This window comes from Rhincodon typus, chromosome 9, assembly GCF_021869965.1.
Source record: "Rhincodon typus isolate 14 chromosome 9, sRhiTyp1.1, whole genome shotgun sequence".
NCBI classification, from domain to species: Eukaryota; Metazoa; Chordata; class Chondrichthyes; order Orectolobiformes; family Rhincodontidae; genus Rhincodon; species Rhincodon typus.
The window spans coordinates 50,051,769-50,117,657 of NC_063340.1; the positions used below are offsets into that span (position 1 = coordinate 50,051,769).

The window sequence follows — 65,889 nt, forward strand, 5'->3', positions numbered from 1 at the left end:
TGGGGATGTGTTGGAATGGAGGACGAGTGGGCCAACGTCTCCTGGAGGGAACGGCTCCTGTGGAAGCCTGGCAAGGGAGGGGAGGGGAATATGTGTTTGCTGGTGTTAACCCACTGGAGGTGGTGGAAATTGCAGCTAATGATCTTCTGGATGTGGATGCTGGTGGGACGGTAGGTGAGGACAAGGGGAACCCTATTGCTTTTGCAGGACGGAGGAGGGGGTGAGGGATGAAGTGAGGGAGATGGGTCGGACCCAGCTGAGAGTCCTGTCAGATACGGTGATGGAGAATCCTCGGTTGAGGAAGAGGGTGGACATTTCGGAGGCCCCCTTGTTGAAGCTGGTATCACCAGAACAGATGCAACGGAGATGGAGGAACTGGGAGAATAAAGACTTTGCATGAAAAACTATGTGAGGATGTATAGTCAAGGTAGCTGTGGGAATCTGTGGGTGTATAGTGGATATTGATCACCAGCCTATTCCCAGAAATGGAAACAGAGATGACAAGGAAGGGAAGGGAGAAGTCAGAGATGGACCGGGCAAAGGTGAGAGCGGGGTGGAAATCGACAGAGAATTTGATAAACTTTTCTAATTCCGGATGAGAGAGCGAAGCAGCACCGATGATGTCATTGACGTATCAGAGAAAGACTTGTGGATGGGGGCCAGAGTCTGAATGGAACAAGAAATGTTCCACGTACCCTACAAAGAGACAGACATGACTGGGGCTCATGCAGGTACCCATGGCCACCATTTGACCCAAAGTAAATGAGAGATATTAAAGGAGAAGTTGTTCAAAGTGAGGATAGATAAATAGATCTATGACTACTGACATTGCGATGGCTCTATTTTTGACCTAAATGCCTCCTAACCTGGCCCTCAACTCATTGTGCTTTTTAATATTGGTTCAGTTATTTAAAAGGCCACTGATACAGGAGGGTGATCTGATAGAAAGCATCTGTGTTAGAGGTATAATGGATGAAGTGAAATCTTACTGGCAGAAGAACATTGGCACTCTGATGGTAAAGTTACTCAAGCATGCTGGAAGCATAGCATTCACTTTCCAGAGGTAGAGTTTTTAAGTAATATATTATTGTTGTTATAATGAAAAAAATCAATTGGGGCAGTGAGTTTTCTTGAGAAGGAGTTATGTCTGAAAAGAGAGAATATCTAGGCAACATCTGCTACCTTCTGTTGGCTGCAGGGATATTGCTGGTGACCTAGGAGACCATGAGAACACTTTCACCACAGGGATCAGGCCAAGGATGGAGAAAATGTGACAAAACAACAAAACAAAGGAGAAAAATGTACCCAAATGCCTCAACTACACCAAGTTAAAAACTGATATTTTCTAAATTTATGCTTTAATTATGTTTCTAAATAAATGTTTAAATGACAAAACATTTGAAGAAAGGAATAAGGAGAGACAGTTATCATTTCTTCACAGGTCCAGACTTTCTTGAAAACAATTAACTAAAAGAAACCTTGTAGGAAAGCTGCACTCCATTAATGGGCCAGTGTGTACATTTTTTAAAATACTTTTGACATAAGGTCTGGTCTACATAGACTGTGCATGGCATCCCCTTTCTTTAAAACACATTAATAAGAACGGATTTGTGGGTTATAAAGCATAAAACATCCCTTCACTACCTTTCAAACATTGCACCAAGTCAAAAGACAACAAAAAGAAGTTAACATTTCCAGGTCACACATGTGTCATCTTGTATATATCTTTATATTTTATCTCATTCTCTGGCTCCTTTCGGATCAGTGTCTATTCAGGCACTGTGTTTGTTTTAATAAACACAAAAGTCAGGGACAAAAGAATAGTGATATTCCAAACCATATCTTGCAATAAATAAGAAATCGCAGTGCTCACATTAAGCAACTAAGTGAATTAGCAAGGAATCTTCCATCACCAGGGTCAAGTAACAGTGTATTTTTAGTTTAATTTATGGGGAGATTGTCACTGCAGTGTAAACACTCTGCTGAGTCAGCCTGTGGAGGAGTGCTCAATAACATCAGGGACCCACCCTGAGCCCTTACTGAAATACTGTCCCTATTAAGACTGAAATTTAACAGGCTTTACCGACTAATGAAAATATCCTTAAGTCATCTTCTTTTGTCACATGCCCAATAATTAGAAGTAATTTTAAGTTAGAAAAACAAGCAAGTTAACACACTAAATAGCAAAACTACATTGACTCAGATTCCATTTGCAGATTTGTGCTGAGATAACTGTCAAAGAACAGGGGCGATGATCCAATTACTTTCAAAGCCCTTTGATCAGGGCAGCGAAATCTTTGACTAGCTTTACTCCTATCTGCTATTCAGCTAGAATAGGTGGTCCAGATTTTCTGGTATCACACCGGCAAACCCGTCAGCGTTTGCCATCAGTAGTCTGTGAAAGTGACAGGAACTCCTGCACAAGCTCAGGTAAATGTAGATATTCTGAAGTTCCTGTCAGTGATTTCCTGTTCCTTCACAGGGAACTCTAATAAAGCTGACATGTACAGAAATCATAGAATAGATGCAAACTTCCACTGTTTATGATATTATTCACACATTAATACCCTTTACAAAGTTATTCCTTGTTCAATGAGATATAATAGGTATCAACAATCTTAGAAACATAGAAAATAGGAGCAGGTTCAAGCCATTCAGGCTTTTGGCCCTTCAAGCTTGTTCCACCATTCAACATGATCATGATTGATCATGCCACTCAGAATCCTGCTCTCCCTTTCTCCTATACCTTTTGATCCCTTTGACCCTAAGAACTACATCTATCTCCTTCTTAAAAACATTCAATGTTTGGGCTTCAACTGCTTTCTGTAGCAGAGAATTCCTCAGAAAAACTATTCTTTTAATGAAGAAATCTTTCCTCATCTCAGTCCGAAATGGTCTACCCAGGACTGTTAAATTATGATCCCTAGCTCTGGACTCTCCAGTGATCAGAAACATCCTTCCTGCATTCACCCTGTCCAGTTACATTAGGTTTCCATGCGATTCCCCCTCAATCTTCTAAACTCCAGTGAATATGGTCCTAACTGATCCAGTCATCCTTTATATGACAGTCTTGCCACTCCAGGAATCAGTTGAATAAACCTTTGTTGCATTCCCTCCATCACAGGAACATCCTTCCTCAGGTAAGGGAACCAAAACTGAACACAATACTCCAGGTGTGATGTCACCAAGACTCTATACAATTGCAGCAAGACATCCCTGCTCCTGTACTCAAATCCTTTGGCTTTGAAAACCAATATATCATTTGCTGTCTTTACTGCCTTCTGCACCAGCATGCTTACTTTCAGCAACTGGTATACAATGACGCCTAGGTCTCATTATACCTCCCTCTTTCCCAACCTATCACCATTCAAATAATAACCTACCTCCTGTTTTGCTATCAAAGTGGATAAACTCACTTTTATCCATATTATGCCGCATCTGCTATGAACTTGCCCACTCACTCAGCTTGTCCAAGTCACACTGAAGCGTTTCTGAAGCATCCTCCTCACAGCTCACCCTTCCACCCAGCTTTGTGTTATTTGCAAACTTGAAAATATTACATTTAGTTCCCTAAGTCTACTCATCCATAGGGAAATATCTTTCCACTGCCAGTAAGTTTACGGGTAGGGAGGGGAGCACAGAAAATTGTTTATATGGCCTCACATCTGCATTAACCTCTCAGCAATTTTACATTGTGACAAACAAGACTTAGGCCAGCCCACCTCATCCATCCTTACCTCATTGGAGGCTTTTAAATAGCTAATTAATGACAATTTAAGGATCATTTTCTTTCCGGCCTCACAGTTCAGGGATTGGGCAGATGAGGGGTTAATGAGGCCTGGAAAATCGCACTGTTCATGCTGCTTGTGGGAAGGGAGTGAATCTTCTTTCAACTATCTCCTTCAATGTTCCCATTAAGCTGCACGGCTGTGCATACTTGTATTCACACCGATGTTCCACACACGGTGATTGGCACACTCATCACAGCATTGATTTTTACATCTGCAAGTTGCTGCTCAGACAGGCCTCAGAGACCTGTGCAATCGTGATGAAAATTGGAAGGAATGATGGTCTCATAGAACAAAGAACATAGAACTGTACAACACAGGAACGGGCCAAACATGACGCCAAATTGAACTTCTGCCGGACCTTGGTCCATATCCCTCCATTCCTTGCAAGTCTCCTTCCAACAAATGGCACACCCACCACCCACCCCACAATAAGATCTAGCCCCTGTGGGTGTTCCGTCATCCCTGCTTCTCTATCAATGCTTTCAAGCTCTTCTGCCTATCGCTTAAGGCCCCAGCTCCCATTTTTACCCAAAGATGCCATCACGTACCAGATCCTGGACCTCCGGGTCAAAGATGTTGTTACGTCCCAGCCACTGCAGCTTCTGGCCCAAGATACCTGCCAGCCAATCAGATGGACGTGACTTCCACCCTAGTGGAAGGTGGAAATCCCACCTCCACCCAATTAATACTTTTTGGAGCCTTAAATGGAGCATTCAATATTACTTGGAGTGCATTCATCACTGCCTCTTCAACTGGCACAAAGAGATAAACTGCCATCCTGAAAATCCTAAACATAATTAGGCTTGAACAGCCTCTCCAACACTGAAAAACAATTTTATATTTATGGATTATCAAATTACTCCATTCAGAGCAACATAGGAACAGAAATGAGCCTTTAGCCCCTCGTGTCAGTTCTCCCATTCAATTCAATCAGGGCTGATCACAGTCTAATTCAATATCCCATTGGTCTTTACCTCATATCTCCTGATGGTTTTGGCTAACAGAATGAAGAGGGAAGTGTCGCAATTTGTTTGTGCAAAGGAGCAGTGACTGAAAGAAAATAAAAACTTGTACTTATATAACACTTTTCATAAACAACATTCAAACCAAAGCACTTTACAGCCAATGAAGTCCTTTTGATAAAGTATTCACTCTTTTGAGGCATGGTAGCCAACTTGTGTACAACAAATTCCCACAAACAGCAATGTAACATTGATTTTATGTCCAGCTGAGAGGGTGGAGAGGGTCTCAGTTTTATATTTCATCTGAAAGACAGTAATTCCAAAAGTGCATTGACGTTAATATTATCATGTGTTCTAATAGGCATTCCTTTCAGTTAAGATGTAAATTATGGGTGTATCCATCTGTCTGCATACAGAGCTTTATTCCTGATCGCTCCCAACCAGAAAAGTTTCTGATTATTAACTATCCAATTATTTAAAATATTAAAAACAATTATAATTTATAAAGCGGCTGGGAGATTCAATGGATTTACTGAGCAATTTTATACTAACTTGGCAGCACTCTAGAACTCCACACAGTTTGAAGTTAAATACGTGCAAGGACTGCTGTAGAGTTATTCAGTCATTTTTGTTTTACTGCATGGCAGCAACCCATTTAGGGATTTGCATTTACCAGCCAGTTCCAAGCAAAGTATCTGGAATCAAGCCAACTCACTTTGGGGAGTTTGTAGGAGAAGTTGTGAAACACAGCTTCCGTTTATTTAACAGAAATCTTTACAGAGTCACTAAAGGCTGGGGATAAAAATAAACAAAATAAACCAAAGAACGCTGTTTTACACCTCACAAAGTTGTACTTTCATGCAATATTTCACATCAAATATAAATAAAATGGATCAGTTAGAACTGAACCCAGTGGTAAGGTTAACTCTTGGTAGTTTTTGGCAAGTGAAGATCAATCTCCAGTATATGAGCTATTTGTAACAAGGTAACTCCAATCTGTTATTTATCATAGAAAAGGCAAAAAAAAAGAGCTAGAAAGAACCAAGAATGTTGGTGGTTCACGCACCAAGGGTGGATTCTTACTAGGCTCTGAGAGATGTGGACAATGGCAAGAATGAGTGGGCAAGATGGTCATCTCAATGTCGAGGTCATCTCAACACAACTCCTCTCTTTGCTCAAGGAGTGTGGCAAGATTCTCACCAGGGAGCAGCGAATTGCAAATTGATGTTCTTTAGTGGTTGTTAAATGGCTTGTTAAACAGCTTGTTAATGGTCCAACTTACCACAGGTTGCAAACTCACCATACAAACTAGCCATTGGGAAAACCCAGCAAGGAAACAAGAGAGGGTTCTTGGTAGGTGCAACTCACTGCTTGCTGTAGAAGATCTCCATATTGGACACCAGGTACTAACATCTCAGGCACATTCCATGTTCTCCAATCACATGTGCCTCACATCCATGGACACTGGCATCCAACATATGCCACCCTCATGGCACATTTCTAATCCACCTACCAGATGTTGTTGCACTTTGGACTGCACTAGCAATTATCATTGTAATGCTGCAGTAAGGACACTGTGTGCTCAGCGACATATACCCAGCTCATGGACTGGACCAGGCTGCATCTCTAGGCTCTTCACTTGCTCTGAGCCTACCTGAATGCTTGCAGCATCTTTGTGTTGCAGTGCCTTGCCATTGTGGATTTTGCCCTTTCAGCCAGAGATACCAAGCTCATATTACTATTGCCTCACCATGCCACTTAGTGCAAACACAAAATCAAGAAGCTTTCCATGGGTTGTCAGCAGGCCCCCTACCAAGTCAAGATAGCCTTCACTCAGGGGATCCTGGCACAGTATCAAAGGCAGCCTCTGATAGCAGTTCAGTCAGACTCAGGATCTTCTTCTCTTAAGGGGTGAGCTGCAGAATGACAGGCAGAACATCGCCTGTCTTGACTCTCTTGGCTCTATTGTATTGTTTTACTCCTTGGAGGGGAATGAGAGAGACAAAGGTATTGCGGAAGATGAAAGTGGATGGCCCAGTTATTACTGTTGGTGTGTACAAGGATGTTTCTAGAGTTAATGAGTTGGAGGTGCTGAGACTGTGCAGGATTAGTGGTGTCACAGCCTGGGGTAGCTGAAGGTGATTGGGGAAAATGTTGATGCATTAGTGTGAGTGGTAGACTATGAACATTGGCAGGAAGAGGGTACAATCACAAGATACAGTGAGTGCAAGGTATTAGAAGGTATTACAAGGTATTAGTTGGCACTCATGCTGGCAGAGTGGAGACGGTCACTGTCCTTCTTCCTACAGTGTTAGACTCTCCTCCAGGTAGCTGAGACTACTTCAACCCTGGTGGCAACTTTGGACCATTGTGGACATGGTCTGGTGTTGTAGACTCCAAGGCCGGTTCTGCGGGTTGAGAAATTCCTGCTTGTGCACTACCCCATCCAGCCAGAGCTCCAGGACAATGCCCACAAAGGGGGGCATCTAACCCTCCACCATCTGACTGCCTGAACAAATTTCAGGAACCGTGCAGAGCAGGTCTGAAATGACAATGTTTGTTCCACTGCCCAGTGGTCTTTTACAAATGGCGCCAGCGCTAAGGATGACAGTCAAATCCAGGATCTCCAGGGAGTGGTGAGTTGCTCTGGGAATGGTACATAGTAAGATGGGTGAAAATTAGACATGATCCTCACCATGAGGGCTCAAACGTCAATTAATGCAGCAACTTTGGTAAGATACAGTGAGAAAACCTGACCGATTTTGTGGCGAGAATCACTCCACCAACCCGAACGTGACTCACACTTAGCCAAAACAGACATAAGATTCAGCCCCAAAGTGCTGAACTGGAAGATGGAATTCAGACCTCACTCTGGAGTCATTTTGTATTGTTGCGAGGCAAGCTGTTTAAGAATTTACATCTTACAGTCAGATCCACACATGCTGCCCAGAACCAATACAAATCATTTTGTCTCGCACAAGACTGAGACTGGATTCTATTCAACTCAACCAAACAGTATGAAAATCTCATAACTCAACATTAACTGGCAATTGCATGTTGAAACAATGATGATGACTGATTTAGGAAACGGAAAGTTTCACATTGATACAGTTACACATCATTCCAAGGCAGAGGTTAAGGCTTATTGTTGGGAAAGTACTGCACAGGGAATTTTACACTTTTGTGGCCATGACCTGAGAACTCTTATAAAGGTGTCTAAAATGAAGCTGCTTTATTTCTCACTGTTCATATTTCACACTGCTAAGCACGATAATTTTATCCTGTCTTTGATGATTCAACTCTCCATTCATTCAATTCATTCAGACAGCATTAAAAAGCCTCCCAACCAACTAAAAATCTCGAGACTGGCAGGTTATGAAATACTCGTCATTTGACTGAATGGTTGCATTTGCATCAAGTTCCAGAGAAGCTCAACATCATCTGGATCAGAGAACTGGATTAATTGGCACCACTGTCACAGGTTCAATACCCAGCCCTACTGCTACCAGTATGCTGTGGCTGTAGTATATACCTTCCAAAGTTCCCTTTCAGCTGAAGTGAAGTGCAGCCCTGTAACATCAGGAATGTGAGGCAGGCAAGCTGCGTTTAAGACAGCACAGGGAGCCACGCAACAATCTTAAAGGGATCACAAGTGCAACAAACAGGTCACACTAAACAATATTTGTACCATAATATGATATACTGCAACAACCTATTGAGGATGTATTGATAGCCCTCCTCTCCCCTGTGACTTCTACAACTAAGAAAGTCAAGCATAGCAATGTTTCAGAATCACCATCAGCTGCAAGGACACATCCATTCACATAAAATATCGAGATGAACATACATAGCTGTTGTGTTGCTATGTCATTCCATCGATAATGCCATTGTGGGAATGTAGGGATCAGAAATTTGTGTGAAACACAATTTACTTTTAGCTCCACAGTATGCAAATAACAACACTAATCTCTACCCTGTCCAGAATCGAGTCTGATTGACAGCTAAAGACCCCACTGAGGGTCACAATCCACTGTTTAGGAAGCCCTGGACCAACATTTGACATTGGAAAAGTGCTAGAATCTAACATTCAGAAAGTAGCAACAGGACACTTAGCAAATCATAATGCAATCAAGCAGAGGTATTTTAGGTTATAGAGAGCAGCGTGGATAACGGAGAAACAGTAAATCTAATAGATTTGGATTTCCAAAGGACATTCAATAAAGTGCTCCCTAAAATTTTAGTACAGGATAAGAGCTCATGGGAGTGATACATTAGCAGTGATAGAGGATTGACCAATTATGTGTATTATAGCCAAATTTGTTGACAGTACCAAGGTAGGTTGGAAAGCAAGTTATGAAGATACACAAAGTCTGCAAAGTGATAAAGATAGGTTAAGACAATGGGCAAAGAATGAGTATAAAGTGGAAAAATGTGAGTTTGGCCGCATTGGCAGAAAGAATAGAAAAACAATATTATTTAAATGGTGATAGCCTATAGACTACAGACTACAAAAAGGATTTGGGTGTCCTTGTATGTAAATCACAACAAGGTGGTGTACAGCACAGCAAGTAATTAGAAAGGCAAATTGACTGTTGGCCTTTATCACAAATAGGATTGAGTACAAAAATAGGGAAGTCTTGTTACAACTGCAAAGTGCATTGTTAAGACCAAGCTTGGAATATTATGTGTAATTTCAGTTTCCTTACTGAATGAGGGACACAGCTGCATTCAAAGTAGAGCAGAGATTTTTCAGTTGCATGATTCCTAGGGTAATGAGTTTTTTTTATGAGGAAAAATTGAGTAGATTGTGTCAGTGTACATTGGAGTTTAGAAGCGTGAGAGGTGATCTTGAGGAGACATATAAAACTCTGAGGGGGGCATGACAGGAGATAACTGATAAGACCATAAGACATGAGAGCAGAAATAGGCCAAGAATGCCATTGAGTCTCCACCATTCAGTGGGATCATGGCTGATCTGATAATCCTCAAGTCCACTTCCTCGCCTTTTCCTCTTGATAACCTATGATTCTCTGTATTATCCTCAGCACTTGACTTCCCACCTATTTTTGAGTCATCCACAAACTCGGCTATGGTAAATTCACTTTCCTTATCCAAGACATTAGTATTTATATTGTAAATAATTGTGGCCCCAGCACTGATCCCCGTAACACTCCATTAGTTACAAGTTGCCTTCATGAAAATGCCTCCCTAATTCCAACTTTTTGTCTTCTATTACTTAGCCAATTCTCTATCCATGCTAATATACCATCTCCAAAACTATGGCTATTTTCTTATTAAGTAGCGTAAAATGTGGTATCTTATCAAATACCTTCTGAAAATCCAAATATATATTGCTTCCACTATATCTAAGCAGCTTGTTACCTCCTCAAGGATTTCTAGCAAATTTGTCAGGCATGATTTCCTCTTCATGAAGGCATGCTGATTCGGCTTGATCATATGTAGGGAATTAAGGATGCGCTGAATGGTTGAAGGCTCAGTATCCAGGGGGTGAGTTGGAAGCCTCAGCAACACAGAGTGTGAGAATCAAAGACCTAGGTGGAGGATTCACAGCATGGAGAGTGGAAGCAGGAGCCTGACAAGGAGGCCAGAAGGTTGGATTGGAGTAAATCTGAGGCCTTGGTGGAGGTCAGGGGTGTGTGGGTGGGACTAGAGGTCTGAAGCGGATGTTTAGGCTCCTGCCTGTGGGTAATAGATCGGTCCTGGCTTGGAATTTGGCCACGGGGGGGTGGATCAGAGGCCTGGCGGTGATGAGAAACTGGGGGCTTGGCACCAGGGTACAGTGGGATATTAAAGACCTTTAAATATTATAAGGAGGGAAACAGAGGTCTTATGAAAACTGGAAAACTATTTGGGTTTGGGGGCAGGAACTTGGTTTCGCAGCAAGTTGTCAAGCTTCATTCAACATGGCTGTCAGCAGCTATGAGTAGTCATTTAGGCCCATTAAGATGCCATCTGGGAAAAATATGACAGCACTGCAGGAATCTTCCCTGGACATGATGGAAGAGCCAGCAAGTAAATCAATGTAGCCTCCCAGCAGCAGACCTAGGAGATATCAGTGCTGAATTACACCAGGCAGCATAGAGCCAGTGGGATGAGAAGCCCACATCTGCAGTGACAATAAAGCAAACCTGTGGTGGGACTTCCCCTTCCGCATTGATGCCTAATATCTGTGACCCTAATTAAATTTTATTTTATTGAAATGTTGCAGGCAGTGCCTCTGTCTGCCAATGGGAATGCTGGCCATCTGAGTTTCTGGCCCTCCAACTGCTCTTGTCATCTTGGGAACTCACCTCACTGCTTTAGTTGGACAGTGAATACAGAAGCATTCTTTAAATTGGTCACCTTCCCTATGACTGCAATAGGTGCAACCAAGGTCTGGAGACCCATTTCTTCCCAACTGCATAAAATCTTCAAAAGCAGCAGGATTGCACCCAATATATTCAAGAATCTGAGGAAGAAAATGAAACAGGCCAGTTGGAAAGGAATTTGGTGTCAAACCTGAGCTTCTTGAATAAAGGTGTAATAAGAAGAACTTTAAAGAGTAATTCTCATTGTAGAGTCATAGAGATGTATGACATGGAAACAGACCCTTCAGTCCAATTTGTCCATGCCAACCAGATATCTTAATTTAATGTAGTCCCATTTGCCAGCATTTGGCCCATATCCCTCTAAACCCTTCCCATTCATATTCCCATCCAGATGCCTTTTACATGCTGTAATTGTACCAGCCTCTACTACCCTCCGTGATCGATGCAAGGAAGAGAATCAAATCAGAGGGCACAGAGACGTAACTGAGAGGAATTCTGGGAAAATGCTTGTCCCTGCAAAACTAAAGGATGGAAATGGCAGGATTTAGGAACCATGATGACAAGGGAAACAGTAAGCATAGTCAAAAGGAAAAAGGAAGCATAAAATTGGTCTCGGCAGCTACAAACTGACAAAGCCCTTGAAGAGCGTAGAGAAAGTAGGAAGGAATTTAAACATGGAATTAGGAAGGCTAAAAAGGGCCATGAAATGTCTTTAGCAAACAAGATCAAGGAGAATCCCAAGGTTTTTTATGCATATATTAGAAGAAATAGGGTAGCAAGGGAAAGAGTAGGCCCACTCAAGGATAATGGAGGGAAGTTATACGTGGAGCCACAGGAAGTGGGAGAGACCTTTAATGAGAATTTTGTATCGATATTCACCAAGGACAAGAACATGGCTGATGTTGAGGTAAGGGATGAGTGTGTGAATACTGTAGAGAATGTCAGTATATTAAAGGAGGAAGTTTTGAGTATCCTAAATTGCATTAAGGTATCCAAGTCCCCAGGGCCAGATAGGATCTATCCCAGATTACTGCAAGAGCTAAGGGAAGAAGTCGTTGGGGCATTAGCAGATATCTTCACATCCTGTTTGACCACAGGTGAGGTCCCAGAGGACTGGAGATTAGCCAATGTTGCTCCCTTGTTTAAGAAGGGAAGCAGGGATAACCTGGGAAATTATAGGCTGGTAAAACTGATGTCTGTGATGGGTAAGTTTTTGGAGAAGATACTGAGGGACAAGATATATGCACATTTGGAAGAAAATGGACTAGTTAGCGACAGGCAACATGGTTTTTACAGGGAAGATCATGCCTCAACAATCTGATTGAATTTTTGAGGAAGTGACAAAGATAATTGACGCGGGAAGGTCTATGGATGTAGTTTATATAGTCTTTAGTAAGGCATTTGATAAAGTTCCACATAGCAGATTGGTACAAAAATTAAAATCACATGGGATTCAGGGTGGGCTGGCTAAATGGATACAAAACTAGCTTGGTCATAGAAAACAGAGGGTAGCGGTGGAAGGGTATTTTTCAGAATAGAGACCGGTAATTAGAGGTGTTCCACAGGGATCAGTCTTAGATCCTCGGATGTTTGTAGTGTATATAAATGATCTGGAGGAAAATGTGGGTGGTCTGATTAGTAAGTTTGCAGATGACATGGAGATTGGTGAAGTTGCCAATGATTGTGAAAGGATACAACATGATATAGATAGATTGGCGACTTGAGCACAGAAACGGCAGATGGAATTTAATCCAGACAAATACAAGGTGATGAATTTTGGAGGATCAAATTTAGGTGTGTATTGTACTGTAAATGGCAGAACCCTTAGGAACATTAACATACAGACGGATCTGGGCACGCAGGTCCACAGTTCCCTAAAAGTGGCAACCCAGGTGGCCAAGGTGATTAAGAAGGCAGATGGCATGCTTGTCACCTTGGCCGGGGCATGGAGTATAAGAGTTGGCAAACCATGTTGCAGCTACATAAAACCCTTGTTAGGTTGCATTTGGAGTATTATGTGCAGTTTTGGTTGCCACAGTACCAGAAGGACGTGGAATCTTTGGAGAGAATGCAGAGAAGGCTCATCAGGATGTTGCCCAGTCTCGAGGGCACTGGCAACGAGGAAAGGTTAAAAAGACTAGGACTGTTTTCACTGGAAAGACGGTGGCTGGGAGGAGACCTGTTAGAGGTCTACAAAATTATGAGAGGCATAGATAGGGTGGATAGTCAGAGTTTTATTCCCAGGGTTGAAGTTTCGATTACAAGGGGGCACAGGTTCAAGGTGAGAGGGGCAAAGTTTAAGGGAGATGTGCGAGGGAAGTTTTTCATGCAGAGAGTGGTAAGAGCCTGGAATGCACTGCCAGAAGAAGTGGTGGAAGCAGGCATGTTGACAACATTTAAGAGGCACCTGGATGGTTACATGAATAGGTAGGGAATAGAGAGATATGGATCGAATAAAGGCAGAAGGTTTGTTTATTTTTAAGTTAGTTAAGGTATGATGATTGGCACGGGCTTGGAAGGCCAAAGGGCCTATTTCTGTGCTGTACTTCTCTTTTGTTCTTTTGTTCACTTTCTCTGGCAGCTCATTCCATACATGCACCATCCTCTGCATGAAAAAGTTGCCCCTTAGATCCGTTTTCAACCTTTGCCCTCTCACCTTAAACCTATGCCCTCTAGTTTTGGATTCCCCTACCCCAGAGAAAAGACTTTGTCTATTCACCCTAACCATGCCTTTCATGATTTTATAAACCTCTGTAAGGTTACCCCTCAGCTTCTGACACTCCAGGGAAAATAGCTCCAGCCTATACAGCTTCTCCCTGTAGCTCAAATCCTCTAACCCTGGCAACATCCTTGTAAATCTTTTCTGAACCCTTTCAAGTTTAACAACATCTTTCCAATAGCAAGGAGACCAGAATTGGAGAACCACAACATGACCTCCCAACTCCTTTACTCAATGCACTGAGTAATCTGAAAAACAATTCACTCTGGTTTGAGGAAGGTGTAAGTGGTTAGTTGGACATACTGGGATAAATAAGATTTTGTTTTGCTGCAGGTAGCATGCTGCCTCTGTGATTGTGATAGAACTCATCTTGATATCAAACCCATATGCAACCTTTTCATAGGATCATGTCTGGTGGGCAGTATAGTACTTTCTTCTGCAACATTTCCTTTTAAAGAAATGCCGTACAATGTAATGAGGAACAGGCTGGCAAACAGCCAATTTAAATGCAATATAGAACTATGTTATACTGTACCTCGACATTGTTTATTAAGCACCAGTGCTCTCAACAGGAATTGAAAACTTGTGGGCAAATCTGGTTGGAATAAACAGACAGCTTCATATCCAAGTGGACTGTAAAGATGTTTGACAAATTATGTGTTTATGGACGTAGTACAGCTTTATTTTAGTTTCATTTTTGTCACTGAGGTAATGGAATAATGTATTTCAATACAATTTACATTTTCTCGGTGTGTATTTTCAGATGAACATTTTCATGAACAGCGTGGCCATTTAAAGAGTTCCAAAATAACCTGGGCAGGATTTATGAGACAAGTGGAGGTGCATCCAGACAGACATAAGGCTAAGGAATATTACAAAAAGGCAGTTACCGTAAGTGATGATGGGTTTTAATGACCTCTGGAAAAGAAATACTCAGCTCCTGTTTTTAATTTAAATAGTATTTAAACTAAATACATGCAATTCCCATCAGCTGGAGGATTCTATTACCATAGCTCAAAGAGTGTAAAACATTTTTTTCCAATTTTTGTTGACTGCTCTCCTCCTGCAGGCTAGTCAGAACATTCTTGCTTTCCTATTCTTAAAAAAAAATGCATTAATTTTAAGAAAACATAAAAATTATTCATTATCCCCAATGGCTAAATTTCTTCTCCTATCAACTGAGATGTCTGAGTACACAAGAATCTCATACAATTCTTTGAACAAATTTACAACACTGACTGAGGCCAGCACTTGTACTGTTTCTGTGGAAAACTCGGCTCAAGTTGAGCAGAACAAGAGAACCCAAGATTAACAAATCATAACTGCATTAGTCTTGGCAGTTAAAGCCCTGCTATCTCCACGGCAGAATCTGTTAGACCAATAATCATTTTTCCTGTGTTATGGCATCGAGCTGACAGGAGTTGTTCACAAATGAGTCCTTGTGGATGAGAAACGCAGTAGCCATGTGACTGCAGGGTGATCGATTGGTGGTTTGTTTACTGAAACATATCCTCATTGATGTTAGCCAGAACATTTGAAATGAGCAGAAAGGAGGACTGCAGCTGTCACACTGTCCCACGAGTCTCTAAGCTCAAGTTCTAATAGGCACATAGTAATCTGGTATTACCTTGACATAAACAATGTGGTCCAATTAACACACTGTGACTGAGGCCTAGCAGGTGTAGAACTGTAAGATGAGCACATCAGCATTGCCAAAGAACAACAGAGAAAAATACTGCTCCAAAACCCGATCATACCTTTATAAAGATGACATTTTCGCACTCTCCAATTTTCCATGAAGGTATTCCATTACAATATATGATTCCATGGTACCAGCCTTCTTGAACCAGCTCAGTGTGATGCACCAGTGAGCAGCTGTAGAGATTTTAACTCGGAGACATATTACAACCAACTCTGTTCTAGTTGTAGCTAATGTCCACACATACTTTTGCCAGCTGGAGCGACTGGAAAATTATCCCAGATTCCCACTACCTAGAGTTACGACAGACACATCAGGTAATTATGCTTAAGTTAATGGTATGTACCCGGTAGCAGGGTTAAGACATGGAGTGTTCCACAAATTTCTTAATTATCAATTCAATAGAATGTTTAAAGGATCACCAAGTTGTTTGGATTCAGTTTCTAAAATATGAACAACTGTATAATTCCTTGAGGACATTCTTAAAATACATTTGTAACACTGTGCGGTTGAATGTACTCATGTAGGTAAACATTTTTATTTTAAGCACAATCTGGGAAAATTCTTACACACATTATCGAATGAGCTTTCTTGGCATCAGAATGCTACACAAATCAAAACAGACAAGAGATCCTTTCTTAACCAGATGTTTATATAATTTGGTCAACACATACAGGTCATTTTACAATATCAGAATCCTGAAGTGGATCCTCAACCATTGGGAGCACATATCAGAAATTTGGACGCTCAACAACACTCCCACTCCACCCATGACTTTCTGTCCAGGAAAACAACTTTTTTAAAATTATTATTAGAAATTGTCAAAACAGCCTTCTTTCTCTCCAAGATTCAACTGTAGCACTTAAAAGGTCAAACGTAGTGTTATGAAAAAGGCTGAGTGAAAACAAAAGACTTTTGGGGTGACTTCAAGTTTTCAAGACTGTTCACTTTGCAAATGAGTTCAAATATCAGAATATTAAAAATGAAAATGTTAGGACTGAAAAGCAGAGTCAGGTGGAATGATTTTACATCAAGGGTAATAGGCTAAATTCACAAGACAGCATGGGGAACCATGAAAGAAAATATGGTCGGGTTTATGAAACAAGTAGAAATGCATCCAGACAGACAAAAGATTGAGGGATATGATAATACACAGTTACATAGATGATCCTAAGCTATTATGACTTCTTTCTATCCCTTCTATCTTAATTTTAAAAATATTTTTAGCTTTCATTTCTTATTCAATAACAAATATAACTTTTAATGATTTTGTGAGCTCCACAATACTTATTTAAGTGTACTGAAGTGTTTTCTTCTTCTACATAATATCAAATAAACACACATCCTTTCTAAGTTTACTGCATTTATAATATTTAAGTTCTGAAACATGGCATTATAAGTGAGGAATGGATCTACACAGTGGAACACCTGAACAGATCTAGAGGTAGCAAGCTACAGCTTTACAGAGATAGTTAACAGTAGGTTGGGTCATCACAAAATAATCTCTCATTCCTTGTTTATAAATGAGGAATAGATAATAAACAAGGTTGGGGTTTCCAGTTCTGCCCTTCTTTATGATGGTTTTCTGCCAAACAATTTTAATGGATGGAAAATTGTAGGTTGGATGTCGCCTTTTAAATAATAAACAATTATCACATGACTTAAAATGGGGGAACTTAACAGGCTCAAAAGCTCAGAGTAGCTCAGACTAAAATTAATTCTGTAATGGTGATTAATTAATCAAGATGTGTTTTGCTTTCTGATACCAGAACCTGCTAAAGTAATGTTGCCCGTCTATCGGGGAACATTGGTGGTGATCTTCCACAAAAACTCTGCCTTAAACCAATAGAATGAACAAGTCATTTTCTGAGTAACAGCCAGTGACTAATGGGGTACCATCTGGATGCCAGTTATTCACATTATCTATTAATGATTTAGATGAGGGAACTAAATGTGCTATCTTCAGATTTGCAGATGACACAAAGCTGGGTAGGAGAGTGGAGGTGCTTCTGTGTGACTTGGACAAGTTGAGTGAGCAGGCAAATGCATGGCAGATGCAGTATGATGTGAATAAATGTGAGGTCATCCATTTTGGTAGTAAACCAGGAGGGAGATTGCAATCTGAATAGCGATAGACTAGGAAAGGGGGAGATGTAATGTGACCTGGGTGTCATTGTACAACAGTTGCTGAAATTAAGCATGCAGGTGTGGCTGGCGACGAAGATGCCAAATGGTTTGTTTGCCTTCATAGTAAGGGGATTCGAATACAGGAGCAAAGACGACTTGCTGCAATTGTAAAGGGCCTTGGTGAGAACTGCAGTTTTGGTCTCCTTATCTAAGAAGCAATGTTCTGGCTATGGAGGGAGTGCAACGAAGGTTTATCAGGCTGATTCCTGGGATGGTAGGGCTGAGGTATGAAGTGAGACAGGACTGGTTAGGATTATATTGAATGAAGTTTAGGAGAATAAAGGGGTATCTCATCAAAAGTATAAAATTCTAACAAGGCTAGATAGGGTACACACTGGAAGGATGTTCAGAACCAGGTGTCAGAGTCTAAGGATAAAGGATAAGTCATTTAGAACTAAGTTGAAGAGAAGTTTGTTCACCCAGTGAGTGGTGAGCCTAAGCTTCCAATCAACAGAAAGTAGCTGAGACCAAAACATTGAATATTTTGAAAAGGATAAATATAATTCTTAGGGGGTTAAGAGATTAAAGGATATGGAGAGAATACAGTAACAGAGTGCTGATAGGCTTATTGTCAGCAGATCAGCAGTAAATGTTCAAGAGGAACAACGTACGATTGGATGAAAGGATAAGAACAAAAGGAAAGTCAGTAAGCAAGCCACATTTTGCCACAGCGAGAGGAGAGGGGCAAAGAAAACTTTCACCATTGGAGTGGTGGGGGGTAGGGATGCTGTCTGTCAGGAATTCCATCTTCTAGGAGATATGGTGGGGAGAAAGAGGCTGCAAGTTGTTGTGGAGAAGGAAGAAAATGCAAGGCAGGAGATGGGGAAGCTGTGAATAGGAGTTTGTTTTGTGAGGGGAGTGGGAGACTCCAAACTGTGATGAGGAAGGTAAGCTGAAAGATGTTGGGGGCGGTGAGGCGGAGGGAAGCTGAAAAACAGAGAGAGCAGTTGTAAATCTGTCAACAACAGTAGACTACGCTAAGAAGATCTGGGAAACTTGTATTCTTTGAGGTAAAGAATTCTTTACAAAGAGAAGTGAAATTTCTTGGTTGAGGCTGCATATATTCAAGAGCTACTATATGGGAAGTGAATTAGAGTTCTGAAGAAGAGTCATAATTGGACTCGAAACATTACTGCTGTTTCTCTCTCCACAGATGATGCCTGGCAGTTAAAATATGAATGGAACTTTTAGATTTAGATTTAGGCTTTATTGTCATGTGTACTCAAGTACAAAAGTACAGGAATACGGTGAAAAATTTTCAATGTTGCCACGCATGGCACCAACTTAGGTATAAGTGCCTAGGTACAAAAATGTAAGAACAAGGCAGAAAAATATAAGGAACAAAGTTAAAAGTTAAACCTTACAGCCACTCTGAGTATTAAGTCAAAAAATAAAGAAATAAAGCTAGAAGTTCAACCATTGCAGTCTTTCTTAAGTGCTTAGCCATGCTGGGACTGCATTTCCTGCAAGTGCTTGATCACTTCCACTTTCGCGCACTTTCCCTATACTAGCTCAATCTCCCCTGCTCTTGTTGTCGCTGCAGATTGCCACTTTGGATCTCAGACCATCAAAGCCTTGATCCAGGCACTGTCCACGGGGAGAGTGCCAGGTCAGGCCCCCAGCCACTGCCTCGCACTGGACGACCACCATCTAGCTAACCGCCAAATTCAGTGAGCCCGAAACTACCACTACCGCTGCCTCGAAGGTACGTTAGTAGGAAAACAACTATATAAAAACTAAACCTAAAAAAGAAAAGATAAATGAGAAAAGGAGGAAAAGAAAGTGGAAGAAGAAGAGCAGATGGAGTAGATGAGCCTACTCTGCCACCGTCTTGCAGAGATGCCAACTGCCATGAGTCCATGCTGGGTCTACTTGCTGGCGCCAATGCTGTCGCCACGATTGAGCTCTTCAACAAGAGGTAAATGAGATAAGATAGAAAAAAAGACAAGAAAAGAGAAGGAAAAAGAAAGAAACAAAAAGAACAGCAGACAGAGCGTACAAGCCCCAGGATCAGAAGCCCTCCTCCACTGCCATCTTACCAGAAACCCATACTTGGGAATGTTTTAATATAAACAAGTCTTGGAACTGCCCAGGAATCTTGTATATACATGAAGAAACACCTTATACTGGTTGCAGACTATCTGCACATTGAGCGAGTGGAATGATTTCTTGCTCAAAAGCTGTCTATATTCTACGCTGGAGCCCTTAACACAGCAGAAATAAAAAAACTCCACAGAGGTCAGTATCCCATCACCACATCACTCTTTATTTACTCATGAATGGTCCTCGACTTTAATACTGCCTCATTAATATTCAGGTACCGGAGTGTCGCTGACACTCCCTTTTCTGTCTGCCAACCAGAGCTCCCTGAGTGGACCAGATTAAAAGCCCCAATTAGGGAACTCATATTCTATGAGGTCCAGCTGGCTGACCTCATTACAATCACTACAATGGCTGGAATCTATGACACTCGCACACCGCACCCAAAGGGAAATGAATGTGGGTGAACAGAATATTTGTTACATCCTTGATGCAGCTATGCACTGCTGACTGGGAAATACCAGCCAGGTTACCTGATGCACCCTGGAAAGTACCTACCGTGCGTGAGTTTACTGCAACTATCATCACCACAACCTTTGGCAGGGCATATGGATCTGGAGACTGTGGCTCCCAGAGGCTGCAACAGGTGACAGATCTCTGTCACACAGCCTTGTGGCTCAACTGGAGTCCCCTCTGGCAACAATTTTTAGTCAAATTAGGGTAAGGCATCCTGGGTCCGTAGAACCTCTTCAAAAGGGAAGAACCTCTTCTCTTCTCTCTCTTTTCTCTCCTACTCCTTTCTCAGCCTTGTGGCACATCCTCTTGTTCCCACTGTCTGAGCTCTTGATGCTCACATTGACTGATTTCCATGGCTTTTATGTGAGAAGGTCAGCAGCATGACAAAAACTGGGGCCTATTTTCAATTGTTAAATTTAAATCTAAGATTGAGATTTGAAATGCAGTAAAAAGAGCAGGCACTGTTTGGTTAAACCTTCCACCTAATGCATATTCAAAGAAAATGCATTTACCAGTTTGTTGAAGGTATATTTAAGATGGAGGCTTCTTTGTGCAGTCGTATGTAGCAATTGATTTTTTGATGCTAACTTATGCCTGTTGATTTATGCTAATCTAAATACTATGGTGTCTAAGAAATTTATGCTTTCATTCTGTCTGTTTGCTTTAAGATTAGAGGACTGTTGATAACTCTTGAAGATATTGATGAAATTTCTAATTCTGCTTCCATATGACTCAAAACCCCATATGTTATAACAGAAATAGAGAAGCTATCCTCACCATGTGAATGCATAAGTAGCAAAGAAAAAGGAGCCCTTGAAACCAAAATGTAGCCTTTGAAATCAAAAAGTAGAGCTCAAGGAAATCTGGAGAAGAGCCCCCGATTAAAAAAAATTGCACACTGCCAGCAACCATCAAAATACCCCCATTTCCTATTAAAGTGTGATGTCCATGAAAATGTCAGTCATATTCAGATGAAAATTAACAGCAGAGAAAATAGAAATGTTCCAGGTCATATTAATGCGCCAAGTCAACATTGTGGAATGTGAGCGTTACAGCAAGATCAGCATTTGCTGACCATCGCTAATCACCCTTTAACTGAGTGGCTTGTCATCCATTGTAGAGCCACATTACTCTGTCTGGAGTGTAGGCCAGACCAAGTAAGAGTGGAGAAGGTTGAGGGGATCTCATCCCCTCTGCTTGAGGGAATATATCAGAAAACAAAGAAGAACTTAGAAAATTCATAAGAATGTTGTATACTATTCAGAGTTCATTCCTGATTTAGCTAATATATTCACTCCATTCTATCAATTCTCAAAGTTGGAATAGTTTGAGAGTGGTCTGCTGAGTGTCAGAAAGGACTTGAAGAAGTGAGAAATGTATTGGCAAGTAATGCTGTTTTGGACCTTTAGGATCCCAAGAAAACAACTGGTTTAGCTCATGATGCCTCTCCACAGGGGTTGGGTGTGAAGCTATCTCACATCATGGAAGAAGGTATGGAGAAGACAAGAGCATGGCTTCATTTACTTTAACAAAGTCAAAGCAAAATTTCTCAAGTTGAGAAAATGAAGTAAATGCTCCATTCTTCTTCACACCTTCTTCCATGGTGTAGGAAGGATTGTAATCCTTTGTAATGCTGGGATTTGATGACCCACCATGTCATTGCTATCAAAGGGAAATTACTGAGGTCTGTCCTAATTGAAATGCTTTTGAATGTCTGCTATAGGGTATTTGCTCATGGTATATCATCCACACCTATCACATATTAATTTTGGGTGTTAGAAATAAATTGTAAATATATTCTAGATTGTATTGCTGTTCTAGTTTGTATAGTAGAGTATTTTTGTTTGCTCCAAACTGTGGGATCTTTTACTCTTATTAAATCCCCTTTCTCTTATTTAAAGTTGAAGGCTATTGATCCCTAACCAGACCATACATAATTTTGTGATTGTGTCTGGGATCATTACATAAAGTGTGCAGTCTGGTCTGGGATAATGACAATGTAAATTACTCTGGTAGTATTGGTCATAGCTGTTTTGGTTGTGATTCATATAAAACAAATAAGTAACCCAACTGAAGTCATAGTTTTACAGAAAGAGATCTTTTGCCCCATCATGACTATGCTAGTCATCAAACATCCATTATTCTAATCGAGTTTTCCAGAACTTGGCCTATAGCCTTAGACACAATGGCATTTCAAGTGCTTATCCAAACAGTTCTTAAATATCTTGAGGGTTCCTGCCTCTATCACCCATTCAAGCAGTGAGTACAGAGACAGTTCCACTCCAACTTACTCTTTCTTACCTTAAAACTGTACCTGTTGGGTACTGACCCCTTTACTAAGGGGAAGCTTTTCACTCTATCTGCTCTGTCTATGCCCCTCACAACTTTGTACACCTCTATCAGTTAAATTTCATCTATTAAATTTCAGCTATTTTTAATTTTGGTTTAATTACATTTTATTCTGAGAAATTGGTTGCTTGCACAATTTTATTTTTTAATAAACAGGATGTTTATTTTGTGTGGAATGGAGTGTAATATATTGTAAAACTGCCCTCTCTCATTCCATCCCTGTTCATGTTGGGGAAGTGTGAATAAAGTTAGTTCAATGATGGCTGCTTGCAGTGACAGCACACGGTAAATCATTTTTTTCTCAGTGCGATTCATAATTTCTCAAAGATGATTGTGTTCTGGCACCAAACAGACTCTGGCATGTTCTTCTCTTTCCTGCTGTCATGTGTTTTCAGGTCATTTTAGCAGGTGTCTACTTATGTACGAGAACTCACTGAAAATTGTCCAATGTTACTCATCTGAGATCTACGACAAATGTGTGCCAAGTCTCAGAGAATTGCTCTACACTGCGATGCTGCATTAACATTCCAAACTGAAGAATAGTACAGTGCCAGATAGACAAAAACCTCTGACACCTGCAAGGAGTCTGGTTTGACTACCAGCACCAAGACAAATCTCATGGTCTAGGATGTTGTTATACTGCCACCTATCAGCATTGACAATGTGACAATAGAGGTTGTTGATAATTTCAAATATCTACACTCCATGAGTCATAGTAACTTGTCATTTGATGGTGAAATCAATATACACATCACAAAAGCCACAATTGGAATGTCCAAGCTATGTAGAACAGCAACCTGACTGAGAACACCAAGCTCCGAGTCTGCCAAGCCTACATCATCAATCTGGACAATCTGGACAATTTATACTTAGCAGAAGATTGAACCGTTTCCACTTTCACTGTCTCAGACATATCCTCAGCATCCCTTGGCAGGACAAAGTCTGAGGTCCTGGAGCATGCTAATTCCATCTGCATACACTCATTGATAAGCCCTTCATGTTGATCAGTTGGATGGTAGCCAGATACTTAAAAATATTCTGTGTGGTGAGGTTGCCACTGGACCAAAATATGAAGATGGAAAATACTGACACTTTGGAGACATTCACTGATACTTGGGACGTCTGAAAGCTGGCTGTTTGAAAGGGCATAGTAAGAGGCAGGCAGAAATGGGAAAGCTCAGCTGGCCAAGAAGACACCCAATGAAAAAAAGAACCATGCATCTTCACAGCCCATTATCTTCCTTTGCAGCAAATACAGCAGATGAGGGCTCCTGAGCCATACTAGGTGATGCTGAATTAAGCTGGCTGCCATAGGCCAAACCAATGTCTCAGGAGATGATCCACCAGCTCCTGACATTATGACAACCTTGCTCCAAATATGGACAAAAGAACTAAACTAAAAAGGTGAGTGACTAACCTCGACATCAAGTCAAAATTTGACTGAGTGTGGTAGCAAGGAGCTTCAGTTCATCAATAACCTCTGTAGGGAGAGCTGCCTGGTTTATTGTTCACCAGCTTTCTGGTTCTGACACTGGGCCTATGTAGTGGAATGTGGTGTGGTGGAAAACACAGGAGGCAGATGCTTTAGAGGCAAAGAAAACACTGATTTTATTGAAAAAAACAAGCAAATTTAATATATTTACAGAAAACATGAAAGTGAATATTAAAATTAAAACCCCCCTATCTCTGACTGAGACTTTGTCTCCCACTTAACTTAACCACCAGTTAAGCCTTGCAGCTAAGACTTGATACAGTGGGCAAATAGATACAGTGGATGGCTGTTACTTATACTAATAGGAAAGTGGGGGGGAGGAGAGAGAGAGAGAGATAGAGACAGAGGAGGCTGCACCTGGAGTACTGAGTACAGTTGTAGCCCCCAAATTTAAGAACAAGCGTATTGGGATTGGAGGCAATTCAAAAGAGATTTACTTGGCAAATTTGTGGAAAGAAGTCATAGGGTGGTACTGAGTAGAGACAGACCCAACAAACACCAAACTACATTAATCCCATTTACTTACACTTGGTCCATAGCCTACAATGTCCTGGTATTATAAGTGTTCATCCAGATGCTTCTTTAACATTGTGAGAGTACCTGCCTCCACCACCCTCTCAGGCAGCATGTTCCATATTTCTGTCACCCGTGCAGTGGAAAAGAATTACCTCATATCACCTCTAAACCACTTACATCTCACCTTAAACTTATGCCCTTAGGAAAGCCTGCCATGGGAAAAAGATTCTCACAGTGTTCCCTGTCTATGCCTCTCAATTTTGTGTACTCAATTAGATCCCTGCTCAATTTGTGCTCCAAGGAAAACAAACCCAACCTATTCAGTCTCTCCTCATAACTGAGATTTTTCATCCCAGGCAAAACCTTGTGAATCTCCACTGCACCCTCTCCAGTGCAATCATACCTTTCCAATAGTGTAGCAATCAGAACTGCACACAGTATTCTAGCTATGGCCTAACCAATGTTTTAGAAAGTTGTGATTTGCTCCTGTGGTCTATGCTCTAGCTAATGAAGGCAAGCATCCCATATGCCTTCTTTTCCATCCTGTCTATCTGTGCTGACACCTTCAGGGATCTATGCACTTATATACTAAGGTACCGTTGTTCCTCAATACTCTGTAGGAACCTACTGTTCATTGTGTATATCCTTCCCTTGTTAGACCTCTCAAAATGCATCACATCACACTTATTGGGATTAAATTCCATCTGCCATTGCTCTGTTCAATTTGCCAGCTGATCTACATCAAAGTGTAGCCTGAAACCATCCTCCTTAGATCAACAACACCACAAATTTTTGTGTCATCTGCAAATTTATTGACTAAACCTTCTACATTCACATCCAAATCATTAATGTACATGAAAGATAAGAGTCCATGCACCATTCCCTGTAGTACACTGCTGGTCACAGGCTTCCAATTTCAAAAACAACTCTCCATCATCACTCTTTGCGTTCTATTTGTAAGCTAATTTTGGATCCAGTTTACTAACCTGCCTTGAGTCCCATGGGCTCTTACTTTTTGGACCAGCCTTCCATGTGGGACCTTGTCAAAGGCCTGACTAAAGTCCATGTATACCACATTAACTGCACTACCTTAATCAATATATTTCATGACCCTTTCAAAAAGTTCAACTAAATTAGTCAGATAGGATCCCCTCTAATCTGTGCTGACTATCATTGATCAATCACTGCTTTTCCAAGTGTTGATTAGTTCTATCCTTCAGAGCGTTTTTCAATAATTTCCTGACCACTGACATCATCCTAACTTGTCTGTAATTATCTGGCCTACCCTTGCTGACCTCTTCTAATGGGTTCATATTTGTTTGAGATAATAATTTTCATCTCACTTACCTGAAGAAGCTTTTGTAATCCATTATTACGTTCCTCACTAGTTTGCATTCTAATTCTATTTTCCCTTTCTTAATCAGTTTCTTGGCCCTCCTTTGCTGGGTTCTAAATTGTTCACAATCCTCAGGCTTACCACTTTTTCTGACATCCTATTAAGCCACTTTCTTTGATCTGATGCAATCTTTAACTTATTTTGTTTACCACAATCAGTATACCTTTCCCTTTGGTTGTTTGGGCATTAGAGGACTGTACGTACATATCCAGAACTGTGCAGTATTTCTTTAAATACTTGCCAATGCCTGTCCACTGTCAAATCTTGCATGTATTTTCCAATCCACAATAGCCAACTTGTTCCTCATACCATCTTTCTTCAGATTGAATACCCTGCTTTCAGAATAAACTATATCACATTCAAAATTAATGTAGAATTCCATTACATTATGGTCACTATTTCCTAAAGGCTCCTTTATAGCAAAGTCATTGATTAGCTCTTCCTCATTGCACAGTACTAAAATCATAACATCCTGATCCCTAGTTGACTCCTCAACACACCGCTCCAAAACCACAACTTATACGCATTCCAGAAATTAATTATCCATGGCATTAGTGCTGATTTGGTTAGTTCAGTCTACATGTAATTTGAAGTCACCCATTGTTATTGTATTATCCACATTATTCAAAAATCTAATTTTCTCAATATTACCATAACCAACATTATTGAAAAATTCAAGATGGCAGGGAAGGAGGGTTCCTGAGCCAGAGATCATCAGTTGCAACTACTCTTTTATTTTCTCTTTTCTTGTTTTCTTTTACATCTTCTATTTTCCTCACTCAACTCTTGAGCTCAGATGGCATTGACGGCGGACCTCGCAGACCGTGAGCCAGCCCCAGTGCATACCTCGAGCATTCGCAAAACTGGAGCCATGGAGGCAGCAGCAGTGACGGAGGATGGCAGTGGCTGGGGCCTAGCGTGAGCCCGGATGGTGGCAACATTGAGGAAGCAATAGGCGGTGATGGCGAAATATGGTGGGAATGGGAGTCAGTGATAAGGCGGCAGCAGCAAAGGATGGTGGCAGACGCAGTCGGCCGCAAGAGATGGTGGCAGCGACAGTCAGCGACAATGCATCGGTCAAGGCCAAAACCTTGCAAGCAGCGGCGAAGACTGGTGTACCAGGGCGGGTCTTAGCCCAATGCAGGTGAAAGCAGCCCAGAGCATGGAAGGGCACGCCCTCTTGAGGAAGCTCAGCTTAGAGTATCTGCAGGCCAATGGCTCAAGAGAGGACTGTAATATTTGACATTTTAACTTTATTTCTTTATTTTCCTACTTTTATGCTAAGAAGACTGTAGTGCTGAACTTCTAAAATTATTTATTTATTTCTCTATTTCCATAAGTAAGATCTTGCACCTAAGATGGCACATTTATAGCAACACTGTACACTTTTAACTGTACTCTTGTACCTCATACTTGAGTACATGTGACAATTAAACTTAAACCTAAAACCTAAACCTATCACTAGAGTTTGGTGGTTTATAAACATTTCCACCAGCATTTGCTGCCTTTGCTGTTTCTTAACTCCATCCAAACTGATTCTACATCTTGATTCCTTGATCTAAGACCCTTATACCAATGTACAGATCTCATCCTTTATTAAGAGTTCTTTCTTACCTCCTTCTCCCTTTTTGTCTGGTCCTTCTAAACGCCTATCCATGGATATTCAAATCAGACTCACTTCCCTCAACATGTACACACAATTCATCAACCTGTTTGCAGATCACTCGATAGTATCTCTTCAAAGTATATAGTCAAGGCAGGTAGAGAACACAGCTGAGCTCAAGAGTCAACTGATGGAACTAAAATCTTTCATTGAAAATTCTCAAAATACAGAAATGCCTTTTTAAAAATTTTATTTTATGCTTGTCAGTAATCTATTTTCGCATCTATTTCCTTTTAGTAGTTCTGCTTCCCTTAAATCTGAGCTCCCTCTCAGGTCCCTGTCCAATCTATTTTAAACCCAAAAGCACAAGCAAATATCCATGCAAGGATGTTAGTCCAGGTCCTGCTAAGATGTAATCCATCCATCTTGTGTAAGTCCCACCTTCCCCAGAAATGGTCTGTACTGCATTAGAAATCTGATACCCTCTCTCCAACACCAGTTCTCCAGTCACTTGTTGAATTGCTCAATTCTCCTGTTTCCATGCCCACTAGCAATTTCCTCTTGACCTCCCTGAAATTGAAAATAATACCTCATTCCCTTTCATTCCTAAGTCATTGGTACTGATATTGACCACAGCATTTTGCTATTCACTTGTTCCCCCTGCCAGAAGAATGGTGTACAGGCTCTATGATATTCTTGAACCTGGCACCAGGGAGGCAACATAGCATCCTGGCCTGACCTCTGCAGCCTCAGAAATGCCTGTCTATTCCCCAACTAATCCACTATCACTACTCTTCATTTCTTTCCCTGCTTGTATGGCTGAGCTGCCAATGGTATCAAGAATTTGGCTCAGACTACACTTCTCTAGGGAATCAAAGTGCTCACCAGTATCCAAATCAGGAAACTGATTTGCAAGGGGGTTCTTGGGGATCTCCTGCCTGGTGTTCTTGGACAGCCTGACAGTCACCAATTCCTCCTTTGCTTCCATGCTCATGTGTGACAATCTCTGTGAAAGTACAACCCATATAGCTCGCAGACTTGTGCATGTGTCACAGAAATTCCAGCTGCCACTTCAGCTCTGAAACCCGGTTTGCAGAACACACATTCCATGCAACCAAACTGCCCTGCCATGCCTTAGCTTTGCTTCACTTCCATTTTCTCCTTTATTTTCTTTTACTTACTTCATTGTTGTAATAAACCTGATCTAAAACACTTCTTTTCTACATACACCAAATTCCCATGAAAAACTAATATGTTACTCATTCAGCCTAATTTTCACTCAAGCATAATCTTCTGAGCATGTAGTCCTTGCTGACAATGGAGTTTGAAAAAGCTCATCTCTAATTTAGAATGTCTAACATATCACTAGCTAGCTTAGCTTCCTGCTACAATAATTAAGATATTTTCTGTTCAACCTATTCAGAAATGTAATTCTGCTGGAGCAGGTGGGACATGAACTCAGGCCTCCTGGCTCAGTGGTAGGCACACTGCCACTATGAAACAAAGGCCCATTTCTATAGGAATTAATTGTTTTAAATATAGAAGTATTCAACATTTTGAGGGGTGTCCACAGAGTATTTGGGGAAAAAAATTCTACTGATGGAATGATTGACAACAAGAAGGCACAGATTTAAGGTGATTGGCACAAAAAGCAACGGAGACATGGGGGGAAACATTTACAATCAATGAGTAGGTAAGATCTAGAGTGCTCTGCCTGAGGAGATTGTGGAGATAGGTTCAATCAAGAAGGAATTAGATTAATATCTGAAAATGGAGAACCTTCAGGATTACAGGAAGAAGGTGGAGGAGTGACACTAGGTGCACTGTTCATTCGGAGACAAGAAGTGCCACACAGGAAATGCTAAATAGACTCTTCCGAGCCATAATTCTATGAAGATAAAGTGGGAATTTGCTGGCTAAGTCACTGATGGCATCACTTCAATGTACCCATCTGCATCAGGAAAACTAACAACTTGTTATTACATAGTTAATATTCTGATCAGTAAGTCAAAGGAAGTGAGTTGGAAGTTGCATCTTGCCTTTGTAATACAGCATCTACAGTATTACGAAACATGATTCAATCTAGTGGAAGAATATAGAAATTAAAGAGATGAGTTACGGGAAAGATCACCTATTAAGATCTGTGCTTTCCTGAAGAGGACGAATACAGGGATTTGGTTTGAGGCCTTCAAAAAATTTCAGGGATAATGGAAAAATTAAATCATGAAAATTGGTCAGTTCTGTTATTGGAAAGAAAAAAAATGAATAGTGTAAAGGCTGTGTCTTTTATTTTTGTGTTTTTTGAAATTGTGAACTGAAATGAGAATGAATTGTTTTAAAACTAGTATTTTACAAGGATTGCTGCATGCTTTGAAAATTACATAAAACTGACACTCAGGGCAAACATCATTTATACATCTGTTTGAACAAGCAGTAACTGAAGTTAAGGTTCCAGACGATCAGGAACTGGGAGGGTTCTACATTCAGATGGTGCTCGGGTTGGCATCAAGAAGTTGATTAGTCTATGGACTATTGACCAGTTATCAATGACAAAAGTCGTTTGCTTGCCAACAACCAGGTGATCTGTTCTCAGGTTAGTGAACAGCTTGGGGCTAGGAACAAAAAGAGATAGAAGTGATCTGATTTCCATCAGCTCAGGAACTGAGAAAACCTAAAGAAAACCATTTTATTTTTTCTTTCAGCAGTTGTTGCAGATATTTGTAATGAACCTATCTAGGGATATTATGACAAACCTCAGGATTAGATGGTACTTGAACCCAGGCCTCATGGGTAGGTTCACCATGAGCCTATCAGCAGTAAACACAGGATAGAAGCAGCCTACGATTGGATGGGCAACTATCAGTGTAAGTAAGAGGGAAAGAAAGGGAAGTAAGTGAATGAACTGCTGGGAATTGTTTGTGGTGGGTGTGGTTTATTTGGGTTGGAATCTATGGTGTGGTTCAACTGGGGATGTGACAGGAGTGGGTGAATGCTGAGGCCAAGACGTAGGCCTGGGTGTGTGGAGGCCAAGGATGGCCAAGGTGAAGAGAGATCCAAGAATAAATGTGTGTGTCTGTCAGGAATTCCACCTAGTATGGTGGTGGTGGTGGAGTATGCAAATAGCTTTTACAGAAAGGTAGAGGCTGCAAGGGCAATGGGGAAAGGAGGAGGCTGCAAGGGAAGTAAAGTAAGAGAGAATAGGTTACAAAGGGTTACTACTGAAATAAAACTACAAGAGCTACAAGAAGTAGGCCATTCAGCCCATTAATCTGCTTGGCCATTTAAAATTCAACTCCAATTCCCTGCTTTTTCCTCATAACCCTCGATTCCTTTACTGATTAAGTATATTTAAGGTTGAGATAGGTTTTTTTTTAAAACCTAGCCCTCTGCCGCAAATAATTCTCTCGATTCACTACCCTCAGAGAGAAATTTCTCATCTGCCTTAATAGGCAACCCCTTACACTGACATTATACCCTCTGGTCCTCATCTCTCCCACAAAGGGAATCAACCTCTTAGCATTTACCCTACCAAGTCATGTAAGAATCTTATATGTTTCAAAAAGATTGCCTCTCATTCTTTTAAACTCCAATAAGTGCAAGCCCAACCTACTCAACCTCTCCTCAAAGGCAGTCCTTCCATATCTGGTACCAACCTACTGAACTTTCTCTAGAATGTCTCCAATGCCAGTCTATCTTTCCTTACATAAGGGGACAAAAACTGTTCACAGTATTTCAGACCACAGCCCAGTGGCTTGGTTGCTACAGAAGCAGTAAAGCCCAGACCGATTTGTGGGAAAGAAGATACACAATGATCAGACGTGCGAACAATGATAAGGGCATCCATTAAGACCGAGTAGACTGCTTATCACTAGGACTCACAATGAGTGGACGGGCAGAGGATGTTCAACATGTTCAATGTCAGGATCTGTAAATGTTCTACGTGAGACTGTCTATACAAATTCAAGATAGACTGAAAATGGGATTCATTGCATTTCTACATGGTTGCAAGACCTATTTGATTCATGGTGCCCAGAGATTAGTTTTTGCTTATTCCTCCACAGAATGTGGCTGGCACTAGCTAAGCCAGCATTTATTCCCCATCCCAACTGCCCTCAAGGACGTGGTGTTGAGTTGCCTTCTTGAACCACTGAAGTTCATGTGGTCAGACGCAGCAACAGTGTTCTTAAAGAAGCAAATTTCATGATTTTGAACAAGTAAAGTGAAGAAATTTCAGTACAGTTCCAAATCAACATAGTATGTGGTTTGAAGGGTAATGTGCAGATGATAGTGTTCATGTATATCAGCTGCCTTGTCCTTGTTGATAAGGGGTCACAGGTCTTAACAGTGCTAAGGAGATTTGATGGATTGTTGCGGTGTATTTTGTAGATGGTACACACTGCTACTACTGTGCATCAGTGATGAACAGAGCATATGTCAAAGGTGTTAGACATGGTGCCAATTAAGCAGCAAACTTTGATCTGGATGATGTAGAACTTCTTGAGTTTTGTTGGAGCTGCACTCATCCAAGCAGTAGACAGTATTCCATTACACCCCTGACCTGTGCCTTGAAGGAAGATCGCTTTGAGGAGTTACATGATGAGTTAGTTATCAAAGAAATTCTAACCCTTAAAGTTACTCATTGCCACAGTATTTATATGATTAGTCCAGTTTGGTTTCTGCCAAATAGTAACCGTAGGATGTTGATAGTGAGGGATTCAGTGATGGTAATTTCATTGAAAATCATGAGGCAATATTCACTGTTTGAAATAGTCATTCTCTGGCAGTTGTATGGTGATAATGTTATTTGCCTCTTTATCAGTTCAAGACTGAATGATGTCCAGGTCTTGCTCTATTTGGACATGGACTACTTTAGTACCGGAGGATTCAGGAATGGTGAACATTGCGCAACCATCAGCAAATCTCCTCACTTCTAACCTTATGACAAAGCAGATGAAGATATTTGGGCCTGTGATACATCCCTGAAGAACTCCTGCAGTGATGTCCCGTGGCTAAGATAATCAGCCTCTGATAATCATCTTCGTTTATGCTTGGCATGACTAACCAGCAGAGATATTCACCAATTCTCAATGATTCCCATTTTGTTGGTGGAAATAATCTGCAGTAGACCATTATAATATTGGGTCACTGGGTTTTTCTTGAGCCAGTCTGTGAGATTCTAACAGCAGAGAGCAAGAGGCAGCCAGTCTCCAACATACAGAATGCAGGTAGAACTCAAGCTTGAATTGAAGAGACTAAGCTGATGAAGATTTAAACAAGACTAGATTTGCCTAGCTGTGCCAACAGGAGAAATCTCAAGGCCAACTTTCACTATTAATGTCAGCTTGGAGATGAGAAGTTAACTGGCTGGAAAAGTAAACAGGATGAAAATTGGGAACTATGAATAGCTATTAACAGGTTCTTGAAGAATGAAGTATCTACTTAAGGTACAGAGTAAAGTATCCCTGTGATGTGGTATTCTGGTCATTTTAAAATTTTGTTACAGGCTTTTTTCTGGACTTTAGACTACGAGTTGAATTCTACTATTGAATAGTTTTAAACAATGTTACTTTTTACTAATTATGCTAAATGTCTTAAAATATGAAATTAAAATACCTTTTTAGAAATTATTGGTTTTTTTAGAGAGTTCATAAAACTAGTTCATAACCCTGATAGTAAACACTGAGTATTAAAAGCTACATTCCCCAAATGGAGAAGGAACTAAGGCATTCCACTCCCGTATCTGCTCCCAGGATGAGGCATTCCACTCCCGTACCTATTCCCAATTCCTTCGCCTCCACCGCATCTGCTCCCAGGATGAGGCATTCCACTCCCGTACATCTCAGTTGTCCTCATTTTTCAAAGACCGCAACATCCCCCCCTCAGTGGTCGAGAACGCCCTCAACCGTGTCTCCCACATTTCCCGCAATTCATCCCTCACACCCCGTCCCCGCAATAAGAACCAAAAAAGAATCCCCCTCGTCCTCACGTACCACCCCGCCAACCTCCGAATCCAACGAATCATCCTCCGACACTTCCGCCATCTGCAATCCGACCCCACCACCAAAGACATCTTTCCCTCCCCACCCTTATCTGCTTTCCGGAGGGACCACTCTCTCCGTGACTCCCTTGTCCTCTCCACACTCCCCTCCAGCCCCACCACACCCGGCACTTTTCCCTGCAACCGCAGGAAGTGCTACACCTGCCCCCATAGCTCCTCCTTCACCCCCATCCCAGGCCCCAAGAAGACTTTCCACATCAAGCAGATGTTCACCTGCACATCTGCCAATGTGGTATAGGGCATCCGCTGTACCCATTGTGGCCTCCTCTACATCAGGGAAGCTCGGGGACCGTTTTGCAGAACACCTATGCTCGGTTCGCAATAAACAACTGCACCTCCCAGTCGCGAACCATTTTCAACTCCCCCTCCCATTCCTCAGACAACATGTCCATCCTGGGCCTCCTGCAGTGCCACAACGATGCCACCCAAAGGCTGCAGGAACAGCAACTCATATTCCGCTTGGGAACCCTGCAGCCCAATGGTATCAATGTGGATTTCACAAGCTTCAAAATCTCCCCTCCCTCTACCGCATCCCAAAACCAGTCCAGCTCGTCCCCACCTCAAGCCGCATCCCCATCTCCTACCTACTAACCTCATCCCGGCCCCTTGACCTGTCCGTCCTCCCTTGACTGACCTATCCCCTCCCTAACTCCCCACCTACACTCACTTTTACTGGCTCCATCCCCACCTCTTCGACCTGTCTGTTTCCTCTCCACCTATCTTCTCCTCTATCCATCTTCTATCCGCCTCCCCCTCTCTCCCTATTTATTTCAGAACCCCCTTCCCCTCCCCCATTTCTGATGAAGGGTCTAGGCCCGAAACATCAGCCTTTCTGCTCCTATGATGCTGCTTGGCCTGCTGTGTTCATCCAGCTCTGCACCTTGTTGTCAAGGAACTAAGACAAGTGTTTTGTACATTTCCCAGACTTATTTCAGTTATCACTTCGTGTGTACAAGCAAAATAAGATGTAATAGCAATCTGAAAAAAAGCATTGGTACTGTCTTACATTCAGCCCATCAACAAAACTGTAGTGCAACAACAGCAAGTTGTATTCATATAGCATTTCTTAACAAACAAAATATCCAAGGTGCTTCAAAGGAATGCTATAAAACAAAATATGATACTGACTTACAAAAGGTGATCTATATACAAGATCCAAATGGAAACATATAAAATATTATCCAAATAATTTCTATGGAAGTAACTAAATAAAGTTTCTATTTTTCTACAAAGATTTTAGAATAGATGTCATGATCTAATGCACAAGACTGAAAGCAAGGTTATGCAGTCGCATTATCACAATATCACTTTTTTTCAGTAAACCACTGCTCACCAGTTATTTATCTAATCCTTAGTACAGCCAGAAAGTGCATCCAGCACTGACTCCAGGGAGAAATAAATTACCAAAATTAATTGACTGCTGGAACCACTGATTGGCACAGCATAAAATACAATATTCATCAGGGGAAGTGCCTTCAAACAAAGAATCCATGTAAACCACCTGCAGCAACTGACATTCACTCTCTGCAAAATTCATTAGAAGCTCAGGTTTCTTGCAAGTTAGACAGGCTTCTTTAGGTTGTTCTAAATTTGTTACTTTAAGAATAAAAACAAAGTTTAAAAAGAACTGTGGGTGCATGTCACTGTCTAGAAGAGGAAGAGTGGAAGAAACATGAGACTTAAAGTTTGTATGCAGTCAATTTTTAATTTCGAGGCAGATGGTAGCTCAGCATTTTAACCAACCACTGAAGTGGTTCACAGAAATACTTTTTATTTCAGAGAAAGTATGGCAATACTAATAAATGAAGTATACGATTGTGAACTTCCTACTTTTATGGCTGATTTTCCCCTTTTACAATTGGGTACCATATCATCAGCTATTTTCACTTCTTCTAATATGTCAGAAATATCCTCCCCCTCTTCCCACCCATTTTCGACTGTTCTGGATATAGACACCCACATAAGACTATTGTGTACTGCAATGAATTGGTAAATGCTCCAGTTGAACTTGAAAGCAGTGATATGGAGCAGAATTAATATTGACAAAGATAAGTAACAGATTAAGTATTTCAATGAACTTGTGACTAGATGGATTGATTACTTTCAGCTCCTTCCATGGGATTGGCTTGCTAAAACCTCAAAAGGCAATTCTCCTAATTTCCTGTTAAAAGTAACTGCATGTTTTGCAGGATAAAAAAGCTCAAAAGTAAGGATGGTATAAAAATTGAAACTGTGCAAATTGCTACCTCCTTGTAAGTTTTTAAAGCAAATTCCCAGCAATAATATTTAATACTTTTGAATAATGATTAAATGTTTCCTATCAATGAAAAAAAAATCAGCCAATAATTCATGAGTTCATTTTTAAAAAAGTAGTTTCAACTATTCAATTAAAGCAATGTTCAGCCAGAAAAACTCTAGTTTCACTTAAATCCTCAATTTATGACTTTTACAAGCAATTAATGGCAAAACGATAAGTGTTTCCACAAGTAAACACATTAAACTTGTCATCTTTTTGAATGAGAAATAGCACTCCTGTTATTGTTCACTCCTACTGATCAACAATCAAGTACACAGGGTCCCCTACACGAATCACTCCAGATTTTTCAATCCCATAGTGTGAGCCAATCACGGGGACAGATTTGTAAATGTGTCTTTCAGATGGGTCACACTGACGGTATCTGAAAGAACAAAGCAAAGCCATTGACATGAGCAGTCTTTAAACGCTTTCATACCAAAAGATAGAGTAACATAAAATGTACAGACAATATTTGGAAAGAACCAAAATTAATTAAGGCTACCTGAATGAAAATAGTGAAGGCAACTCATACTAACATTGGTTATAAGAATCAAAGTACAATCCCATTTTTGGTTATATTTTAAATCCTAGACCCACTATAATCTATGTTTGTACCATATGTTTCTGGCTTGAAAACCAACCACAACAATTAATTCATGAACTTTCCACACTTAATGCGATACCGCAGCTGTGCTGTTGATGGCAGGTTACTATATTCCAGAGTTATGCAACACTAAAATATTTATTTTATTTGGTAGCATTAGGCAAAGGTTAGCACCACTAAATAAATATATTTTTAAAATGTGTTTTTTTCCAGGATACAATTATATTATCACACAAAGTACCAGTAGTACCAGAAAAGAATAATGCTGCACTACATAGAGAAGACTATTTTTGACAAGTTGAAAGGACCATCACATCTACATGAAATGGCTGTCTTCTTAATTCTAAAAGGTTACATTAAAAGTGAGAGTCCATAAGTAGGTATGCTTTTAAATAAAATAAATGTTAACATATCACTCTGCAGGTCATTTTTTTTTTTAAAAGAAGAAGTCCAAGACTTCACAAGTTAACGTCATAAAGAATTGTGTTCCAAAACCACTCAATACTGTAAACACGTCACATGGAAATGTGAAATAAATTATGAATTAAATTTTATCCCATAACCTTTAGGTGCCACCAATCAGAAAACTCAACCTGGGTGTGCCTGCTCTGAATAACCCTGATAGCTCATGTTCTAAGAACTAGATGTGTTGCCAAATACATGTTAAATCTAGATACTTTAATGATGCAACCAGTTTCAAGTCTTAAGATTTGTTTAGTTGATAAATATGGCTACATTTTCACCAACTCCATCAACCAGTTCTGAATTCCAAAGTATGCAATGGAAGAGCAGCCTTTGATCCATGTTCAAGGCTGAGTAATAAGGTAGATTTGTGATTTTTAAGAAGTGTAATCAATTGCAGAAAGGGTGTATCTATAGCTTGGTACCTATTGGTTAGCTCAGTTGGCTAGACAGCTGATTTGCAATGTACAGTGATGCCAGTAGCAAGAGTTCCATTCTTGCATCAGCTGAGATTACCATGAAGATGCTACCTTCTCAACCCTGTCCCTTTCCTGTGTGGTGACCCCCAGGTTAAACTCACCATCAAGTGTCTGTCTTTAGTAAGACAGCAACTCTCTGGGATTATGGTGATGTTGCCTTTTACCTATGATCAATGAGTTACAGAGAAGCAAAGTGTGTTTTGCTGAAACTTAGCATTTTCGATGAGCGGAATCATATGATGTGATATACAGTCTGCGTTAGTGTTATGATCAGGAGGATAGTTATAACATAGTTAAATATCATTCAGATTATGCTGTTCACTGGGACACTATGAAGAGTCCCTGGTTGTTGCTGCCAAAACTAGCTAATACTCAATCTCCTTAAAATGAATTAGAAAGAGAATTTGAGATTATGATGAAGAAGAAAGAGATTAAAATGGAGAAGAAAATGTGTGCATATGACCGATATCAGGTGGAAAATACAAATAAGAATCAGGCTGAATACAGAAAGTTCAGAGAGAAAGTGAGAAAAGCATATAACAGAAGCAAAGAGAATGAAAAGAGATTACCAGATAATATAAAAGACAATCCAAAAGTCTTCTACAAGCAAAATAGATGGTAAAGGGAGTGGGGCCAATTAGGCACCAAAAGGGGAATTTACATGGAGGCTGCAGGCGTGGTTGAGGTATTAAATTAATGCTTTGCAAAGGAGCAAGATCTGTACAGGGTCATAGTGAAAGAGGATGTAACTCAGAACTTGATGGGTTTAAAATTGATAAGGGCATAGTATTGGATAAGATGGTTGTAATTAAAATTGATAAAGCACCATTTACCCAATGGGATGAATCAAAGGATACTGAGGGAAGTGAGAGTAGTAATTGTAGAAGCACATCTGTAATTTCCCAGTCTTCCTCAGACTTGGAGATGGTGCCAGAGAAAGGGAGATATGCAAATATTACACATTTGTTCGGAAGACAGCATAAAGATAAACCCAGCAAGACATTCAGTTTAACTTCAGTGGTAGGGAAACTTGTGGAATCAATAATTCAAGAAAAATTAATGTTTGGGGCAAGATTAACGAGACCTTAGATATTTGCAGGTTAATTAAGGAAAGCCAAAACAGATTTGCTAAAGGAAAATCACACTTGAGTTTTTGTAATGCCATTAATGTGATGTACACTGACTTCCAAAAGACATCTGTTGAAGCACTGCATAGTGGACTTATGAGCAAAAGTTCACACTCATGGAACAAAGGGGACATTGATACTATGAATATGAAATATGGCTGAATGGCAGGAAACAGAACACTAGATAATAGATGCTATTCGGACTCCACTTATTGTGGAGTTCCGAGGGTCTTTCTGATATATATATTGATGACCTAAACATAAGTATACAGGGCATAAGTTCAAAACTTGTGGATGAATTGGAGGCACTGAATTGTGAAGAGGTAGTGTATAACTTCAAAAGGACATGGACATGTTGATACAAATGGGCAGACAAGTGGTACATAAAATTTAATGCACAGAAGTGAGAGATTATTTATTTTGGTAGGAACAGCGAAGAGAGACAATATAAAATAGAGTACGATTCCAAAGGAAGTTCAGGGACCTAAATATACATGTGGGGTAGGGAATGGAGGCATAATTCCAAAATGGTTCCCTTCATTTGGCTCCAGATAAACCTGACATAGCTTTTGCAGACCAGATCAAGCAGCAGACAAGGTGCTGAGATATCAGGCTGCATAGCTTTATTAGGCTAAACACTACAAATGCTTCTGGCAGGGTCTACTGCCTAGATTTATGAAGATTGCATTAATATACTCACACAACCCCAATTTGCAACAGTGATATAATTACCAGTTGAGAAGCCTCCTGGTTTTTTCTAAGTCCAACTGCCAAACAGGCCTAACATTTGGTGGGCATCTCATATCCTTACTGTCCGCTCCTCTCAGATCTGATGATCTTGTACAGAGTTGGGTGTCTTCCAGGCACATTTCACATTGGTACTTGATCAGCCAAGATTGAGGCAAGATAATAAGTCAGGAAATATTATTATGTCTCTCCCCCCTGCATAATTTCCATTCTTGATCTTAAATGGAGGGGCAAGTCATTCATGCCACAGAATATATTCCCAAGGAATGCCCAGGCAACATAAAATGGCCAAAAACCCAACAGCATACATACTTATATATTTGTCCTCTTTCGACCTGCTGCATATGCTTATTCTTCGGAGTAAAGCAGATGAAAACCAGCCTTAAGGAGAGGAGTTATTCGAAGTATTCTCACATAAAATGTAATATTACTTTGCGGTAAGTCAAGTTATTTGAACCAGAAAAAAACTAAAAGAACAAGCTTTTTTTGTTCAACAGCTGTTAAGAATGTAATTACCTGCAAGATGGAAATGCAAGACTAAAAAATTAGTTACATTCAAAATTGATGTTAAATTGGGAGAGTAAGGGCATTCAGGGTGAATTCAACGGACTAGATGATTTTTCTTGCACTATCTTTTTATTCTCGGCTTCAAATAGCTCCCACAATGACATCTAGTGGCAACAACATTATTTACTACCTGATCCAGTTTCCCAGTAAGTACTTGGTAGAGACAGACAAGTTTGGGTCATAGTTATGGTCCTTTGTGGAGTTTCAAGCAGTTCCCATAATGGTGTGAGATAGTATATCTATCACTGATTCCATTAGCTCATCAAACTCAATAATCCTCAAAATGTGCTTCAAATACTTTGGGCCACCCCTTCAGGAGACATCCCCCCTTCCATGACTGTGGACTGGATATATTCTCTTTTCATCCCCTACCATCCCCAATACCACCGTCCAATGCCCGCATACACCCTTCCCCCACCCTCCACCACCTCCACCATCACTCAGCATCCCAGTACTGATATGGAAGCCCTCATTTATAAAAGATATGTAGTAACATGCTCATCTTAGTTCACCAAAATAAGAAGTGTAACAGAGAAAACAAACCAATGGTTTCCATGGTTCTGTGATTGAAGTTTGACACAGAAGCAATGTTAGTACAGTCAATCTGTTCAGGCCAATAGTGATTCATGTGGACTCAGGCTGGACAATGAGCTTAGCTTATGCAAATGTTTTCTGACCTGGATGGTAAAACTCATCTATTCAATGCAACATTCAAAATTTATCACAACTGTGAGATATATATGTCAGGCCATACTGGCCTGGATCTTTAGTATGGTAAAGAAGCTATGCAAAATTCAAGTTGTTGAGCAAGGTGCAATTCCCACTGTCTATAATGCATTTAGTGCTGATATCATTTACGTACATAGAATGTTTATATTTTAACATTTTGCATTTAAAGCCTGCTAATTTATTTAGTAACTGATTATGCTTCAACTACCCTATATGACTCACAATAAGGATAGTTCTGCTGGAACTCAGTGGTCTGTAATTCAGAACCCTTCATATTTTCCTGTTCTGCCATATACATCACGGTTATTGTATACTGATCAGCACAATTCACACATCAATGGTTCAGGGCAAATAGAGGCTGATTGATGCTGTTCAACAATTAGAAAATTTTATCTAGCTTCTCTTCAGCTTGATTTTTTCTATGGTTTCATTACCAAGTAGTACAGTAGGTAACTCCATCTCATCAAGGTGCAAGCTACTAACTGAATTTGTGTCTGCTTAATGTAAACAGCAACTATGCAATCTGAAAAATAGAGAATGGCAAATGGTTAGTGCTAAATTTAAAACAGGGGCAGTTCAGTGAAGGGAACTTAGCAGGTTTGAGCAGGGATTACTGAATAACAATCAGGTGCCAAAATCTTGGCCCATTTTATCTCCCCATTACACAGTCAGATTTTAAAGGCATCGGGCATCAGTTGATTTAGCACAGATCAAGTCCACATCCCTCAGGTATGCATCAACTGAACTTTCAAGGCATCAGGGAAGCTTGTGCGCTTTAACTGATAAATGATTAAATGAGTTTGTCTTTTGTAAATACCTCTTGAGTGTCTCCAGTGGCTCCTTCCTGTCTATGATTCCTGTATCAGGATCTACTGTTGTGAAAACACATCTAAAAAAAGATGAAAATATAAATGTCTCAACGTAAAATAACATGGAAAAGTTGACAGTAGTGATCAGCGTCACGTAACGACAGTCCATTGGAGGTTCAATGTCTAGCGTTAAGAACATATTCAGCTGAAGAATGCACTAATTGAGGAGAGAAAGAGACACTGGGCAGCAAAATGTTCACTGCTGTTTTTGCACAGTTCCCTCTTCAATCAGCTGGCAGGAGCCACCTCTCTCCACCCAGATGCTGCAGAAATTGTATTTTGTTAAGGCAGAAAAACCAGTAGTACTGGCTAAGGATATACCTGGTGCAGTACATCCTATGGTACAATTTTGTAGTCCCAATCTGTAGACCTTTCCATGTATCCTAAAAATTAAAAAAATGAAATTAAGTATATGAAAAAAATTAGACCATTGGTGTGTAATTATTTATTATTAAGTCCCCCTCTACCACTCTTTCAGGCTGTGCATCCAAGATTATAACATCCCATTGCATAAAAATATCTTTCTTCAAGTCATCTTTGGGTCTGTTGTCAATTGCCGTACATTTGTGTTCTTTATTTTCTGACTCTTCTGCTGCTGGAATGACCAAAGTTTTACTACATCAAAATCTTTGTGATTTTTAATACCTCTTCCTTGCCTCCTCATCCAAAGGATGTCCTTTACAACAGACCAGCGCTTCTACCACATTGCAGTGAAGTGTTAGCACATATTTTGTACCCAAGCTTCCAGTGAAATATCAGCCTCTCACTTTCAGATTTAAAGTGAAGTGTGTGATGTAGTTGAGACTGCTTTGGGTGCAAGCAGACAATGAAACACTTTTGCTCATCACTACATTCTCTGCAAGATTCTCTGCCCAGCTCGATTTAGTTTTAAAATATGAAGGACAGAATACACTTTAATTTCTGAATTTCCATGCAAATGAAGTGAACTCTTTACCTCAGCATATGGCTTGCAATCCTTCACTACTACCACAGGCCTAAAATTCTCCATTTTAACTTTCTTCTCCAACTTGGTATTAAAATCTTCGACAGTTTCCTCAGACATCATCATGCAGGAACTGGTATCATTATAGACGGTCTAGAACAGGGTGGAAAAAGAAAGAACAAAATTTTCAGTGAAGGATTTCTGCAAGGACTGGAGTAGGGAAATAAGAAACAACAGCAATTTAACCTTTCGGTCAAATTAATTATGATTATTAATACGTTTGGATGAACAGTAAAAATCTACATAGAGCAATGAGAGACTGTTACAGCCCTTAAAAGCACACATTTATTAAATCTAACTACTAACCAAGATATTTATTTGTATTTCAGACTAACTAATTTCCCTTAGGATTTTTCCATGGTTTGGAGTCAGGCTCACAGTTGCATTTAGCTGTGTTTAAATCAATTTGTTCATGGAAGTGGGCATCACTGGCAATGCTAGTATTTATTATTAATCCCTAGCTGCCCTCAAGAAGGTGGAGAGCCACTTGCTTGAAATGCTTCAGGTCAACATAATGTAGATGCACTCAGGCTGATGTTAGGCATGGAGTTCCAGGATTTTAACCAAGTGATGATGAAGGAAAGAGAATATAACAGGCTCATACTGAAGTGAATAATAGGCCAGCTGGAGATTATTTATTTGTAGCATTAAGCATCAGGGCAAGCATTAAGGAAAAATCTCCAGCCCTTACAAAAGATCAAGAACTGACTAATTTCCATATTATTCATTTTAAATTTAATAAGCACACATTGGTTGAAGCATTTTCTATATAATAGCAGATATCTGATTTCATTAGTCTTATCAAGTGATAGGTTGTATTATTCCAAAACGGTTGTCAAGCCTGGGGAGAAAAAAGGAGAGAGCGAGAGAGAGCGCGAGAGAGAGAAATGCACATGTACATCTATACTGAAAAGATTTGATAAAAAGGCTCTAACATATGTTTATGAACAGATAAGTGTTTCTTGACTGTTTTTGCAAAATAGCTCTTTCCTTTCCCAATGTATATTGGGTGATAAATAGATGTATTCCTCTCAATGCAAAAGAAGTTGTATAGCTCATTAAGTCTACTTTTTCTTATGGCTGTGTTTAGCAACACTTTACCTAGGTTAGCCTATTCACATTTGTGTGACACCACCACTGTGCTATGCTCGATAGATTTAAAACGGATCTAGCAACTCAAAAACTGGACATCAGGTGGTGCTGTGGCTCATCAGAACCATATTCACTGACAATCTGTAACTGTACAGGGTACTCACACTTACCAATATTGTCACAAACAAATGCATCTGTGTCATGATGATATAAAACATGACAAATCTTTAAAATCTCATCGATCAACTTAAAAGTTTTGGACTTTGGAGTGAAGTCTTAAAGATCCAATTCAAGAGCGAACTATACGGTAAATGGAAAAGCCCTAGGGAAAATTGATGCACAGAGAGATCTGGGTGTTCAGGTCCATTGTACCCTGAAGGTGGCAACGCAGGTCGATAGAGTGGTCAAGAAGGCATACAGCATGCTTTCATTCATCGGACGGGGTATTGAGTACAAGAGTTGGCAGGTCACGTTACAGTTGTATAGAACTTTGGTTCGACCACATTTGGAATACTGCGTACAGTTCTGGTCGCCACATTACCAAAAGGATGTGGATGGTTTGGAGAGGGTGCAGAGGAGGTTCACCAGGATGTTGCCTGGTATGGAGGGAGCTAGCTATGAAGAGAGGTTGAGTAGATTAGGATTATTTACATTAGAAAGATGGAGGTTGAGGGGGGACCTGATTGAGGTCTACAAAATCATGAGAGGTATAGACAGGGTGGATAGCAAGAAGCTTTTTCCCCCCAGAGTGGGGGGACTCAATTACTAGGGGTCACTATTTCAAGGTGAGAGAGGAAAAGTTTAAGGGAGATATCCGTGGAAAGTTCTTTATGCAGAGGGTGGTGGGTGCCTGGAACGCGTCGCCAGCGGAGGTGGTAGAGGCGGGCACGATAGCGTCATTTAAGATGTATCTCGACAGATACATGAACGGGCAGGGAGCAGAGGGATACAGATCCTTGGAAAATAGGCGACAGGTTTAGATAGAGGATCTGGATCGGTGCAGGTTTGGAGGGCCGAAGGGCCTGTTCCTGTGCTGTAATTTTCTTTGATCTTTGTTTTAAACAGCTTAAAAAAAATAGCTAAAACACTTTAAAATGGTAACCTGACCTGAATGTAGCCTAAACACAGTGGCTCAGTGGTTAGCACTGCTGCCTCACTGTGCCAGGGACCAAGGCTGATTCCACCCTTGGGCGACTGTCTGTGCGGAGTTTGCAAATTCTCCCCGTGTCACCATGGGTTTCCTCCGGGTGTTCCGGTTTCCTCCCACAATTCAAAGATGTGCAGACTAGGTGGATTGGCCATGCTAAATTGCCCGTTGTGTTCAGGGATGTTTAGGATAGGTGGGTTATGTCTGGGTGGGATGCTCTGAGAGTCAGCGTGGGCTTGTTGGGCCGAAGGGCCTGTTTCCACACTGTAGGGATTCTATGATCTAAATTCTCAGAAATACACAAAGCAATGCCAAATGGCTAGGACTGAATAATACAGTTAGAAAAAGGTATGCAGGGATAACTACCTGGACATTTAAGTTCACCTGGAATAAATAGCTCACCATGAGACCTTCACATGTAGCTGTGCCAAGATTTCACGTATTGCTGGAGCAAAGATTTAAATTTGAAACTGGTTATGCAAAGAGAATTGAGCCTGTCGCCATACCCGCCCGCCACCACAGCTACAAAGAATGACAGGGAGTTTTGGCACTGGACCATCAAAACTCTGTTTTCTATCACTGCAATATTTGCTATGATTGGCTGAATCTAAGAAACCAACTTGAAATAACTCCAGAGGCTGGTATCCCATCACTGAGACATCCTTTATTTAAATATGCATAGTACTTGACACTGGTCCGGCTTCCTCAGTGAACAGAACCTCTGACATGTCTGTTTATTTCTGTCAGCCAGAGCTCCCTGATTGGGCCAGATTAACAGCCCCAATCAGGGAACTCAAATTCTATGGGTCCATCTGGTTGACCCTGTTACAATCACTACATTCCTCCTTCTAAGTCCGAGGACGTAAGCCTGTTCTTTCTCTTGTAGCCTCACCTGGGGTGTTTTTGCACTGGGTGTGGTCTCTCTGAATCAGCCTCTGAGACGGGCAGCATGTACCAGACTGTAGCCCAACTCTTGTGCCCGGAGCATCTCAGAAGAAATTCAGCCTCTCCTTCAGGCATTAAAGGCATCAAGGCTGCAACAACCACTGTGTCCATCTCAGACTCCAAGGTTTCTTCATTAGACAGAGGGGCAGAACCCAAAGGTTCTGACAGACTTTCTGGCTGATCGGAGCGTCAGGTGGGTTTTGCTCCTGCCCTGTTTGCTTGTTCAGGACCATTGCACCTTCCCAAACTCTGTAGTTGTGAGATCTGACTTAGCTTCGACCACGCATCTTACCCATGCACACAAGACAAATGGCACTGGGCGGGTCTCGCAGAATCGTGGAATTGCTTCCTGGTCAACATGCAAGGTCACCTTGGCTCCTTGATAATCCCAGACCTGCCTGAAAAGCACTTTTGCATGGACACGTCATTAAGGACTTCACTCAGGCAGCCATTTTCTAATAGAAAATTGTTGAGCCAATCCAGGTGAATCTTTCTCAACTAATTTCACCCCATCAAGCTTGGGCCCCAGCCTTTTACTACAATCAGTGGTAGCTGAACCAGATGCTTCTCTTACAAGACCAGAACAGAACTTGTACCCTTAATTTGTAAAGGTTCCCCGGTGTAGATTCTCAGTCTAGCCGAGGTCTTACGCAAACTTAAGGGATGGCGTCTCGAGCGAATTTTGTTAAAGACTGATTCTGCAATCACTGAAATAGCTGCACCAGTATCAACATCCATTAGAACTGGGTGACCATTTAACCAGACGTTTATTTTGATAGCAACATCCAAATCAGACGCAAAGCGATTTAACTATTCGAAGCCAGATGTGGGTGGGCTTTCCAGGGTGTGCGTTCTACTTGATACTGGCCCAAGTTATCTCACTCAATTCAGGTCCAGTAGGACTCTTTTGCTGCTTCGAGTCCACATACCAGCAGCAACTACGATGGCTTGCCTGCTCGGACCCGGAAGAAAATGCTTACCATTTGGCCAAGGCTTGGCTTTGTTTTGGCGTTTTGCTGGGCAGATCTAAAGTCCCTCTGTTCAGAATATGTCCTGACTGAGGCTACACAATTGCCTTCACTCAGTTGGTGTTCCCTAAGCTCAGTCTGACTGGCAAGGGCGTCCACTTCCATCGGCACACCCTGTAACTCATATGCGCCATTACCACATTTTCTAATGATAAAGCCAGTTGTACTACCTGTTTGAAGTCCAGTTGGGTTTTAGCTAGTAGGCACTTTTGCATGGACACCTCATTAATCCCACATACCAAGTGGTCCCTCAGCATCTCATTAAGGGCTAAACCAATCTGGTCCAATCCGGGAGCTCTGGCTGACAGATAAGAACAGGAGTATCAGAGCTGGCTCAGGGGAACCTGGATCAGTGTCTAGGACTCTCCACATGTAAATGAAGGGTGACATGGTGATGGGATACCGGCATAGTTTAAGAATAAGAAGTCAATATTGTAGGTCCAAGATGAGGAGAAATTTCTTCACCCAGACAGTAGTGAGCCTGTGGAATTCACTACTAAGGCATATTTTTGAGACCAAAATATTGTTTTAAAGAAGGAGGTAGATATAGGTCTTGTGACTAAAGAATCAAGGGATACCAGGGAAAGTAGGACTAGGACATTAAGCCTGACGATCAGCCATGATCATAATGAATGGTTAAGCAGCCTCAAGGGGTCAAATGGCTGCTACTCTTATCTTCTATGTTTCTATGTTCTGATAGAAGTTTGAGGTAGCAGTGGAAAAACTGAACATTCAGGTTTTTATGTATTGACTGATTTAGCTTGAGGAAGCAATGACAAAGATAGGGTTGGTAGCAAAGCAGCAATTATTTTGGTGCAATTAAACTGATGGCTTTGGTTTTCCCTGATTTTAGCTGGGGAAATTCTAATTTATCATGACAATGCCAGACAGGCCGTTTGATGAAACAAAATTTCAGACAGTAGTGGGAAGCAGTAAGAGATGCAGCACAGGATACAGTATAAACATAAACATTCTTCCCATGTCTATAATGGCATTTAGAAAAGGAAAGGGCCCGAGGAAACTTCAGAGCCTAGGGGAGAAACCTTCACTGGAAATACAGTTGGATAGCATCATCAACTATAATCAATGTCCCACACCATGGAGAGTTCTAGTTCAAGGGAAAATAGTGCTTTACAGCAGTCATCATTTCTGGCTTAACCATAATATTCTTAATGTTTCAAGCAAACAGGAAACACTAAAAGAAATTGATGCATGAGTCGTAAACAATGTGAGCAAGGAGAAGACAATGGCAACTACAGCAGCATAAGACAGGGAGTGGAGATTAGAAAGGAAGTCAGAGGCACAGGGGATGGAATCGCCCAAAAAGTTTATTTTGTGAAAGGATAATGACAGCAGTTCTGAAAGAGCAACATAGAGAAATGGTTATGTGCAAGATTACTGAATTTCCTTCTTTAGAAAGGAATGAAGCAATGAAACCTAACATACAATTAAACGTTAATCCTGAAAATGATACCCGATAATACAAGTTAAAATAGTAAGACTTATCATTTCAAAATGACGACAAATCTCTCACATCAAACAAGCAATTTTTGATTACAGGCAAAAATGAACAGTCATAACTGCCCAGTGTTACATAACACTGACATTTGTCCGCAAACTAAGTTTCCATTTGCAGATCGAGTACTGGAGAGGGATGGAGGAGGGTGAAGCTGAAGACCAAAGCAAGCAGAATGCTTACATTCACTTGCATCTTTTAACAGTTGATCCCAGATTGGCAGAGGTAGAAGCCTAATTGTAAGTTCCCAATCTGCCCTTGAAGGCCAGAGTCATTGAATTGAGTAATTAAAATTATTCCTTATTTCCAATGAAGCGAAAGTAAAGTTTAAAATATTGCAATTTCATTATACATGTCAAAGCTGTGCCATGAACTGTAGCAAATTACCTTGTCTTTGTCCGAGAACAGTGGTTCCTTTTTGCTTGGATATCTTGGTCGCATGGCAGGTTCGTAGCACACCAGTCGGAAGGCCTTGCTATTTTTTAAGTAGGTACTAATCCAATGGGCAGCTTCGTCACCACAATCTCTACCTTCTATATTGCATCCCCATACTCTTTACAAAAAAGGAGTAATTCAAATTAGGTTTATCTAACACCATCTTTGGTTAATAATTTCTTTGATCCCTATGTGTAAGCCTGCTTGTGAAGATTTCCTTTGTTTGAAATTCAAGCAAAACTGCAAAAGCTACCAGTGGTATTTTCACCATCCTGTCAATATGGAAGTAAATCAAATTCTATTTCACAGCTCATCCACTTGTGTTTCACCATCAAAATCAATTGAAGTTGAAACCAGCAACATCTACACAGTTCAGAGATCAAAATTTGTCTGGTACTCCCATTCGAAGTGGGTGCAGGCAACTGTGATCATGAGCCAGAAGTTAGTCTTCTGTTGCACTATAATATAGTCAGATTGTAATCCACTTCTTTATCATACCACACTTTTGTTTTGGACAGTGAGGCTCTTCATTTTAACATCTGCCATTTGTGTCATCTCTGTTGATGTTGTTGCAGGGAAAAACACCTCAGGACAATAACTTCTTAATGGTTTTAGGATATACAATAAAAATCCAGAATTGAATTACAATTCTTATCCAACTGAGGCGTAAAATCAAGCACTGTTAATCAACCAGTTATAAAATACAAAAGAAACAAACCATGCACCAACCTATGCAATCTTTTACCCAGATTAAATTTAAGATCAGGGCAAAAGTTAAAAATAAATTGCTTTCAGCAAAACGATCTAACTCACCGCACAGCAAAGTCCGTTTCTATATTAAGTGCTTTTCTATTCCTTTAAAAGTTCACAACTGATAAGTCTGCTTAATGATTCCTTCAAAGGAAGGCACCAAAGCATACACCATTTAATCAGATTTGGCACCTGTAAACACAATCTCTTTTACATGAAAATATAGAAAATTCAGAATCAGTTACCTGCACATCTTCACAGGATTTGACTTTGGTAACTTCAAAGGGACTCTCAGCTCTTCCATGTCTGGTGCATTAAGACACAGAAAGCCATTCTCACTGGAAACAGAGACCAGCACCAATGTAGGCTCTACCCTACCAGTAATCATATGCCACTTCTCATCAACTATAAGCCACTGCCTATAAGATTAAAAGAAATACACTTATTAGAGGATGTTGGGTTCAGCTAAAAGAAATGCTCTAGCACAGAATATAGGCTTGAAGAGTCATGGAAGAACATGTTAGTTTTATTTACAGTACAGCCTCCCATGGAGGAAGAAGTAAAGTCAATTTAAAACTGAATAGGATTAAAGAAGGTGATTTGGTACGATGCCACATTTGCAAATGTTTATGTCTAACACATTCTTTCACCCTGGTGCTGCATTTGTCAAATAAATTGCTACTTTGCATGGATGCAACTATATCAAGACATTCAGCCTAGATATGATTAAGCAACTTGTGTGGCAATTTTGGTTTGTCACTTATGGGAATATTCAATCATGTGGAGTTTCTTACAAGCCATTTTTCAAGCAATGTAATTTATCCTTTTATAAGATTAATATCTCCATAACAACGATCATACGTAGTCCCTCAGGCATGAAATTCAGATTTTGAAGCACCTTTCCTGGTTTTGATCATAATCCTTCTCAACCACATGAATAACATGCCTGAACAAGAATAATTTCCACTCTCTTGAACTTGACTCCTCTATAGATCCTTTTCACATATTTCTCCAAATCAACATTAAAAGAAATTAACAAAAATCAGTGACATAAATTTTGAGAATCTGAACTGTCAGTTTCACCATTCATGAAAATAAATATCCACTTTGTCTATTCTCTACCCTTACCTTATCAAAGGAGCCTTCACAATATTTTGTTTCCCATCTCATTAATTTGATTTAAAAAAAGCTTCTAAATGCAGAGCTCTTACTTCATAAATATCCTTTCTATCCAAACAGAAATACACGGTGTACATCTCGTGTCTTCTTACTTCATTATTCATTAAATCCATAGATATCTAAGTTTTCACCAGATCCAATTCATCACCAATACTAGGCTAACTTTCAGAACTAAGATGTTCTTACTTCAAAAAAGTAAGCTTATTCATATTCCCTTACTTTCCAGGATGATAACTGCAGTTCTTCCCAAAGCTATTCTGCTATTGGCCTTAGAGCAATATGATATGGACTCACAGGAAGCTCTCAATTCCCCTAAGTTACTTCCCATCTTAGTTTCAAATAATTTTGCCTATTCTCGGTCACTCTGTTGATCCTCACAGAAAATAATCCACGATTTTATGTGATGCAGTCAGTAGATTAAGACGTGAAATCATTCCAGCAATGTTAAGTTTGAGAATATTGTGATGAAAGTTCATAAAATATTAGAATTATTTTGGGGAACTTGGTTTTGAAAGGAGAAGGTAAATGAGGTTTTGGTTTACGGTACTGTGAAGTTCTGATCTGTTACTTTTAAAAGAAAGAATCAGAAAGTAATTTAGAACGGTGATGAAAAACAGCCTTTCCAAAAACAAAAACATGTAATTTAAATTAATTGACTCAAACCAGCTGGTGAGATAGTTGCTGCCTATTGTTGTCTTGTGTTTTCCCAATTTACAGCAAGACAGTTGGCCGTCTGCAACAAGAAGGTTGATCTTGGAAGGAAAGATCAATTCCAGCGAAAGGCAGTTTTCATCTTATGGAAACTTTCAGGCCAACTGAACTGGAGAGATGGCTTAAGCCGTTTTAACAGCCTTAAAGTAATCAAAATCAGATGAAAGTCACGGAGTTAGCCTATGTATCTTGGGGACAGGCAGTAATGGAAAGAATCACACTTGGTGCATGTGAAGAAAACAGCTAAAAGGGAAATATTGCCACCTTCAGCATTAATAAGAAACATGAAAGTGAAGATAGGAGTGATACTTCTTCGGGATTGATTGTATGTAAAAGATATTACTGAGAAGAAGAGATGAATATGTCTTTTTGCTAAATAAGATATTTCCAAACTGTCTTAGATATACTGAGTCTAATGTCTTGAAGTTAAATAAAAGGAGATAACAATTGTACAAGATGTGAGCTGGCTATGTTAAATTGGGGAAAGTTAATTAAGGGGATGACAGTGGAGAAGGAAAGGCAAACATTTAAAGAGCTACTGATGAACTGCAATAATTATTCATTCCTATCTGACATAAAAATAGGAAAGTTGACCTAAACATGGCTAAAAAGGAAAGTTATGGATAATATTAGATTCATGGAAGGGGCTTGGAGTCCTTGTACACCAGTTACTGAAAACAAGCATGCAGGTGCAGCAGTTAGTAAGAAGGCAAATGGTACGTTGGCCTCCATAGTGAGAGGATTCGAGTACAAAAGTAGGGATGTCTTGCTGCAGTTGTATATACCATCCGAGAGATCTTGTGCTGTGGTAATGTCCTTACCTCTGAGCCAGGAGGCCTTGGTTCAAGTCCCACCTGCTCCAGAGATGAGTAATAACTTTGAACAGGTTGATTAGAAAATATCCACAAGGCTTCGGTGAAACCACACTTGGCATATTATCTACAACTTTGATCTTCTTACTTGATAAAAGATGTGAAGGGAGTGAAACATAGATTTACCAGACTGATTCCTGGGACGGCACAACTCACTGGAGTTTAGAAGAACATTGGGGGGGGGGGGGGGGGCCGGGTACGATGTGAAGTGTTGTGGTTGATGTTGTCCTGAAGGCTGGGTAGTTTGCTGCTAACAATGGTCTGTTAAAGGTTGGTCAGTTGTTTGAAGGAGAGAAGTGGAGGTATGGGGAAGATTTTTCATGCACAGGTTTGAACAAGACTTATTGGCTGCACAGAAACTCCAACCAACGCTATACACCAGATACATTAACGATATTTTCTTCCTTTGGACTCATGGCAAGGAATCACTGAAACAATTGCATAGTGATATCAACAAGTTTCATCCCACCATCAGTCTTAGCTTGGACTACTCTTCAGAATCAGTTTTATTCTTGGAAACACACATCTCCATCAAGGACAGACAACTCAATCTTCACTCTACCACAAGCCTACAGATAACCTCACGATGCTGCTTTTCTCTAGCTTCCACCCTAAACATATTAAACGGGCCATTGCCTACAGACAAGCCCTACACATACGCCAGATCTGTTCATTTGAAGAGGAACGAGATGGACACCTGAAGGTATTGAAGGACCCCCCCTCACAGGAACAGGATACGATGCTCAACTGAATCGATCGCCAGTTCTGATGTTCCACAGTGAAAAACTGTAAAGACCTCCTCAGAAGGCAGACACCGGATATGTCCGATAGGGTACCCCTTGTTATCCAGTACTTCCCAGAAGTGGAGAAACCACTCCAAGTTCTTCGCAGCCTTCAACACATTACCAATGATGATGAGCACGTCGCCAAGATCTTCTGCATGCCTCCACTTCTCACCTTCAAACAACCGCCAAACTTTAAACAGACCAGTGTTCGCAGCACAATACCCAGCCTTCAGGACAACATCGACCACAACACTATACAACCCTGTCGTGACAACCTCTGCAAGACAGGTCAGATCATCGACATGGACACATATCACACACGGGAATACCACCCACCATGTGCATGGCAGATACTCATGTGACTCTGCCAACATTGTCTATCTCATACGCTGCAGGTAAGGATGCCCCAAGGCATGGTATATTGGCAAAATCATGCAGATGCTACAACAACGGATGAATGGACACTGCACAACAATTCCCAGACAGGAATGTTCCCTCTCAGTGGGGGAGCACTTCAGTGGTGAAGGATATTCAGCCTCAGATCTTTGGGTAAACATCCTCCCAGACGGATTTCAGGATACACAACAACGCAGAGTCACTGAGCAGAGGCTGATAGCCAAGTTCGGTAGCCATGAGGATGGCCTCAAATGGGATCTTGGGTTCATGTCACACTACAGGTGACCCCACCAGACCACACACACACACACACACACACACACACACACACACACACACACACACACAAACACACACACACACATGTAAATCTATGGGATGAATTTGTATTTGCAGATACATTCTACTTTGTTCAAAAAGCAACAATTTAGAGACAATGTGGCATTTTATAAATTCCTACTTTAGAAATAAAACCAGGCTGACTCCAAACTAAAACACAAACAGATTCTAAATGGCCTCACACCTAACATGCATTGTCTGACCTAAAATGTCACCTCTTCTTTACACTAATAAAACCTTCAGTTCTCTCAGGACATTGACTTGAAAGGAATTTGGGGATTTACATATACACATTAATCAATTAAAACCTTCTAACTGATCAAAGATTTAACAGCATCTTAGCTTTATTTAATACATCCTCATCAGTGGTGTGACCCAATGATCATTTACTTATAAATTTTGTGTCTGTTATTATCTCTCTCTCTAACACTTGAAGGAGGAGTGAGGCTCCAAAAGCTTGTGTTTTCCAATAAACCTGTTGGAATTTAACCTGGTGTTGTGTGATTTCTGACCTTGCCCTTGAGAATGTAGTAGCTAGCTCTCTTCTTTAAATGCTGCAGTCCTCATACTGTAGATTGACCCACAATGCCTCGTCTAGTGTTACCATCAGCTGGGATCATAACAATATGCACATTCCTTCAAAGTATCCCCAATGGGAAAGGAAATTAAACTGTTGCAGACCAATAAAAAGAAATGACATTAGTGCTGAGAATTTTTAAGTGGCTGTCACTTTGGGTGCATTTTCCAAGAATTGTTCAATGATGCTTCCAGATGCTTTATTTGAGATAATTCTCACCAAAAGATTGTTTTGAACAATGACTCAGCAAAAGTAGTTCGGCTATTTCACATATTATTTACATTCTATTATTTTCCGAAGTGAGATAAAAAGCATGTATCACGCAATGCCTCAGCCATTTATAAAGCAAAAAGCAAAAACTTCTGTTTATGTCCAACTTTATTAACTCACTATATCCAAAATGGCATGATGGCTCAGTAGTTAGCACTGCTGCCTCATGTCTCCAGACACCCAGGTTCAGTTCCACCCTTTGTGCAAACTTCACACAGACAGTTGCTCATCTCCCCGCGTCTGCATGGGTTTCCTCTGGGTGCTCCAGTTTCCTCTCACAGTCCAAAGATGTGCAGGTTAGGTGGATTGGCTGTGGTAAATTGTTCATAGTGTCCAGGGATGTGGAGATTAGGTGCATAAGCCATGGGAAATGCAGTGTTACAGGGACAGGGTGGGTCTGAGTAGGAGGGTTGGTGTGGATTCAAGTGGCCCATCCCCACACTGTGGGGATTCCTTAATGAAAACACTTTACAGACAAGATAAAAAAAAAACTTTGAGAAGTGTAGTCACTGTTGTGAGCTAAATCCTCCACCTCCCATATAGGTTGAAGAAAGGACTGTGGAATACCTTGGTAGCCGCCTCTCTCGAAAGGCTACAATTGACAAGAAGATGAGACATGAGATCAGCAGCATCAGTTTAGTATTTATAAACAATGACAGCAAATGTTTATGAAAAAATAACTTGTTCTGGACATCTGGTCATGGGAAATCACCATCCCTACATCCAGTCGGTTCAGCCCTGACAGAATTTCATCTATTTTAATGAGATCCCCTCTCATTCTTCTAAACTCCAGTGAATACAGGCCCAATCAACCCAATGCTTTCTCATACAACAGACTTGCTAGCCTAGGAATCGGTCTTCAGTGTAACTCCATCTGTGGTAAATATATCTTTTCTTCTGTAAGGAGACCAAAACTCCATACTCCAGCTGTGATCCAACAAAAGCTCTGTACAGCTGCAGCAATGCTTCCTTGTGCCTCCACTTAAACCCTCTTGCAATAAAGGCCAACATATAATTACCTTTCCAAATGGCTTGGTGCACCAGTGTGCTTGCTTTCAGTGACTGGTATGCATCAATATGTCCCAACCTATCACTGTTTAAATCATACACTGCCAATCTGCTTGTCCTACAAATTGGGAAACTTAAAACAACCACATTGTACTGCATCCATCAAGTATTTGTCCACTCACCCAACTTGCCTGAATCACCCTGAATGCTCTTTACATCCACCTTAAACCTTCAATCCCACCTAGATTTGTGTTGTTACCAAACATGGAAACACTACATTTGATTCCCTCATTCAAAATCATTGACATATATTGTGAATAGCTGGGAGTGAAATACTGATACCCACTGAACCCCACTAGTCAACATCTTCCATTCCAAACAAAATCTATTTATTCCTACTTCCTGACTGCTAACCAATTCTCAATCCATACTGGTATCTTACGCCCATTCCCTTGTTTTGATTTTGCACATTCACCTCTTGCTTGGTATTTTAGCAAAAGCTTTCTGAAAATCCAACTACACCATACTAGTCCATCTCCTATTCTACTAATTACTTTCTCAAAAAGCTCCAATACACTTGTCAAACATGATTTCTCTTTCATAAATCCATGTTGACTTTTTGCAATCCTGTTGGTATTTTCTGAGTAGTCTGTTATCTCATTCTTTAGAATAGGTGAACTAGTCTGGAATTCAGTTTAGGAACTCCCTTTTTTACATAATGGGGTTACACTTGCTGCCCTCTAATCTGCCATGACTGTTCCAGATTCTAAAGAATTTTGACAGATGAGAAGCAATCTCCCACTATTTCCACAGTCACCTCCTTAAGTACCCTACTATATAGATTGTAAAACCCTGAGGATTTATCATATTTCAGTACCATTAATTTCTCAACCAATTTCTTTGTAAATAATACTAATTTCCTTAAATTCTTCCTTCCCAATAGTCCATAATGTCCCAGAATGCTAGAGAACTTGTGTCCTCTTCTGCGAAGACAAAACTAAAGTACTTGCTTAATTGCTTTGCCATTTCATTGCTCTACATTATAAATGCCCCCATTTCAGAGCATAAGCAATTACATTTGTCTTCACTAAGACTTTAAAATATTTACAGGAGTTCTTACCATCCAGTTTTATGGCTCTCGCAAGTTTATTCTTACACTCCATTTCTCCCCGCTCTTAAACTTGTGGTTCTTTTTGCTGAATTCTAAACTGCTCACAGTCCTCAGGCTTGTTATTTCTGTTACTTGTTCAAGCAACTTTAAAATATTGGAATATTATGACAAGTCCATGTGCTATCTCCACCCACAATTCCTTTAGTAACTTGGGATGGAAGACATGTGGGCCAGGTGAATTATCCACTCTAAACACTGGCAGCCTTTCCAACACACCTTTGCCTATCAATTTTCACGCTGGCCATTACTCCTATCTCGATCTACTTTTTTGAATATTCTGTCTGTATCTATTTTCATGAAGGAAGAGGATACTAAGTGCTTATTAGGTGTTCAAGCTTTGTCCTGTGCCTTTAAGTATATAGCACCCTGTTTGTCCTTAATTGACCCCACCATACCTCTTACCATCCTATTATTTACTCGCTGGTAGAAAGCGTTAGAATTCTCTTTGCTGTTAACTAGAGAGTTTATTCTCTCTACGCCAATTTTATCATTCTCTTCAACTCCCCTCTCAGCATAATGTCCTTAGCCTGGTTCCTGCTTGAAGAATTCACCCAACACACATCATGCAACCTTTTTTAAATCACATTCTCTGCCTCCCTTGACATCAGTGTTTGGTTCCCCCAACCTTTCATTTTTGTTTTGGAATCTAGTCTCAATCCAAAGCATCCTCTACTTAAAGATCACTCATAGGTCCATGACAGATTTTCTTGTCAATCTTTGTTTTCATTTTAGACTGGCCACATCCCTGCTCATGCCATTTAAATTAGCACTCTTAAAAAAACATTAATTTAGTTTGTACCTTGCTCTTCTCCATTACTAAACTAAACCTTGTGATACAAATGCACTCTTATTCAAGTGCTGCCCCATAAGTAGTTGGTCCAAGTGGGACATTCCCAAGTACTAGATCTAACAATGCCTCCTCATAGCTGGATGGAGAAAGTGCTAGTCAACAGTCATCCTGAACACATTTCAGAAATTCCTTCCCCACTCCCTTCTTCACTACAGTCTAATATTATCCCAATTGATATTTCAGTAATTAAAATCCCATATTATCATTGTTCTACAATGCTAGCACATCTGTTTTCTCCACTGATTTGTTCCTCCATCTCTCACACTATTTGAAGTTGTATAGGATTATCCACATGAAACTACCATTGCAGCACAACAGCCTACTATTCTCCAGCTTTATGTGCCAAAGCTACATCCACTACAGGCCAACTGTGATCGTTATTTACTGCTCATTCAACTCCACAACATACAATAAGCCTTCGATGCACTGTTGAAGAAGAGCTGTACCTTTGGAGATGCCAACATTTGGCTTAGATGTTAACCCATGGCCCTATTTGCGAAATTTGGTGGATGTAAAAAAGAATCCCACAGTAGTGGTTCAAAGAGGAACAGGGAGTTATCCTCAGTGTTCTGGCCAATACTTATCCCTCTATCAAAATGCCCTAAAGACACATTATCTGGCCATTATCCAAAGTGCTCTTTGTGAGAGCTTGCTGTGGGCCACACATTTCTTACGTTGCAACAATGATTACACACCAAAAATACTTCATTAGCTGTAAAATGCTTTAGAACGTCTGCTGGTCAGGAGAAGTGTTAGTAAATAAGTGCAAGTCTTCGTTTCAATCCTTATTACCTTACGCCCTTGCACAAACAAAGCTACTACGCCTCGCGTTCATTCAAACGTTTCTTTGACCTTGATATATTTAATTTGGAGCATCTGGAGCCCAGATTTAGTAGCTGGAGAACAGGATATTGTTCGAGACAACAGTGAATAGCTCAAATTAACAGACACCTTCAGTGAAACTTCATACAAAGTACCTTGGAACAAAAGCAGCAGGAAGCTCAAATGAGTGAGATGCTTCATAAAGGATTCATTATTAGTCAAATAACAAAAAACGTTTTTCTTATTAGTCATAGAGGTCTATAGCACAGAAAAAGACACTTCGAGTCTGCGCCGGTCAAAAACAACCAAAACTATTCTAATCCCATTTTCCCAGCACAATTATTAAAACTGGTATGTATCCAAATACCTTTCCTACGTGTTCAAACGGGTAGCAATTAATACCTCATCATACATCTCATGCTAACGGAAAAACATTTTTTATGAAACATCTAAGGACAGTCTAATTAAAGCACTGTTACAACTTGCTCTGTTTGTCCCGGAACAAAAAAATGTTGCCAACCGACACGTCTTGTGAAAATAAGTCTGAGGCCAAACATAGCTGGACACTCACTTTCAATTTTCAAAATATGGTTCTTAGCGGGGGTAGGATGGAATCAATGCAAGAGAATGGAAAACAAAAAACTTATAAAGTTTTTAATACCTGTCCTTCAGCGGGCCCTTCTGCAGTCCCAGTTCATTAACCTCCACCTCAGTCAGCGGAATTCCTTTGCATGATTTGACCGGGTAAATGAAGAGTCTAGAGACCTCGGCCACTTTGACCAGTTTGGGCTCAGGGTGACTTTGCCGGTAAGCCTGCAGGAGACGCCTGAGCCCGAGCACGGCCAGCCCCAGGCCGGCTGCTCCAGCAAGCCCTGTAGCTACCGCCAGCATCGCGTGCCGCGGAGTCTCTGCACGAACCTCGACAAAGCGGTTCATCGGCAGGCAGCTACTGCACGGAGACGCCCAGGTCACAAACAAGTCAACGCTGTGGGCACCGCTTCTCCCACCCTCACAAACTCTTCCTTCCCTCTGCAATCGTCCCACTTCCAGGGAGTCCTGTCAACGTCGATCGCAAGTCGGGGGAAGAAAAAATGGAGGTGGGTTTACAAACAATTAGACGTCCCCGGGCCGTTTCCTCCACGTTGTGCTTCTCTCTGGATTAAATTGTTTACATTAGCCAGTTTAGATGCAAGATTAAATACTTGTCGGTTTTGTTTCCAGTAAACCCTTTAATGCGATCCAAATCCAAATGTCATTGCAGAACCAAGGTCCGAATTTCAAATCACTCCGTTGTTATCGGGAATGCGTGTATAGCAACGAAGTTGCAGTAAATGTACTTGAAAGGTTTGTATCAACACATGTCACAATCGTGCAATTGGTACTGCCAAAGTTGGTGTGCAAAATAAAACCTTGTTATTTGTATCGTTTCTGTGTCAATATTGGGTCAATCCTGAGATTTATCATCAACATCCAGGAAACGCTTACCAAGGGTTGATGCGTCCAAAGGTCAAATTGCTTCTGTCGTAAGAGTTGCAGGACATAGCGTGACCAAGTTTTAACTAATTTGCTGCCCAAACACACTGTTTTCCTTTAGTTCTAATCAAACCTCAGTGGTTCAAGAAGGCAGTTCATAACCAGCTTCTCAAAGGCAACTAGAGACAGGTAATAAATGCTGGCCCAGCCGCTATGCCCACCTCCCACAAGCGAATAAAGAAATGAAGCTATGTCCCTCAGGAAGTATGGGACTGAGTATTATCATGCTGAGCGGCAAACAATCAGGAAAATTGCCCACCTTCCCATTAACACTCCTTTGTCCATGTCTGAAAGTTTGTTTTAACCACAAATTGAGTTGCATTTATTGGTGCAATTTAACTCCAGCCTTCTTAAAGTATGTTTACTGGTGTTCACTGAGGGGCATTTGCAATTGAAGACTGGATTTACATTCTGAACAAATCCAGTGATATATGCTGAAAACAGTTGTTTTGCAATAGGCAAGTACAATTTAGGACAACACACAACAGCCTTTGTAAAAGATAACACAGTGTGAAGCTGGAGGAGCACAACGGGCCAGGCAGCATCAGAGGAGGAGGAAAGTTGACGTTTTGGGTCGGGACTCTTCTTCAGAAGATGAATTTACCATATTTAATCTGTCCACCCAGCTTGTGATAAATTGATGCCTCTGTTTCCATGAAAATGTCAAATTTTGCCAGATTACACAGTCAGGACATACTTCAACCAAGTCAAGTTGATCAACCTATTGCACAGTTTTTTTTTACTGTCTAAATGCATACACCACATTCCCTTCTCGTCCAACAGGTCAATAACCCCTGCCCCTTGCTTGGGAGAAGGGAGCTTGGCAGAATCTGGCAGGGCTCAAATAAACTGCTTACCCAGCTAGGCTGTGTGGTCTACTGCCTCACAGGAGTCCTCCTGAACCTGCCCACCTTATCAATGGCAAAGTTGTAATTTTTTGAATTATCCAGAGCTACCTCTATCTGTTGATTTATGTTTTCCAGTGTGATGAAATTCTTCACCTCCACCTGAGGCTGCATCACATCCTGCTTGTCCTCCTTGAGGAAGTTATTCCTTCTCTTTTCACTGTAGGTGGCTGCCTAGTGTTTCTTCACCTGCTGCTCTCCTACCCTTCACTGGAGTCACTCTGTACGGATTTTTCGGAGTTGTTTGTTCTCTAGATTGTTGAAAGCATGGATTCTGATATTATTTGGCTTCTTGCTGTTCATCAGATAGTGAGCCTACCTCTTCAGCTTACTCCGTGACAGTCCACACAAGCTTCAACATCTAAAGTCAGCTGTCCTTCACTCACTTCTTAACTTCATTGTATCACCTCCTGTTTTTCGGTGTGGCAACAAAATAAAATTCTTACTTGTACTCAGGCCAACCTTCAGTAAAATTTGTCAACAGGGGCACTTGAAGTGTCATAAAATTCAAGGCTATGGGCCCAACGCAGGGAAGTAGGACTAGTGTAGGTAGTAGTATTTTTTGTCAGTACAGACTGGGTGGGCTAAAGGGCCTCTTCTATACTGTATGATACTAGGATTCTAGGAGAAGTTACCTATTATTTTGTACTGTATTCATTCATAATGCTAACCCCTCCATTCTTGCAACCTACCACACCATCTTCAATCTTTCTGTCCTTCCAAATATTTGATAACATGTTGTCACCTTAAATTTGTGCCCATCTTTCTCTGAACTTCCTGTTTGAATCCTTCCCACCCTTCCACCCTGCCATAGTAATAAAAGACACAAATCATATCCTCTGTAACTGGAAAAGGTATATGCTCCCTCCTCATTGTTCTTGATCCGTCTGCAGTCTTTTACATGATTGATCACATCATCTTCCTCCAACACTTTCCACCATTGACCAGCTAAGTGGAATTGCACTCACCTGGGTTCCATTTCTTAAGAATTTAATCATAACCAGAGAATCACCAATTCAAAAGGACCAAGCATATCTCCTGCAAGCTACCTCTTGTGACCCCTCCTATTTTTCATCCATGTACTGCTGCTCATTGACATTAGTCCAAATCATCCAATGTCCAAGCAGCAAAATCTGGATTTAAGCTGCTATGGTGCAGCAGGACCCTGAGGAATCCTGCTACATGTCCATGTGTTGCAATTGCCCAGGAAGATTAAATTTACCATGGGCTAATTTGTGCTGCCTAGGACACTATGTGAAGTCTCTGACACTGATCTCTGTATCAGAAAAGCGAACTAGATGTGTGGAAATTACCTAAATATATTTACCCTGAAAATGTTACACTAATTACAATCTGATATAACTCAGAGATTAGCCAGGATAGCTGGACACCACAACCCAGCCCAACCTGACTATCCCTATCTCTCTACCATCTGACTACCAAGTATCACAGATACCAGTCTTCAGCCAATTTAAATCACTCCAGGTGATACCAAGAAATTGTTGGAGGCACTGGATACTGCAAAGGTTATGGACTGTGACAACATTCTGGAACTAGTACTGAAGAATCATGGTCTAAAACCTGCCACTTCCCTAGCCAAGCTCTTCCAATACAGCTACAGCATTGGCATCTACTCAACAATGAGAAAATTTGCCCAGGTATGTCCTATATGCAAAAAACAGGACAAATCTAACCTGGCCAATTATCACTCCATCAGTCTACTCTCGATCATCAGTAAAGTGATGGAAGGCATCATCAGCAGTCCCATCAAGCAGCTCCTGCTCAGCAATAATCTGCTCAGTGACATCCAGTTTGGGTTCCACCAGTGCCATTCAGCTCCTGACCTTATTATAGCCTCAGTTCAAGCGTGGACAAAAGAGCTGAATTCCACAGATGAGGTGAGAGTGACAGCCCTTAACATCAAGGCCGCATTCAACTGAGAATAGCATCAAGGAGCCCAAGCAAAACTGGAATCAGTTGAAATCAGGGAAAAATTCTCCATTGGTGGTAGTCATACATGAGACATAGGAAGATGGTTGTGGTTGTTGGAGGTCAGTCATCTCAGCTCCAGGAAATTCTGCAAGAGTTCCTCAGGGTAGTGTCCTAGGCCCAAGCATCTTCAGCAGCTTCAGCAATGAACTTCCCTCCATCATAAGGTCAGAGGGGAATGTTTGCTAATGAATACATAATGTTCAGCACAACTTGCAAAATCTTCAGAACTCCACTGAAGCAGTAACACAGCAAGTCCTGGAAAATCTCCAGGCTTTGGATGAAAAGCAACAAGTAACATTCATGCCACACGAATGCTAGGGAAAGACTATCTCCAACAAGAGACAATCTAACCACTGCCCTTGATATTCGGTGGTGTTACCATGAATGAATCCTTCACTACCAACAGCCATTACAATTGACCAGAAACTCAACTGGAGTTGCCATATAAATACTGTCACTACAAGAGCAATTAGAAGTTGGGAATACTGCAGTGAGTAACCTGCTGACTGCTCAAAACCTGTCCACTATCTACAAGACACAAGTGAGGAATATAATGGAATATTCTCCACTTGTCAAAATGAATGCAGTTCCAATAACATTCAAAGAGCTTGACACCAACCAGAACAAAGCAGTCCATCTGATTGGCAGCAAATCCACAAACATCCATTCCCTCCACCACTGGCTCTCAGAAGCAGGAGTGGGGTGGCACGGTGGCCCAGTGGTTAGCCCTGCTGCCTCACAGCACCAAGGTCTTGGGTTTGAGTCCACCTCAGGCAACTGTGTGGAGTTTGCACATTCTTCCTGTTTCGTTCATAGAATTCCCACACTGTGGAAACAGACAATTCAGCCCAACTAGTCCATACAAACCATCCAAAGAGAATCCCACCCAGACTCATACCCTATTCCTATCCCTGTAACCCTGCATTTCCTGTTGCTAAACCCCGCAGACACAGGGAGAATATGCAAACTCCACACAGACAGTCACCCAAGGTTGGAATTGAACCCAGGTCCTTGGTGCTGTGAGGCAGCAGTGCTAGCTACTGAGCAACCGTGACAACCCATCTTGATTTCCTCTGGGTGCACAGGTTTCCTCCCACAGCACAAAGATGTGCATGTCAGGTGGATTGGCTGCAGAAAAGTGCTCATAGTGTCCAGGGATGTGTAGGTTAGTGGATTAGCCATGGGGAATGCAGGGTTACGGGGATGGGGATGGGGATGGGGATGGGTGGGATGCTCTTTGGAGGGTCTGTGTGGACTCAATCGGCCACGTGGCCTTCTTCCACACTGTAGGGATTCTTTGAAATGAAATGGCATCCACAAGATGAACTGCAGAAATTTGCCAAAGATCCTTGGGCAGCACCTTCCAAACCCATGGGCTGTACCATCCAGGAAGACAAGGGCAGCACATACATGGAAATACCATTACCTGCTAGTTCCCCTCGAACCTACTTACCATCCTGACTTGGAAATCTATCACTGTTCCTTTACTCAGAGATAGTAGGAACTGCAGATGCTGGAGAATCTGAGACAACAAGGCGTAGAGCTGGATGAACACAGCAGGCCAAGCAGCATCAGAAAATGAAGAAGGTTCTAGGCCCGAAACGTCAGCCCGAAACGTCAGCCTTCCTGCTCCTATGATGCTGCTTGGCCTGCTGTGTTCATCCAGCTCTACACCTTGTTACCTCAGATTCTCCAGCATCTGCAGTTCCTACTCTCTGACACAATTTTAACCCCACTGCGAAGCCTCTTCTAAGGATGCCTACCCTGAAGAAGTAACCCTCCTCCCTCTGGACAAACCTCAGGGGATCTTTCTCCCACTGCAACTCTCTCGTAATCTCTTCGGCCTTGAAACTGCTCGACCATGTCCTGAAGCAAACATTTTCTGAAGAAGGGTCTAGGCCCGAAACGTCAGCCTTCCTGCTTCTATGATACTGCTTGGCTTGCTGTGTTCATCCACCTCTACGCCTTGTTGTCTCACTGTTCCTTTACTGTTGCTGGATCAAAATCCTGAAATTCCTTCCCTGACAGCATTGTGGATCAACTCACAGCATATGGACTGCAGTGTTTCAAGAAGGCAGCTCACCACACCATCTTAAGGCCAACTAGGAACAGGCAATAAAAATTGTCCTAGCCAGCAACATCCATGTTCCCCAAGTGAATAAAAACGGCCCTCATTCACCTACTCACACATTAATATACCTGAGACCTTTAAAAACATACCTGAAGAGACACTGTCAGCTCACGTCTTAAAAAGGGCATGTCTTCTCTCTTCCTGCATCATCTGTCACTCTTACTGATCTTGGCCTGGAGTTAAGTATGCTGTAATTGAGATCTGTAGTTGCAGATGAAAATGAGCCTATTACTGAGACATGGAAATCTTAGCAGACAGCGACAATTCACCCAGCAAATTCAAAATCAAAACCAAGCAAACTTTACAAAGAAAATACTTTATTCCTATTTAACAACTCACATCACTGACCAGCATTGGCATTTAATCCAACTGTACGTTATATTTAGAATTTTCATCCTTTTGCTCGAATTCTTCCATGGTCTTACACACTCCCGCTCTCTAAACACCTCCAGAACTATAGCCCTCTGAGAATTCAGCACTCCTCCAATTCTAACATATTACTCTTTTCTTGCTTCCTTCATCTCTCCATTGGCAGCAGTCCTTCAGCTATCTAAATCTAAAGCTCTATAATTCCCTCCATAAACCTTTCTACATCTGCTCCTTTAAAAACATTCTTTGACTGTACTTTGGTCATGCCTCCTTATGTTAGGTTTCGTATGATTAGCCTCATTTGTGAAATGACATGGCAATTTTACTATGTTAAGTGTGCTGTATAAATGCAAAACCAATTATTGAATTTTGTTCAGAGATAGTAGGAACTGCAGATGCTGGAGAATCCGAGACAACTAGGTGCAGGGCTGGATGAACACAGCAGGCCAAGCAGCATCATAGGAGCAGAAAGGCTGACGTTTTCTGATGAAGGGTCTAGGCCCGAAACGTCAGCCTTTCTGCTCCT

At 41.0% G+C, this 65,889-nt stretch overlaps 1 protein-coding gene and 2 long non-coding RNA genes across 4 annotated transcripts; 1 reads left to right on the forward strand and 2 right to left on the reverse strand.

The window, feature by feature from the left end:
* Positions 1-35,342: 35,342 nt before the first annotated feature.
* On the reverse strand, positions 35,343-59,369 carry marc1 (mitochondrial amidoxime reducing component 1). Of its 2 annotated transcripts, none has more exons than XM_020518394.2 (7): positions 59,095-59,369; positions 49,699-49,872; positions 48,656-48,821; positions 42,493-42,633; positions 41,859-41,920; positions 41,486-41,557; positions 35,343-36,335 (listed from the first exon to the last, which is right to left on the reverse strand). In XM_020518394.2, exons 1-7 carry the CDS (start codon positions 59,367-59,369, stop codon positions 36,206-36,208), a joined length of 1,020 nt encoding a protein of 339 aa, XP_020373983.1. In that variant the 3' UTR covers positions 35,343-36,205. The 2 variants fall into 2 exon arrangements, with proteins under 2 accessions (XP_020373983.1, XP_048456557.1); XM_048600600.1 differs by lacking the exon at positions 35,343-36,335 and adding an exon at positions 36,352-41,191.
* LOC125483939 lies at positions 54,673-59,084 on the reverse strand. The gene is made up of 2 exons (XR_007262807.1): positions 58,058-59,084; positions 54,673-55,174 (listed from the first exon to the last, which is right to left on the reverse strand). It is a non-coding gene; the product is annotated as an uncharacterized LOC125483939 (long non-coding RNA).
* A 42-nt stretch (positions 59,370-59,411) lies between the features above and the next one.
* Positions 59,412-59,860, forward strand: LOC125483938. The gene is made up of 2 exons (XR_007262806.1): positions 59,412-59,530; positions 59,695-59,860. It is a non-coding gene; the product is annotated as an uncharacterized LOC125483938 (long non-coding RNA).
* Positions 59,861-65,889: the final 6,029 nt, after the last annotated feature.

Bases quoted from the DNA above. Each gene is read 5' to 3' on its own strand.
- marc1 (XM_020518394.2), bottom strand. From the start codon at position 59,369: ATGAACCGCTTTGTCGAGGTTCGTGCAGAGACTCCGCGGCACGCGATG. The intron at 42,634-48,655 runs GTAATTTGCTAC...ACCCTGTTCTAG, and splicing joins TGTTCTCGGACAAAGACAAG to ACCGTCTATAATGATACCAG. The intron at 36,336-41,485 runs GTATTTACAAAA...TTGTTCTTTCAG, and splicing joins CCACTGGAGACACTCAAGAG to ATACCGTCAGTGTGACCCAT.